At 42.2% G+C, this 71688-nt stretch overlaps 1 protein-coding gene and 1 long non-coding RNA gene across 4 annotated transcripts in view; both read left to right on the top strand.

Moving 5' to 3' along the window:
- Positions 1-18880: 18880 nt before the first annotated feature.
- Positions 18881-57772, top strand: SLC35B4 (solute carrier family 35 member B4). Of its 3 annotated transcripts, none has more exons than XM_040471918.1 (10): positions 18881-19140; positions 25776-25889; positions 44823-44925; positions 46227-46276; positions 49082-49163; positions 49382-49442; positions 50988-51097; positions 52404-52479; positions 56208-56340; positions 56980-57123. In XM_040471918.1, the coding sequence occupies exons 1-10, from the start codon at positions 19064-19066 to the stop codon at positions 57041-57043; spliced, it is 870 nt and encodes a 289-aa protein (XP_040327852.1). In that variant the 5' UTR covers positions 18881-19063; the 3' UTR covers positions 57044-57123. The 3 variants fall into 3 exon arrangements, with proteins under 3 accessions (XP_040327852.1, XP_040327853.1, XP_040327850.1); XM_040471919.1 differs by having other exon boundaries at positions 57044-57121; XM_040471916.1 differs by lacking the exon at positions 56980-57123 and adding an exon at positions 57130-57772 and having other exon boundaries at positions 18939-19140; positions 56208-56283.
- A 10367-nt stretch (positions 57773-68139) lies between these two features.
- Positions 68140-71688, top strand: part of LOC121028307 (uncharacterized) — a 7392-nt gene continuing 3843 nt past the window's right edge. The window contains exons 1-2 of the long non-coding RNA XR_005789171.1: positions 68140-68152; positions 68968-68972. This is a non-coding gene — a long non-coding RNA (uncharacterized LOC121028307). The remainder of the gene's footprint in view (positions 68153-68967; positions 68973-71688) is intronic.

The following is a 71688-nucleotide window of genomic DNA, read 5'->3' on the forward strand; positions in this document are numbered from 1 at the left end:
GAAAATGCAATATAATATAATATAATATAATATAATATATAATATAATATAATTAATATAATAGCTCAGGTATTAGTAAGTATGCTTAAAAAATAAAGAGTAAGAGGCAAGAGGGTGATGAGGGGAGAGGGTGCTGCTATTTTAGACAGGGCAGCCAGACGCAGTCTCTACACCTGAATGAATGAGGAAGTGAGCCATGCCAGAGTCGTGGGCATTTGAGAAAGGGGCATCCTAAGCAGAGACAGCCGCAAAATGCGAAAGCTCACCCATTGCTCAGTATCCCAGTCGGAAAAGAGGCAAAGATTTGCCCCCCTAAAGCGGGGACTGAGAAGGTGAGGTCCAGACAGACGCGGAGACCCCACCGAATCCTCAGGCTTTCCCGGTCTGGGCAGGAGCAGGTGAGGACGGAGGAGGTCTGGCCGCTGCCGTGTGGACCCCATCAGGTAGCTGACAACCTGAGACCGTGTAAGATGTGAGCTGTAGCAGCCTTCCACGGTTTTCCCAGACCCAAATTTCTCTGACCGTGAAGATCCTTCTACTATTTTTTTTCTTAAATGGGGGTCGAATTGTGTGCGCCCCTGAGCACGGTCACGGGAAGCTTTGTGAGTGGCCTGACTTCCACAAAGTAGTCTTGCTTCCCCCCTATGCTACTGGCTAAGCCAAGCCAGGGCCGTGCTCTTTATACACAAAGTGCCCATTACCCTCTCACTAAATATTATTTTTTCCAGGGCTTTAGCAAAATTACAAGCCACTTTACAGTCTGAATACACCCCACCGTGGTGCGTATATTATCCTAAGCCATAATACGGTTTGAGGTTTCTCGGGATGGGAATAGAATAGGTATAAAATTACAGTCCATTATTATTATATATTTCTTTTCATTACTCTCTGTTATATTTCTTAGGTTGAACCAAAATAATTCTTGCTCTGCTGACTGTTTACAACCTTCAGATGTAAGTAGATGGTCCCCAAGTTCCCCCGGAACATCATTTATGGAGCTCTACCCATTCAGCTCTTTTAATCTTTCTTCATAAATCCAGCTCCCCTCTTCCATCATTCTCATTGCTTCTCCCCCCAGTGGTCACCCCATTTGTCTGTACCTGGCTGGTAATTAGAGGCTCAGAGCTGAGCACAGCTTTCCAGGTGGGGTCTCAGCAGGGTCGTCCGGAGCTCCGAGTGTTGGTTAGCAGATCCATTTCCCTGTCCTCCTGGGTCCCACATTTCACCCCAGACAGGAGAATACAAAGGGAAGACAAAGGAGAACAACACCAGTATTACCCTGACCCGGAAAACGGGTCCTGGGAGGCAGATTACAAAGCTGGGCCCTGTTCGGTTTCGAGCCCAGAAGCAGTCACAGGAAGACGGGATAGAGAGGGCAGGGATTCATTTTCTCCTCCCTCTTCAGTAACAAGAGAGCAGGTGTCACCCCCCGGCAGAGACATGCTGTCGTAACCGTTACGAAAGCCTGCCTGGGGATGGGCTTTCTGGGCTTTCTCTCCTTCCAGAAGTCACCGGAAGGCTCCTCCCGGGTGAGACGGGACACACGGAGCAGAGCCCTGTCCCGGGAGCCTGCCGAGGGCACAACTCAGCAGCGAGTCCTCTCTTCTCCACCCCCTGTCCTTTCTGTCCATGTGCTTTCCCCTCCCCAGTCACAGAGAGGACGGCTTCCTAGCTGCTCACCCACCGTGACCTGGGACTAATGCGTTTCCTCGTTGGCACGTTTAGGGAAGGGGAGAAAACCACATCTGCAGAGAGCTTGCGTGAGTTCCCATGGGTCGGTCACACCTCTCTGGAAATTTTGTTAGCTCAGATTTCTCTGAGCTACCTCAACCCTGGATACCTCAACCCTGGATTGCCTACCTCAACCCTGGATAACGCTTATCATAGAGGAAGAACGTGACAGGGACTGGGGAGATGGCCCCAAGCAGTGGATTAGAATGTGTTTTTATTTTATTTTATTTTATTTTATTTTATTTTATTTTATTTTATTTTATTTTATTTTCAGTTTCGTTTTTAATTTATTTTGAGAGAGACAGAGACAGTGTGAGTGAGGGAGAGGCAGAAAGAGAGGAGACAGAATCCTAAGCAGGCTCTGTGCTGCCAGTGCAGAGCCTGACATGGGACTCAAACTCACGAAACTGTGAGATCATGACCTGAGCCAAAACCAAGAGTCGGATGCTTAACCGTGACTGAGCCACCCAGGCCCCCCTAGAATGTATTTTTAAACTGGACTGCATTGGGCATGTGGCCTCATCCTTCTATCAGCTGTGTGCTTTGGGGTGGGGTACATAGCCTCATGGGCCTCAGTTTCCTCATATATAAGACGGAAGCATCTCATTGGGGGTTTTGTGAAATGGAAGTAAGAGAGGCATAAGTAAAGTCCCTGATACTTACTTAGCTCATTCATTCAATATTAGCTTTTCTCCCCTGGTGGGGGGAAGTCTCCAATGGGGACCTGGCTCTGAGAGACCTCATAATATCTCATGCTTACAAATTTCTGTAATCATCTCTACTTAGGGAAAGTTAGTGTTTGGAGAGGGAAAAAATGCAAAGAATACAGCTAGTCAAATCCATTAGCAAGACAGCCTAGGAGTCCACAACCTAGCTTTGATCTGCAATTTGGAGGAAGGAATTTCCGAATACTTGAGGGATCGTTTTTTTCCCCCCTTGATGTGATGTTGGAATTTAACTCCCATTAACCATTACAGATATAATGAGTTGGCATCCAGGGGAAACATACCCTCTAGTGCTTAATGAACACAAAACATTTCCTTTTATCTTTGACATCCACCACAGTAATTTGAATGATGATATTCATATTCATGACGCATAAGACCCTTCCATCAGCTCCGTATTGTCGCTAAGCCTTCTATGGAATGCCAATAAGTATGCCAAGATCTTTTTTGATAATATGCTGGTCTGGAAGCTGCTGCTGCAGATGAGTCATGGGTCCCAGGTCAACAGAAGGTAAGAAACGTTCCATAGGAGCTGTGTATTTCTACTCAAACCAATGGATGTTGGTGGCCTTGAAATAATAATTTCCAAATGGAGCACAAATCACCTTCGATGGAGCAGGACCCCTCTATCACCTGATAGGATGAAGACAGGGCACTGGCAATAATGAAGGCCATTCTCCCAAGCATGAGATTCTGCAGTTTGCCCAGCTGGGGCTAGAAAGGGCAGACTTGGACGATTGAAAAGGACCTGGGGCTAGGGAGGAAGGCTGTTCAGGCTGTGCTCATTTCGCATATTGAACATGAGAAAAATCTCTGCAGTGAAGCCAAGCCTCTCCTTCACCGTATCTGTGCGCTCCTTGAGGCCTAAGACTGTATCTCTAATGTCTTTATCTTCCCACCTTTCCTAGCGCAGAGCTAACAGTGTTGAAGCATTCACTGGGCACCAGGCCCTGTGGTAAGCATTTTACATCATATCGCCTTATTCATTTCTCATTACAAGTCTAGGGGAGAAAAAGATAGTAGAATTCTTATTCCCCTTTTATAGATTAAGAAACTAAGGTCAGTTTAGAGAATTCTAAAAATTTGTCCAAGGTCACCCAGTAGATGCCAGAGCTGAGACTTGAATCCAGGTCTGTCTGATGCCATAGCCTGTGGTCTGAGTTACACACTCCTGTGTACGCAGCAAAATGTTTGCTGAACAGCACCGGAGACAGGAATGGGTTCATCATGTGCCAAGGCTATGTGCCTTTCGTAAGTTTATGGATACAAACCGTAATTCCAATATGGGATAAGTCTAGAAGAGGTATATAACATTCTGTGAAGGGTCATACAGTTTTATTTTAGGCTTTGTCACAACTACTCAACTTTGCTGTTGTAGTGTGGCTGGGGTCCAATAAAACTCTACTGACAAAAACAGGCAGTGGATGGATCTACATCGCCTCTCCCATTTGGAATTTGCCAACTCTTGGTCTATGATGTCTTGCCAACAAAACCAATGGCTGCTTTAAGTTGGGGGACAGTTTGGCCCCAAAGAAGATGGAACATAACTTGATGTTATCTCTTTCAAGATCCCAGAGGGAAACAGATGACACCCTCAAAGAGTTAACTAAACAGAGTTTTATGGCAGGACTTCCCGCTGAAATGTGCAGAGATAAGAGAACCAATGAAGGATGGTGAAACTTACAGGGACTGGCAACACTGGGAAGCAGTTGCCTACCCTAGGCCTAAAGGGACAAAGGGAAGAATATTATTATTGGAACATGGCATGAGCTATATTCATGGGAAAGGAACCTCTATCAGGGATTAGGGCTGTAGACAGAAAGATGAAGCCGTTGCTTGAACCATGGCCCAAGGGATGAAGGGCACGGAGAATAAAGACCCAGCTTCTCTCTCTTCCTGCCGTCTGATCGCCTGATTGGTGTCTTCTATTTGCCAAACTCAACTGGAAACCAGTGAGCAAGAGATCCTGGTTGATGTATTCCAGTTGAGCAGAATTCCCAGGCCCCAAAGCAGGACAGGGAAAAGTGGGAAAGGGACCCAGAAGGACAATGGAGAATGACCAGCACAGTTTTCTACGATAAGGTTAAGCATGGCTAGTCCACTGAAATGCTGGCTAGTTTTCATGAATCGGTCAATATTCTTTTAAACTTCCCTTTCCCCATATCTTTTTGGGCCAAGAAACTAGAAAAGAGTATTTTCTGGATATACTAGTAGTGGTCCTACAGAAAGTGGCTCTTTTCAGAGAATAACCTTACAATTCCCTCTCCAGATTTGTTGGAAAGGGCTTCTTACATCCAGTTGCCCTGTGTCCCATCTGCTGAGTGCAAATGTTCAACCAGGTAAAAACTGAACAACAAATACAGAATCAATGAATACCAAGAGAAAGATAATAACACAGTTTTAAAAAAAGAAGATGTTGGAAGGTTGTGATCTCTGGGCAATTATTTCTTTCTGGATATTTTTCTGTACGTTCCTTTTATTCTACGGCAAACAGGGAAAAAAAGAAGAAGAAAAAAGAAAAGGGAGATCTGTTCTAACAGCACACTTTATTGTTTAGGAAAATCTCAAAGTTTACCACTCCAGGCTCTCCCAAGGATGTGTTACTGCTACCTACACAGAGTCATTCATTCATTCATTCATTCATTTAGCAAGTATTTATCGAGCATCTATTATTATGAGCCAGTTACTATGCTAAGCACTAGGTTTGCAGTGCTGAAAAAGATGAGCACAGCCCTGCTTATATGGACACACCAGAAATAGATGAATAAGGCTTAGGCTCCTTGCCCTTGAAGTTTCCCCAATTCGGATACATTGAGTACCCAAGAGAGTAAGTATTATAAGACAGGGAGGCAGAGGAAGCTATAAGCACCCAAAAGGGGCACTTAACCCAGTCAGGATTAATGGAAAGCTTCCTCAAGGATAAATGCCTGAACTTATATTTGGGAGATATATGCAGAAGAATAAGGATGGAAAGGGCGGTCCAAGCAGAAGGACCAGCACAAGCAAAATGATGCAAAAAGTGGGAGTAGATGGCTCTAGAACAGTGCTGTCCAGAAGAACTTTCTATGATGACGGAAATGTGCTGTAAATTTATCCAAAATGGCAGCCACAACCACACGTTTCTGTTGAGTGGCCAATCTGACGAAAGCACAGAATATCTCCTTTTGTTTAAATTAAAAAAAAAAAATTTTTTTTAATGTTTATTTATTTTTGAGACAGAGAGAGACAGAGCATGAATGGGGGAGGGTCAGAGAGAGAGGGAAACACAGAATCTGAAGCAGGCTCCAGGCCCTGAGCTCTCAGCACAGAGCCTGACGCGGGGCTCAAACTCACAGACCGCGAGACCATGACCTGAGCCGAAGTCGGATGCTCAACCGACTGAGCCACCCAGGCACCCCAACTTTTGTTTAAATTTAAATTTAAATAGCCACACGGGGCTAGTAGCTACCAAGTTGGACGGTGCAATTCCAGAAGAGAAGGCTGGGGCAGTGGTTCACGGCAGGAGGGCCATCGCTCAGAGGCCATGCTTTGGATCATACTGTGTGGGCACTGGGAAGTCACTGAAGAGTGTCGGTCAGTCTGAAAAGGACCGGTCAGAGTTGTGTTGGCTGCACCTTGCGGCGGTCTGGTGGGTGACACCCGGGGCGCTATAGAAGCTGTGAAGACGGAGCCCCGACTCAGGATGAGGGTGGGGGAGCATCGCAGGAGAGGAGGCCACTCCTGAGCAGGCCTGAAGCCGAGAGCAGACACTTGCCAGGTGGCCCTAAAGGCACCGGAGACCTCAACAGATGCAAAGCGACGAAGGTCATCGCGCTCGTGCTCAGGGAGGCCCAGGCGGTTCTCATAACCCAGGGTCTGGTGCAGGTGGCAGCGGGCGTGAAATGAGGCTGGGAAGACACGGCGTGCAGGGCCCTGGAAGGAAGTTTGGGGTTTTCCGGTAGAGACGCAGGAGCTCAATGAAGGCTCAGGAGCAGAGAAGCAGAGAATTTAGGTGTTGACCTCAAGTTAACTAGCAGCCTCTCTGAGCTTCCGTGTGGTTTGGCCACCACGAAGCGCTGATAACCGGGCTCCCCTCGCGGATCTGCGCGTGCGCGCACACGCCTTAGCAGCCTGGCCTGCCAGGCTGTCCCCTCAGCGCTCGCCTTCTCAGGAGGTGCCTGCCGCCCCTTCCCTCTCTCAGCTGTCACCACCACCGTCTTGACGCTGAGCCATCTGGACCTTCCTTTTTGCAAATCCACTCCCTCCTCTTTAACACCCCCCCCCCGCACCGTTCCGCGGAATTATGGGTGTTGGGGACCCGGGGTGGGGGGAACCAATGCTGACTCTGGAACAAGGACAAAAAGCAGCCATGCTGCTCCAGAGTTTGTTAATAAAGAAATGCCAGGGGGCGCCTGGGTGGCTCATTCGGTCAAGCTAAGGGTCTGACTTCGGCCGTGTCATGATGTGGCGGTTCATGAGTTTGGGCCCCACGTGGGGCTCTGTGCTGACAGCTCAGTCTGGAGCCTGCTTCTGATTCTCTGTTTCCCTCTCTCTCTGCTCCTTCCCCACTCACGCTCTGTCTCTCTCTCTCTCTCTCTCTCTCTCTCAAAAAATGAATACACATTAAAAAAAATTTTTTAAAGTTGGGGGGGGGCGGGCAAAACTTCTATTGGTAACAAAAACCCAAGCCGCCGTGGGAAACACAGTTGGTATTAATTCTGAGTGGTTTTGATTTTGCGTGCAAGAACCACCTTCCCTCACCCCTTTCCCTGAGAACAAGCTAAAGTGAATGAAGTAGGCTTGTTACAGGTGGAACCTTCCAGGGGTGCATTCAGAGTATGATTATTCTCTAGCAGGAGATCGGGGACGGACTCTCCACTTTCAGAGGGCATGATGCGATGGCCAGCAATCAGAGCTGTGCCAGTAAGGCTGGTGGCAAAAATCACAACTCAAAACAAGCAAACAAACAAAAAAACCTTTTGCCACATCATTGGGAACTTCGGAAAACATTCCGCGGAGGAGTAAGGTTTCCTCGTGTCAGAGAGGTGGGCAGTGACACAAAGTCCTCTCTGCTGTGGAGTTGCTCTGAGTTATTTGTTCTGTTTTATTTTTAAACATTTGCCTTTAAATTTATTTATTTATTTTTTTTGAGAGAGAGAGAGAGAGAGAGAGAGCACATGAGTGGGGAAGAGGGGCAGAGAGCGCGCGCGCGCGAGAGAGAGAGAGAGAGAGAGAGAGAGAGTCTTAAGCAGGCTCCACACTCAGCCACCTATGGGGCTGGATCCCACAGTCCCCGGGATCATGACCTGAGACGAAATCAAGAGCTGGACACTCAACCAACTGAGCTACCCAGGTGTCCCAGTTATTTTTCCTTTCGTAAGCCATCTGTCATGGCTGAAAAAAAGTTGGGGCATCTGAAGCATCCTGGAGGAAATCTGGTCCTGGATGAACAGCTGCCCTGTGACCTGACCCTTGGGAAGTGGTACTTTAGACGTTAGGCCAGCGCTTGAAAAGCCCGTGGCCCATCCTTCTCTGTTCTGTTCGAACTTGTTGAAATACCACCGGTGTCAAATGAAAGAGGAGCCACTGTCGGCTGAAAGCTTTACGGACAATAGACTATAGTCTGCAAGAAAACTAAGCCCTAAGAAATGAATCTCAGGACATGATTCATAACGGGAAAGAGCACATCCAGATCCTAGCTCAGCCAGTGAGCCCAGGAGCCCATGGTTCAACTTCTCTGAACTTCGGTTTTCTTATCTGTGTCTGTAAAATGAGAAGATGATGATATGCTTCTCTCATCGGGGTGTGACAAAGTAACATATGAGATAGTACAATGTAAAACATCTGGCAAAACGCCTGATGCAGAGCTGCTGTTCAATATTTATAAATTATCTTAAAGATAATTGCCATATAACAAAGTAATTTGTTCGTTTGGCAAGTATCTATTGAGTGCTGCTATGTGCCAGGCACTGTTCTAGTCGCTGGGGGGTACATACGAAGCCCCTGGATTTCTGGAGTCTACTATCTAGTGAAAGACACAGAAATAAAATAGATCTATAAAAAGATAGCTAATATCATGTTGGGTAATGGTAAAATAAAGAAAATAAAGCAGGATAAGGTCAGAAAGTCTGTCAGAGAATGTTACTTCACATATGGTGGTCAGGGAATGTCTCTCTGAGGAAGTAACATCTAAGCACAGAACTTAATGAAATGAGGGCGATTGTCGCAGGAATGGCAAGTGCAAAGGCCCCGGGGCAGGTACGTGCTCAGCATACTGCAGGAACGGCACGGAACTCAGTGTGGCCGGAGAGCAGGCTGCACAGGGAAGAGGGGTGGGTGAGTGGAAGAGAAGTCCCAGGGGCTGGGTCATAAGTTCGAGTGTTTTCAGAAGTGTTTGTTGGTGGTTTCATGCGTGTTTATCCTGCGTCTCTGATGAAACTGAAACTCTCCTGGGTCAGTGGAGCAGAGCAGTGACGAGTATCGCATGCATCTGGATGTTAGCCAAGCTCCCAACTTTATATCACATGGAAAAGGTCTCTTAATCTCTCTAAGCCTAATATTCTCTTCTATAAAATGAAGACAATAATAGTGCCTATCTCACTGGAGTTTTATGAAGATTAAATGAGATAATTTTAGTAAAGTGCCCAGCATTAAGTGCTGCATATGTTAACTATTATTATTAAGGGCAGCAGGACTATTCTGTGCACTTTTCCTTTATCAATCAACAAATACATATTAAGCCCTTACCTTTGCAAGCTTTGCGATGTATAATCCCCGTACTTCCCATGTGTGTGTTGAGTACATAACTCGACTCTTAATTAATTTCTATAGACTTACAAGACAGCAATAACTTTCTAACCTAGCAATCAGCTGACTGATAACTCTATGCAGAACCCGAGAACCAGAAAGAAAAGAAAATAGGTCTTTGAATTCCCAAAACACCTGTCAGAAAGATGACGCACTAAAGCTATAAACTTGAATCACAGAGAGTTCTTCATTCCTGACACGCTTTTAAACCCAATCACATGCTCAGTCAGTCAGGTTTCTCAGGTTCCAGGGGGTTGGAAGGGACAGTGGCCGAAGGCCGATGCGCTGATTGTAAAGAGGGCAGCGGTGCACGAGAAGACAAAAGTCACACTAAAAAGCGGAGAGGAGAATTCAAAAACAGGAATACAGGAATCTATTCGCTCACTCCTTGGTTTGTTTACTCGACAATTCATTCACCGAACAAAGACTCATGAGTGACTCTTGTAAGCTAGGCACTGTTGTTGGGACCCGGGTACACAAAAATACCAAGAACGGTATCCCTGCCCTCACAGGGCTTACCGCAAGGTGACGGGGACAGGCAAGGGAACCATCTCAACAGCGGATGAGACAAATGGGCCAGAACGAGTACTAGACAGTAGGGGGCGCTGGAGGAGCACCAATCAGTCTTGGGCCACCGTAGACCATTTCACGGAGGAAATGGGGGAGGAGGGGCATGTTAGTATCAGGGCCCTCAGGCCCCGGTTCCTCCAGTGGCTCCATAAGAAGCACCACACTGCAAAACCGGATGCTCAAAACCATGACGCTGAGTGCACAAGACAAGGATAACCAATGTTCCCTGTGTTATATTCGATAAGGTGGGGAAGTACGTGCAGATGTCCTCTCAGAATGATTTCAGTACAATCTCCAGTTCCCTTTCAGCTCTTAAGTTTGCATTACCTGGAAATTTTGGCTTAGTTGAAATCTTGCCCTTGTGATACTAACATTTATTTCCTAGTGACATTAGATCTATGGGGGATTAGTGTTAGGCCATAGTTTTCAGATAATGAATGAGGTATACTATATAATATTTTGTATTATACATAAGTATGAAATTAAATATCTACTTTGGTCTTTTAACTACCTGGTCATAGGGAGACAGTTGAGGAAGAAGCATTTTTAGCTACGGCAGTTCTAATTTTGAATTCGAATCTAAAACGTGAGTTTTGAATCTAAAACGTGAGTAAGTCCGTTAACTTGACTATGATTCGTAACTAAGAAACGGCCAATAGTCCACCTGTGTGGTTTACTCAGAAGTACATGCTGTTGATATTCTACGCAACGCTGTTTGTTGGAGCAAAAGACCGAGAACAATCTAAAGATCCACCAACAGAGGACCGGTTAAATAAAAGATGGCAAATCCACATGTGGAATATTATGCAGTCATTAAAAAGAACAAGATTGGGGTGTCTGGGTGGCTCAGGAGGTTAAGCGTCCAACTCTTGATTTCAGCTCAGGTCATGATCTCATGTTCATGATCTCTCTTTCTGCACCTCCCCCTCACACACTCCTGTGCACGGTATCTCTCTGACTCCAAATAAATAAATAAAAAACAAACAAACATTTTAAAAAAGATTTCAAAAAAGAAAAAGAACAAGAACCAGGCTGTGCTAATATGGAAGCTTCTCCAAGATATATTAAGGGGGAAAATAGCATCTCAACTTTAAAAGCCCATACTTTGTAATAAATGGAAGGATGCACAAAACAGTAGTCACAATGGTAGGGGTGCTGGGTGACTGGAGTTTAGGAGAGGAAAGAAAATTATTTTACACTGGGAAATTTTTATGTGTTACCTAGTCAAAAACAAATCTGCAAACAAAATTTTAAATGAAGAAAAAATAAAAAGTATCATCATCGATCCCAAGGGGAACATGTTGCGGTAAAATGGAGGCACGAACCGGGCAGCTGTCAAGTGAGGGCTGCCTCCTCCTTGTTTTGGCAATGTCAGATGGGTATGATCAGCAGTCATAAGCCAGCAGCCTGCATGGAGAATCTGTCTCAAAGATGGGCGTGCTCCATGCTTTTAAAATGTGGATTCAAAGAACTTGAGGGCGCATTTCTCCAAAGAAGACAGACTAGTGGCCAAAAATGCTCAACATCACGAACGATTAGGGAAATGCACATCAACACCACAACGAAATTCTGCCTCACATCCACCACGATTGCCACTATCAAGCAAGCAAGCAAACCAACCAACAAAAAAACCCCGAAAATAACAAGAGTTGGGGAGATATATGGGGAAAAGGGAACTCTTGTGCACTGTTGCTGGAAATAGAAAATGGTGTGGCTGCGGTGGAAAACATGTGATGGTTCCTCAGAAAAACTAAACATAGAATGACCCTGATCGCATGGCATGATCCAGCAATTCCACTTCTGGGGATGTACCCAAAAGTATTAAACACAGAGTGTCAAGGAGATATTTGTATACCCGTGTTCATAGCAACATGGTTCCCAACAGCCAGAAGGTGAGAGGAACCCAAATGTCCATCAGTGGGTAAGTGGATAAACAAAATGTGGTCTATACATACAACGGAATATTATTCAGCCGTAAAAAGGAAGGAAATTCTGACATATACTCGCGCGTGGATGAATCTGGAGGACATTCTGCTAAGTGAAATAAGCCAGTCACCAAAAGACAAACACTGTCTGTTTCCACTTACGTGAGGTACCTAGACTAACCAAATTTATAGAGACAAAAAATGGGATGGCTGCTAAGGACGGGGAGCCAGGGGACAGGGAGAGAATACGGAGTAATTGTTTAACGAGTCCTGAGTTCCAGTTTTGCAAGATGAAAAGAGCTCTGGGGATGGATGGTTGTGATAATTGCACAATGATATAAAAGTCCTTAATGCCACTGAACTGTAAACGCATAAGTGATTAAAATGGTGAATTTTATGTTATATGTATGTCATACAACTAAAAATAATTTTTTTATTTACTTTAATTTTTTAATGTTTATTTTTGAGAGAGAGAGAGAGACAGAGGTGCAAGGAGGAGAGGAGCAGAGAGGGAAGGGGAATCTGAAGCAGGTTCCAGGCTCTGAGCTGTCGGCACAGAGCCCGACGCAGGGCTCAAACTCACCAACCGGGAGATCACGACCTGAGCCGACGTCGGACGCTTAACCGACTGAGTCACCCAGGCACCCCCAAAATAAATGTTTTAAATATGAATTTGAATGTGTTCAGAGTTAACGCTTTCCAATTCCTCAACAAGATTCCTATGTGTTGCACCCCGGTTCACACATTTACCTCAAAAATCAGTTTTGCGCGTTTGCCTTACCTGCCTGGCCCCATCTGCATTTAAATTTGCGAGCCTCAGAAAATGTATTTAACATTTTCGACCCTCAAATTTTCTCCTAGGAATAATAATCCCTATCTACCTTACATAATTGACGGAGGGGTAGATGAGTTACATATGGAAGCGTTTACAAGCCGAAATAGTTGGTGCCTGGCTGGCTCAGTCGGTTAAGTGTCTGAGGTCCGCTCAGGTCATGATCTCATGGTTGGTGGGTTCGAGCCCCACATCAGACTCTCCGCTGTCAGCACAGAGCCCGCTTCAGATCCTTCACTTCCCTCTCTCTCTGCCCCTCCCCTTCCTCCCTGTTTCTCAAAAATAAATCAACATTTTTTTCCAAAGAAAAAAAAAAAAAACATTGCAAAAGGAATTCACTATAAAAAAGAAAAAAGTCACACACTGTGAGGTATCGCGTTCACCTCCTGGAACAGATCAAAGCATGTCTCGGTACACGGGTTAGTGACGGCTTCACAGGCACTTAATGCCTGAGGTGGGCAAAAGGTGACAGAACCAGTGGAAGGAAACTGAAATTAAATGATCCCATGGGTGTGGTTTTTTCCCCCTTAAAATATGACCAGTCATTCCGGCTTGAGTGGCAGAGGGGGAAGCATGGTATGTAATTTTGAGACATGTTACACCGTGTAGAAAACTTGGTTTTCTGACATCATTTTCACCAGAAATGGGATAACAGTGTCTTTTCCTCCTTGTTAGAATTTCCACCTCAATTCCAGAAGACAGTTTAACAAATATCAATTTAAACGGAAATGAAGGAGGAAACCTTGAGGCACAGAGATGAAGTACCCAAGGTTCCTGACATTCAGGACCTCGCCCACGGCCCCAGACGCTACGGACTGGCACTTAGTGGCACTAAGGCACTTCAGGCGATGATTCTGTGGAGTTGTTTTCTGCCATGGCAGGTAGCTTTTTCAATCGCTTTCTTGTTTGTGTGTAAGAGTTCCCTGGGGAGCCTGGGTGGTTCCATCGGTTGGGCGTCCAACTTCGGCTCAGGTCATGATCTCGCGGTCTGTGAGTTTGAGCCCCGCTTGGGGTTCTGTGCTGATGGCTCAGAGCCTGGAGCCTGTTTCGGATTCTGTGTCTCCCTCTCTTTCTGCCCCTCCCCTGCTCGTGCTCTGTCTCTCTTGCTCTCAAAAATCAATAAAACATTAAAAAAAATTTTTTTTTTAAGAGTTCCATAGAAAGGAGCTGGTTTTACTTAAGATCCTTCTTGCTTCCATTTACCCTCTATTTGTCCTTCTGTCTGTCCCTCCATCCCTCCATTCCTTCTTTCCTTTCTTTTTACCTTCCTTCCTTCCTTCCTACCATCGAACTATTGCTTACTGGACATCTGCTATAAGCCAAACAAATCTAGATGTAGAAGATACAGTGTCTAATAAAACAAAGTCCTCGACCTTTGCCACTAACATTCTGGTCGGGAAGGCTGCCTTCCTAGCCAAAACTCCAAAACTCTATGTGTTTTCATGTGGTACTCTGAAAAAGAACATCTGTCCTTGAATAATGTCCTTGGAGAAGCTAGAGTGCATACATCTATCAACACACTGGGGCATTGCTTGAATCTGACCCCTGAAACAAGCAACAGAAATATTTTGACTTTATAAATAATACCTTAAGTATATTTATAGTGTGTCTTTCCAGGACGCAGCTCCAAGCATCTGAAGATTTATGTGATATACAGAGAAGAAAATCATCCTCGTGTGATACATATGGAAAATGGGTTAAAAAAAAAATCAAGTGACAAATCTCGGTAGGATTATCAACTTGAGGACACTTGTCAAGCAGCACCCCCACAGGAGTCATCTTACTTAATTTTTTTGTCAACAACTTGGTTAAGTGGATTTTATAAATGATTCAAAATATGTCTGAGTGGCTGGAACTAGAAGCAAAAATGGTCTTTAAAACAACCTTGATAGCGTTTCCTGCTGACAGACAAGGGGGCGGAGATGATGAACGTTCCCAAAGCGACAGATCCTTCTTCACGAGGGAAGACGGTTGTATGAAGGTTTAACACGTTGAGCCCAGCTGCTAAGAAATTCTATTCATTCTAGGACGCTAGAATTTTGAACTCGGGGGAAAGAGGAGAAAAAGTCTGGGAGATGAAGCCTGGCCTACACTGTATAACTTTGGTTTTACGAGGAAACAATGAAAATATTGACGTTGAAATGGCCCCTAATAAAGCCCTGGGGTGTCCCAGTTGGTGATTGATAGCCTCTCAGCTCCAAATTCTCTCTTCATGGCTTTGCACATGGTGCTGGAGCCGGATCCTGAGGACCTTTGTGCTCTGCCAGGTGGCCCGATGCACAGCTTTGTCACAGGGGGTGCTGCAGGAGAGGTGAGGGAGGAGGTGGTTTGCCTTCTTGGTTCTGGTGTTTTCCTCTCTCTCCTTGTTCCTGCAGCAGCGGGGACATCCTGTGGCACTCATCTCCGTCGATTCAGCAGTCCCCTTACAGGTGAAGGTTACTAGAGATTTCTCCCAGAGCCCCAGCTGGCTTCCTAGAAAGTACGATGCCCCCCACCTGCAGCTTCCTGAGCAGTTGGCCAGCGACCCAACTGGATGCCAGAGGGTGGAATGTAATCAGCATCTCACTGAACTTCTCTGCTAGCCTGAGGGCCATAACCGCACCCTCTTCAATAAGGCCTGCATCTCAGTTTGGCTATCATAAAGCCCTCTTCCAAGTTTGTTCCTTCCTTGGGTGGTCTGCCTCAGTCCTAGGTAAGAGCTGCTCTTTGTATCTGTTATTTGTATAATCTTGGGAGTTTCTTAACTCCTTATAGTAACGAATTCTCTGTTACTGGTTAGTAATTCTTCACATTAAACTTTCCCTGTTCATTGCTGTGTGATTTCTGTTTCTTGACTAGACCTTGATTAATATACTCCTATCAAACAGAGATGTGTGCTTCATAGTTCATCAAAAGCTATGTACAAGAAATTCTATGGTAGCACTATTCATAATGGCTAAAATGTCCAAGGGGAAGAGATAAATAATTTGCGGTATATTCATGGAAAGGCATGCTATAGAACAATGAGAGTAAATAAACTACAAACACATGCAACAACACAAACAAATAGAAATATAATGTTGAGCGAAAGAAGCAGAAACAAAAGAAAACATGCAGATGATTCCATTTAGGTGAGGTTTAAACACAGGCAAAACTAATTCTGGTGCTAGAAAGCAAGAAAAGTGGTTATTCCTGGAGGGGACTAGTGGTTGGAAGGGGGAACAAGGGGCTCTGGGATGCTGGCAATGTTCTGTTTCTTGGCCAGGGCATCGGTTATGTAGATCATTGTTTATGCAAGTTAATTGAGCAGTGCATTTTTGATGTTTCAAAATTAGTCACGCTGAAAAGTATTATCTATTTAGTAAATATGTAATAAAAACATACATATTTATTGAATTTATGAGCTATAGTTATTTGATTCAAATAATAAAGTCAGGCTCACTCATTCAACAAAAACATATGAACGTATTATATACCACTCACTGTATATGGTGCTGAGGCTCTAGAGATGAATTAGTTATTCTTGGCTCTGTCCATAAAGGGACAAGTTGAAAATGACAACTATAATACAACGTGATTCGTGGATTAATTTAGGCATAGATGGAGTGCTGCAGGTGGAAGAGGGAGCCAAGAATTGAAAAGCTACACATAGAAAAGTGGCGTCTTTGAGGCACCTGGGTGGCTCAGTCAATTAAGTGTCCAACTTCGGCTCAGGTCATGATCTCACGGTCCGTGAGTTCGAGTCCCACATCTGGCTCTGTGCTGACAGCTCAGAGCCTGGAGCTGTTTTGGGTTCTGTGTCTCCCTCTCTTTCTCTCTCTGCCCCTCCCCCATGCTCTCTCGCTCTCTCTCTCTCAAAAATAAATAAACATTAAAAAATTAAAAACTTTTTTTTAAAAGAAAAGTGGTGTCTGAGAGGGGACCTTCCCTCTGCACGGTGTGGAAGCATATACTCGCTCCACTGTCCTCTGTAAAAGGATGAGTAAGAGGTGGCCAAAGAGAAAAGGGTAAGGGTGTTCTAAGCATGGGCAGGGATGTGAATTTTGAAAGTCACCATAAATGCAGAGAATAGAGAGCGTTTGATGTGGCAGGATTCCTGGTAGCACTGGAAAGAATGGCAAAAGATGAAGCCACAGAGGTGAGCTGAGGTCTGATTGTGACACGTTTGCACACCTTCTGCAAGTGTGAGTTTTGCATGAGGAGCCAACAAGTGCTGTGTAGATAGCCTTCACAGATGCCTTTCTGCCCCCACCCCTGCCCACCACACACCCCTGATGCCTTTTTTAGTCCTCTCCCACAGTGAATCTGGGTTGGCCAATGAAACCAATAGAATCTGGTTATAAGTGACACTGCGTGACTTCTGAGGCCATTGTGGCTTCTGCCTCGATTTCTTGGAAAACTTGTTTCAAGGGGAGCCCGTCATCGTATAAGAAGTCCAGCTGTCCTGAGTCCGCGGTATTGTGAGGAAACACAGCGTAAGAGACACCATGTGAGAAGAACTATTCCTCAGCCCAGTCAAGCTTTCAGGTGACTCCAACTTTAGCTGACATCTGACCACAACTGCATCAGAAACCCCAATGGAGAATGTGTTGAACGTGGTCAACATAAGGACTGTAAGAAAGAATTTTTTCAGCTCTACGCTGTATCATGAATCACTACATTTCAGGGTGGTTTATTACACAGTACTAGACAACTAGAACAGTTTGGAATAGCAGTGTGACATAGAGAGTTTTTTTTTTTTTTTTTTTTTTTGAAACACAGTCTGGGGACAGCGTGGAGGATGGGTTGAAGAAGGCAGAGGCTGAAGGTACCAAGATGTGTTCAAAGGTTTTTACAGGAGGATAATTGGATGGAGAGTCTGGAATCTGGAGAACTGACAGGACGTAGAGATCAAATAAACGTGTGGTGGGAGGGAGAGGAAGACTGTGAAAATCTTTCACGTTTTTGCCCAAAGAGAATAGGTGTGGACAATGTCCATAATAGAAATAAGGGGCTTTATGGGACATAGATAATGAACTGTGTACATGCTTAAGCTGAAGGGTTTACAAGGATATATTGGTGAAGAAGTCAAATAAGCAGTTTTATTTAAGGCACATAGGAAATTGGGGCTGAACATGTACACATATACACACACAGGCTCACAGTTACATGTACTGATGGTTGAAATTAGAGATGCGATCACCAATAGAAAGCGTTTAGCGCTACCAGAAGAGGGACACATCATGGAATTTCGGAAGACTTGGGGCAGAGGAGGAAAAGCCTGCAAACAAAACTGAAAGACATAAGTCAGAGAAGTAGCAAGAGAAACAGGAGACCCATGTCTTATAAGCAGATGGACAAGAGAATGTCAAGAAGATGGAGTTTTCATTGTCAAAAGCCACTGCAACGTCAAGTAAACTAAGCCCGTGGTGCATGGCTTTGACAATTAGGAGGTTATTAGAGAGGTCTGAATGAGACTGCTTTCAATAATCTCGCTTTGATCGGAGTCAAAAGCAGCAACTATGAATTTAGATCACTCTTTAAAGATATCTGATGGCAAAATGAACAACAAAAATAAGTTTGTTTGAGAACAATCACAAGCTATGAGGAAGGAGGAGACTAAAGACAGGTTGGCTGGCAGAAAGTCCCCGAACCAGTGGGAGGGGTGGGATAGAGGGGTCTCCAGAGTCATCTGTTTTATGCGTGTCTGTTCTTCCAAGTGTGGTCCACAGACCAGTAGCATCAGCGTGACCTGGGAACATACTAGAAACACAGAATCTCAGGAAACACCACAGTTCTAGGGAATCGTAGTCTGCATTTAAACAAGATCCACAGGTGATGTGATTGTGGCGCCTCACAACAACCAGGTAAGATAGGCATTACCGTTCCCATCTTTAGCTAGGATGATACTCAGGCTCAAAGAAGTTGCCTGGGATAGCGGAGATGATTAGGGGCTCAGCCAAGTTTCTATTCGTAGACAAGCAAGTTCATAGGGATTTCTACTTTCACTCAATTCAGGAGAATTGTTTCAGGTGGTAACGCTTCTGACAATCAATTAATCACAGGTCTGTAGTTCTAGTGCCATCAGCTTTGAGTTTGTTGTTACAGCGACGGTTGAATCCCTTCCTGAGCCTGGGAGGCCTGGAGAGAAACCACGTTGACAGCATTGGAACTTCACTTCCCAGCAAGCCCCGCGTCCTCCTACCGCGCTAGGCATGACGGGCGTCTCCTCCCGCTCTCTTCTCTGGCGGAAGAACCTTGAGGCGGGAACGGCAGCCAGGCGTAAGGGCGCGCGGCATCCTGGGATGTGTAGTCTGGCCGGGACCGGGACACCCCCTCGGATGAATGGGGCCGGAGCCGACTGCGAACTACAGCTCCTCGGCCGGCAGCGTCGGTGGTGGCTCCGGAGGAGAGCAGCGCTGCAGGGCGGTGGGGATGTTCTGTGCCGCGGCGAACGCAGCAGCCGGGCTTCTTAGGGTGGCGGTATAAGCGGGCGCTTGCTTGTGCGCGCTCGCTCTCCTTCCCCGGCACCGGTCATGCGCCCGGCGTTCGCGGTGGGCCTGGTGTTCGCAGGCTGCTGCAGTAACGTGATCTTCCTAGAGCTCCTGGCCCGGTAAGTGACCTTCGCGGGCCGCACCCCCGCTGGCGGCGCGCGGGGGCCCGGGTAGCACGGCCAGCGGAGTCGGCTGCCCCGTGGTTCCGCGCGCTGCCCGCTGTCCCGTCCACCAGCTTCACAGCATCCCTCGGAGGGAAGCGCCCCGGGTGCCGTCCTCACGCACTGGGGACAGAAGCCTGCAGTTTTTCTCGTGACGGGTCCAAGGTCGGCAGGAAGCTCGTGGCAGAACCCAGGTTTCTTCCACCTCTTCTCGATTCCGTTAATGCCACGCGTTTGACTTGGGCAAAGCTTTTTGACTTCTAAAGCAGTCTGATTTTGTACTCCCTGCAAAGAAAGTTTCTTTAATGTGGCTCTCCAAAACGTTTGTTTTATTGGCTTTAGAGATGGCTGGGAGCACTCGACCCAGCATACCTCCCAGCGATGTAGTAGAGTGGGTTTTTATTCAGAGAGCCCGTCCCCTTGACCGGAGAGAGGAATTCCAGCTCTAAGATGTTACAGCCTTTGAATTGAGAAGCATGCATTTGGAAGCGTAACTTTTTCCGATTCTGTGTCTCCCTCTCTCTCTGCCCCTCCCCCGTTCATGCTCTGTCTTTCTCTGTCCCAAAAATAAATAAACGTTGGAAGCGTAACTTTAAGAATGATTATGACACGTTCCCAAAAGGAGACCAGGTTGGCTTTATTGAGGTGGCACTCGATACTGAGTAGTGCGTAAAGTTCAGTGGATGGAAACTGTTGTTACAGAAAAGATAACAGGTAGACTAGAAAAGAAAGGCTCAGCATTAAAAAATCTCAAGTCTTGGTTCTGGGGTCTCCCTTTTCTGCCTGTAAAATAAAATAATATCTGTGGCCATGTTTCTGAATCTGGACATCTCTACTGATCATCCGAACAATCTTGTGTACCAAATAGGTCAGAAATTATAATCTCTTTTACTGAAAGTGAGACAGGTCCCAAGAAGGTAGATGGTCTTTTACTGTAAATTTTTTTTTAATTTCTTTTTCAACGTTTATTTATTTTGGGGACAGAGAGAGACAGAGCATGAACGGGGGAGGAGCAGAGAGAGAGGGAGACACAGAATCGGAAACAGGCTCCAGGCTCTGAGCCATCAGCCCAGAGCCTGATGCGGGGCTCGAACTCACGGACCGCGAAATCGTGACCTGGCTGAAGTCGGACGCTTAACCGACTGCGCCACCCAGGCGCCCCCTTTTACTGTAAATTTAAGTGACAGAACCAGAACTAGAATCCAGGATACCTAAACTCTAGTCTAGTACCGTCTGCAGCCCCTCTGTTATTTTTGAACTTGAGCGTCCCACAGAATTTTGGTCAGTTTCTCACGTGGAGGCTACTGGAAATGTATTTTATTTTCATGATCCCATTGATACGTCATTCTGAAGCAATCAGTTTACTTACGGTGTTGGTTAATTTTTGCTGTTAAAGAGCTTGAAATTTTATGCAGAAAGTGTTGATAAAGATCTGTCACTTCTTTGGGGAGTAGGTGGAGAGAGGTTTAAAAATGGAAAGAAAAAATGTATCTGGTTGTTAGTCTTACAAACTTCAAAGTAAGATCACTTCGGAAATTGACTTAAAAATATTAAGATGATAAAATCCCGTCAGCCACGGAAATGAAAGTCAGAGAATAATAGTGTAATAGTTGTGTTGAATATGTCATTAAGTTAAATCCTACCAAAGGCTGTGTGACTTCAGAGTATGTAGCAACTGAAGGTCCTCTTGACTAAGTGTGAGCTCTTGGCTAAATTACTTCATCTCCTGAGTCTGCTCTTTGAACTTCAAAAGGCTGGTGGTCGCTCTGCCAGACCCACAGGGTTTTGAAGGATTGAATGAGATGCAAAGCGCCTGAAGCACACTGACCTTCCCCTTCTAAACTTTCAGTACAGGTAAACCTTGCTTTATGAGCTGCTCATGAAAAGCCGTGGATAAATCTAATGCTTCTGTGAATTGTAGGAGCTTCTATGTAGAACAGTCTGAATAATTTATAAACAAATCCTCCTTCTTTAACCTTTTTTATAAATCTGGCTCTTTGCAGTACAGCAGTGGGTTTTCATAAAGCTGTGAGGGGTACATTTGTTAATGTAGTGGGTGGCATACATCAGGCTGAGTAGCAGCTTTTTCCTGATTTGCTTGGGCAACTCACGACTTACCATGCCAAAGATCAATAAAATGAGAGCTGGTTGAACCAGATGGCCTTTATGGTTCTTTGTAGATTTGGCCTCCTCATCACTTTTGACTTTATCTTGGGACATCACGGTGGAAAGCTCATAAATTTTTATAGAGCAGGAACTCTGCTTCTCCTATGGCTTCCTTGGAACCATTATGTGTCCTAATAAAGAGGCAACTAGAACACTAAATACACATGGAAAGCTAGAGTGACCTGTAGGAAGAAGCACACGTCTTTATCCATCTTCCCCAAATTGGAAAATAAATTTAGGTTTTTCTTTCTGATTTTTATATCTATAATTGGGACCTATACTAAAATAAAAAGCTCCATGCAGTGTACAGAACAGATGTGAAGTAATGAATGGATGCCTTCATCTCCCTCCTGAAAGAGCTTGGAAACAGGATGCGCCCATATCAGCTAACTAGCCAGGGAAGGTATTGCGTGCCTTACGTCGGGAGAACAGTCTGAAACATTTTCTTTTTTCCATTTGGTTTTACGATCAAGTGCGTAACGTTGACTCAAGTAAGGAAGTTTCCTAAATCTAGAATAAGAAATACGAAAGGCGTAGATTTCTTTCCCTTCGGAGGTGCTCATCTTTGAAGTCAAAATTTGAATTCTTGCCAAAGAGAATTCAAAGTAAGAGAAACTGTTTGCCATTGGTGATTATAATTTCTAAGGAATAAAGTCCAAGAGAACAAGTGATTTAGGGAAAAGGATCCAAGTTTTTAATGCTGAAGTTTTAAAATGAAAAAAAATATGAATTATTCAAGTTAAAACAAATAGTTCCACTGGCAGTGGTGTGTTCCCGAAAATGCTGTTGATTTTTTTAAAAAAATTAATTATGTGAGTACATTAGGGAGATTTAAAAATCCTATGGAGATAGAGATGAAGTAGAATAGGGTTGTCAAGGGATAGGGGGAGGGTATGGGATTTCTTTTGGAAATGCCCTAAAATGGTAATGGCTGCACAGTTTTAAATATACGAGAAACCACTGAATTGTAAACAATAATATAAGGGAGTCTGCACGCATCATTTATGTGCCATGTGGCTCTGGGAGACTTACCTGAGTCCTTAGCAATGAAATGGGCGTAATAATAACTACCTCTGTAAAATAAAGATAAAACTAAAAATCATTATGCCTTTTCAAAGGTCCTGTGAGGAATACACTTGTGAATCATTTTTTGAAATAAATGGTTTCTTTTTATCTTTCATACAGTACTACTATTTTAGGTCCTATTTGCTTAAAGGGAGGCACCCTCCCCTTCAGCTCCTTGAGTGAAGGCCAGATGTTGTGCCCAGAGAGTAGGGGCGCGAAGACGAATTGGACACGGGCAGTCCTCTGACCTTCTCTGTGTGGCATCAGGTGCTTACTGTTTTCAGATTCCATGTTTGGCTTCCTCAGTACATGGTCACATCCTTAAGGGCTCAGGGATCAGGTCTTCACATTGGGAGCTCCCTAGCACCGAATTTGACACATAATAGGTTCTCCGTAATTGTCCTTTTGTTTTTTAATGTTTATTTATTTATTTTGAGAGAGAGTGGGAAAGGGGAAAGGGCAGAGGGGGAGACAGGATCAGAAGTGGGCTTTGTGCTGACGGCAGAGAGCCTGAGGCAGGGCTCAGACCCAGGAACCACAAGATGGTGACCTGAGCTGAAGTCGAGGGCTTAACCAACAGAGCCACCCAGGCACCCCTCCGTAATTGTTCTTTAATGGGAATGACCTAATCTGTTGGTAAAAAGGAAACAGGAGGAAGCGAGGAAGCTTGATGAGCCCCTTTTGGGCTAAGTCTTGTGTTTGGCACTTGATACATATTCTCTCACTGGATCCTCGCTACAAACTGAAAACTGTATCACTTGCATTTTTATAAGTGAGAAAAATTGGTCAAGATAAATGCCTTTTTAGAAGAGTTAATTATACTTTGATTGAAGGCCTTCAGTGTGCGAGATCCTAGGGCCTTTTTGCCTCTGTGGCACGCTATTAAGTACTTTTCAGGGACTGGCTTGTCTACAATAAACTAGTGAGGTGAGATAGGAACTAATACTGTTCCCATTTTAAAAATAAGGAAACAAGACTTAGGAGAATAAACTCCTACTCTCACACAGTAAGTGGTAGAGACCTGGATCCTACATGTCATTGTGTGCTTTTTTTTTTTCCTTTTTTTTTTTTTTAAATTTATCTTAGAGAGACAGAGACAGAGCCTGAGCAGGGGAGGGGCAGAGAGAGAGAGAGGGAGGCACAGAATCCAAAGCAGGCTGCAGGCTCTGAGCTGTCAGCACAGAGCCGGATGCGGGGCTTGAACTCACAAACTGTGAGATCATGACCTGAGCCGAAGTCCGAAGCTTAACCAACTGAGCCACCCAGGCGCCCCAGCCATTGTGTTCTTTTAACCACCGTGGACTACAGTGGTTCTCAACTCTGTGAGAGCATGTGAGAATTACCCACACATCTTACATGGGTGGGTACACACACACACACCTCCCCCCACATCTTCCGCCCTCTCCCTAGACCTACACTAGTGGTTCTCAGCTCTGGCTGCCCACTAGAATCACGTGGAAAGCTTTGAAAAGTCCGGGTTCCAGGGCCCTACCCCACAGCAGTCTGAGTGGACCTGGCGGGGGGTGGGGGGAGGGAAGCGGTGAGGCTTCTCAGGCACATGGGGTTTTAAAGAGCAGCCTAGCCTGAGTTGAACAAGAACCGTGCCAGGAACTATCTAGAACTGAAGTACCTTCTCCCGTCACCCCTATGTCGGCTAATGGTTCTAATTAGCTCTTCAAGGGAGGTAGATGTCTTACGTGATTATTTATGGTTTTGTGCCTCGTTTATCCCTGTCCCTTGAACGTAAATGCTAAAAGAGATGGTTGAACATAAAGCAGTCGTTTTCGGGGACACCTCCACAGGCGGTAGAGACCGAAGAGGAACAGTGGTTCTGTTCCAGATGGTAAACAGAGCTCTGCACGGGAGAGGCTCATGTTGAGTTGTCCCTTTTACGCCTGATGGGCATTATTTAAGAGCTTGTCTCCTTGGCACTGCAGTTTAATCTTAACACCACCAAGAGAGAATTGGGGTTGTTTTTAATAAATAGCATTATTTATTTTTATTTTTATTTTTTTAACATTTACTTATTTTTGAGACAGAGAGAGACAGAGCATGAACGGGGGAGGGTCAGAGAGAGAGGGAGACACAGAATCTGAAACAGGCCCCGGGCTCTGAGCTGTCAGCACAGAGCCCGACGCGCGGCTCGAACTCACAGACTGTAAGATCATGACCCGAGCTGAAGTCGGACGCTCAACCGACTGAGCCACCCAGGCGCCCCTAAATAGCATTATTTTCAATGTGATAGTACATTTGCAATACAAGAATCCCTCTACTCACTAGCCTCTGGTAAATAAATGTCCTTGGTCAAGATGAGAACACAGAATATGAAGCCTGAAAAATACTGGTCATATGAGAAATCTGGAAGCTTCACAGAAACAAAGACAACGGTTCGCTTTGTACTTCTTCCAGTGACTGAGCAGAACCTAATAGAAGACAGACTCAAAACCACAGGCCTTTTAAGTGACCAGTTTTCGCAGAGTGTTTCAAGAGGGAGGTCAGAAGGATTTTTTTTTTTTTTCTGTCTTATAAATATGTTCCTAACAGTCACTGTGGAAGATTGCTCAACCCTTGCATGGATCCCTGAAGAGGTTCGATTCAGTTTCACCATCTGTCGAGTACCTGATAGATCTGTGTTAAGAGTTGTGGGGAACGGTAGATGATGGGAGTGTTCTTCAGTCTTTTCTTCGTTTTGCTCCTTATCTCTCCTTACTCTGGCCAGAGATCCTTTGTCTGTAGACATTTTCTTCCTGATCACCCCTCCGCAGATGCATCAGATACCGGTTCATGTGCTGTATGCATATCTGTGCTTGAGACTTCGAAAAAGAGTATGAATCTCTCCGCCCCAAGAACTAGTTGTCCCTTGGGGACCTTATCTAAGGTGGTGGCCCTGTCACCAAAGCGGGTGCATGTCTTCCATTAATAGTAGTCTCCGTGGTTCCTGGTCAGGAGGCTATGTGAACGTTCCCGGAGACCTCGGTGTATTTCTGTGCTGGACTTTGCTGCTCAAGCTGACTGGGATCCTGCCTAAAGTCCTTGTGCTTCACTGAGGATCCCACATACGAGCACTTCCTCCAGCTTACCAGGAAAGTTGTATCGTGGTCCTAAGAATGAATGCATCAGAGTGCTTCTTACTCATGGCCTGCTACAACCAGGGAAGAGTGAAATAAGAAACCTTGACACTCTTCTCTGTGAGCTCGGTTGATGGTTGTGTGTGATCCACAGGCTGTGAAACCGGAGATAAAGCACAGTGGGTAATGGAAATCAGGCCTCCCTGTTATTCTGAACTATCAGTATTACAAGTGTTGGTGCCCTTTATCTCAGCTTTTCGTACCTTATTTACCTTTTTGTCATTTACTACACAGGAAGCATCCAGGATGTGGGAACATTGTGACATTTGCACAGTTTTTATTTATTGCCGTGGAAGGCTTCCTCTTTGAAGCTGATTTGGGAAGGAAGCGGCCAGCCATCCCAATCAGGTATGGCACATTGAAGTCTCTTTTCGCCTTTGTTTTAAAGAAGTTCAGAACTTTTCTGGTACCTAGATAAAGGAGAATGAGGCATCTGTGCATAAGATCTGTGTCAAAGGTATTAGAAGAATAATAAGGGTAATTCATTTTCTGCATTTAATATGTTGTGAAACTACAGGGAGACTATTTTTAGAATAAAACTCCTGTAGTTTCACAACATATTAAATGCAGAAAATGAATTATGAATTATGATGGAGACAACACTGTGTGTGTGTGTGTGTGTGTGTGTGTGTGTGTGTGTGTAGTAAATGGTTGGTTAAAGGCTTAGTGTGACCACAGATTTTTTTTTTAATAGTTATGTATGCTATCCTCATGTTGGTAAAGTTATCAGATACACTAAGAGCGGTATTATTGTTCCTTTTTAAAAATGACGGGGTTTGGGGAATAAACAGAAATGGTGGTTACGCAGCCTTGTGAATACTGAACGCTACCGAATTATTCACTTCAGAATGGTTGATTTTGTGTTTCGTGAACTTCCCCTCAATTAAAAGAAAATGAAAGGTAAGCTAAGGCAAAATTGTTAATTCCAGACCTCCACCCCTTTGTCCACATTTGCATAACTGTACTCATGGGGTCAAATAGGAAACAGGACAGCTCTTCTAATGAACAGCGTGTTGGAAATTCAGCATTCTCGCTGAGACGGACTTGAGGTAAAAATGTAATGCATCCAGTTGTCAGTCTGTAGTAGAATCCTGTTACTAAATTCCTTTGACAGGGGTTTTCTGGTGTGAATGTATCAGAGGACTAGTTAAGGCTCATCCTTGTTGGTATTCTCTTGCAGCATTCCTGAGTAGTCTGCTGTAGAGAATCTGGCTGAATTTTGTTACTAATATTGTACTTCTGAGTTTCCCAGTGCAATGCTAAGTATTCTTGAACACATTGTTTTCCATTGGCTTTAATATCGACATAAAACTTTCTGCTCCTGAGACCAACATTTCTATCCCAGCAGGAGCCCCAGCATTTTTGATTCCTCTGACCCTTTCCCCCTTCCTCCCACTATTTCTTTCCATTCTGGCTGCCACTAGCACAGTTCAGGAACACGTTCACCCTCATCATTAGCTTTTATAAATGGTGCCCTAGCTGGCCGGCCTCTTGTCTCCCACCCCTGCATCCCTGTGTTATGATTTCCTACCATTGTATTGTGACACCGCCCCCCACCTCCCCCAAGCACTCAGGGGTCACCAGTAGGCTCAGAGGAGAGCCTAGCTGCCTAACCTGCCTTTTGAGGCCCCCCCAGGGTCTTGCCCTAACAGTCATACTTCCACGTGTGTCCATCGTGCTGGCTGTTTTATTTTCTATGTGAGAAGAAGCTACCATCAAAATCTTGACATCATGGGCATGTCCTTCATTGCCAGGAGCAATTTCTAGGCTGTGCTATGTAGACAGCAATGTGGAATAGTTGGAAATTCACTATCCTAAAAGACCTTGATGAACTCTCTTTATCTCCAAATGGCATCCTTTCAAGATAGGACTAAGAAAATTTGGCAAGAAACCTTGTGAAGTCACCAATAGTATATTATTTAGAAACTGTGAAAATAGTTGTTCCCAGTGTTAAAAAAAATTCACCTAAGTAAATTTGAAGATCTGATTGGTTTTATTAAATGATTCATGAATCAGGCCTTATCACATCTAGCAAGTAGAGGGGAACTCCACTGAGCTGAAGAAGAGAAAGGCTTTTAAAGGCAGAGGACATTAAAGAAGAAGAAAGGAATTTATTAGCAAGATATGAATCGTTTAGGCAAGGTTGTCTCTTAAGGGGAGAACGGGTCTATCAGAAAATTCCCTAGTATTGGCCAGGAAATTCTATGTTGACCGATAAAAGATTGTATTCCGGGGGGTGGGGAGGGGTGGAGGGTTGAAATTGCAGTTGGGTTAGGAATTAGGTCTCCGTTTACTGACTTGGGTTCATAACCTAAGTGGCACCATTTTGGGCCTGCCGTTTTCTTTTAACAAATTACCGCCTTTTGATCAGACTGTCAGCTTAGCTGAGATATGTGATAAAAATTTAAGGCGTTAGCATCACTCTCAGTTACCGCTCTAAAGTTCTTGAAGTTTTGGTTCCTTTTTGTGGTATCCATAGGTCTTAACCTCTATGATATTCACAGGTTACAGCTTCATGCTCCTTAAATCCGTTATTTTCTTTGTTCCTTAGATGTTCCAGTCTTAGGGAGATCATTTGCTTGGTGGTTAGTGCCTATATGCATTTAAAGCTTTTGAAAGAATACAGTGCAGCAGGGAGATGATTATCATTACTATAAGCAGGATAAATCCCAGTATGTGGAGTGCACTTTAGAGCTGTGGTCCCCAAGACCCAAACCGATCAAAATCAAATAAGTCAAAGAAAGACCCTTTGGAAAGAGTCACCTTCTTAAGCCAAGCGATCTTACATAATTGAGTTTCAGTGTCCCCAGAAGTGTCAGTCTAGGCATAGCTGGTGGTGTTTGCCACAGCATGGACACCTCTTTGGTCAGCCAACAGATAATTAAGAATTATTCCATTATCAGGGAGAGCTTTGGCTAGAGAGTTTAAGGATATTTGTTGAGCTGCTATTGTTTTAACAGGTTTTTGCAGTAATTTTAAGAATTAAGGAGCAGTTCTTTATCATAGCCTCATGCATCTATCCCTAATCAGGGAAACAGGGACCTGTCAAAAGGAGTGAATTATAAATCATGAATATCTTCTGGTAGGAGCTCTTTAACTCAGCAGTGTCAATTTAGGGGAGTTGACAATGAGATTCTAATTTTGTTTGTGAAAAGTTAGGTGCGCAGGGAGATTGTTTATCCTGAAATAAAGGTTATTTAAATATCAGAGGTTGCCAAGTTACAAGGACATTAGGATGGCAAAAGTCTGGCAGTGAGGGGAATAGACTTTATTCACATGTGCCACAGTCTTACAAATATGACATAAAGGCTTAGTGTTACTTTTTTGACAATGCTTTCCATGTAATATACATATCAAATAAACCTAATTCATTTAGCAAGTGCTTTGAAATATTCTAAGTGAAAAGGACTTCATTTAGGAAGTTAGACAAAAATATTTTTTAAAAAGGTTTTAAAGCACTTCCCTAAATAAGATCACAGATGATTATGAAACCCAATACTTAAAATAAGTTTTTAGTCTTACCTAAATCAGATCAAAAGCCCAAGAAAACTTTGTCCTTTTAACAGAAAGAAAACCAAATTCTTATTTAGTGCCAGCTTATAATTCCTTTTTTTAATGTTTATTTATTTATTTTGAGAGAGAGCAGGGGAGGGGCAGAGAGAGAGGGGGAGAGACAATCTCAAGCAGGATTCATGCTCCACACTGGCCTTGATCTCACAAACCTTGAGATCATGACCTAAGTGGAAATCAAGAGTCGAACACATACCCCAGTTGAGCCAAGAGGCACCCCCAAAACTCATTTTTTAAAATACATTTATTTTCATCTTAACCAGCTTGACCACACATGAACATTCCCGTTTAAAGATTCTTTTTTCTGCAAACCTACAACTTTTTTCCCCCTACGTTCCAATTTTGTCCTATGTTTTTTCTTTTCTCTTTAAACAACCAGCCTCGTTTTAGGACAAAGCGACTTCCTTTCCCCTTAACAAAAACTGTATTGAAAGAGAACTTCTGCTGACTCCATTTTGACCTCAAATTCTAGCTGGGTTCTTCTCTCTAGCTTGTCTCTTGGCTCAAGCTGAAGATCCAGCAGGCAAGGTGTCCCATGAAGGGAACTGAAACTGCCCCCTCAAGCAGTAAGGACCAGCAAGACCCCACCCATGATTGACTCCAAGATAGTGGCCAGTTTGACTCCCTCTGCCCACCTGCACGAACTCACCCACTTTGCCCACATTTTCTTTATATAAACCTGAGAGTATTTTCAGCACTTCGGAGATAGTCTCTCAGATGCTAGTCCCCTGTCTTCCCGCCCTTGGCATCACTGAAATAAATTCCTCGTGCCACCACCCCTCGTCTCTCTGCCTTTGGATTCCCTCAGTGGCCAGTGGCTGAACCTGGTCTGTTTGGGACCCCCAGAGCCACGCATGCGCTTGTGCACGCCTGTGCCCCAGCTACATGATCTCCGTTTCTCATACCTTTTTCTCCTGAAAACACATCCTACTTTCCTGCCACACAGAAATGTTTTCCTTATTATTTTTATTTATTTTTTATTTTGATTATTTTTAGTAGCTTTAATTACATACATTGATTAGAATTGAATACATTTCAAAATTTAAAAAGCGTATGCCTTTTAAAATTTTCCAATGCAGTATTAACATCCACATATCTTTTAGTTTCTCTTCAATAAGAGGCCAAAATTAGAGAAACTTATGTTTAGCAATTAATGTTTTAGTATTTTGTCTTATTTGGAAATGATCTAGATCTTGTAAAAGTTTTTAATTCCAGTTAGTTAACATACAGCGTTACAGTAATTTTTCACGTACAGTATGGTGATTCAGCAGTTCTGTGGATCACCAGGTACTCCTCATGACCAGTGCACTCCTTAGCCCCCATCACCTACTTCACCCATCCTTCACCCCCCCACCCCTCTGATAACCACCAGTTTGTTCTCTGCAGTTAAGAGTCGGCTTCTTGGTTTTTCTCTCTCCCTCCCAAAGGGAGTGAAATCATATGGTATTGGTCTTTCTCTGACTGACTTTGCTTAACATTATATCCTCTAGCTCCACCCATGTTGTTGCAAATGGCAAGATTTCATTCTTTTTTATGGCTGAAAAGATTTTCATTCTTTTTTATTCTTTATTCATCAACTGATGGACACTTGGGCTGCTTCCATATCTTCGCTATTATAAATAATTCCGTAAACATCAGGGTGCATGTATCCCTCTGAGTTAGTGTTTTTGTATTCCTTGGGTAAATAGTTTAATTACTGGATCGTAGAATAATTCTGTGTTTAACTTTTTGAGGAACCTCCCTATTGTCTTCCACAGTGGCTGCACCAGTTTGCATTCCCACCAACTGTGCAAGAGCGTTCCTTTCTCTCCACATCTTTGCCAACACCTTTGTTTCTTGCATTGTTGACTAGCCTTTCTAACAGGTGTGAGGTGATATCTCATTGTAGTTTTGATTTCCATTTCCCTGATGATCAGTGACACTGAGCATCTTTTCATTGTCCATTGGCCATCTGTATGTCTTCTTTGGAAAAAAATGTCTGTTCATGTCTTTTGCCTATTTTTTAATTTTTTAATTGGATTATTTGTTTTTTGCTGTTGAGTTTTATAAGTTCTTTATGTATTTTGTATACTAACCCTTTTTCAGATATGTCATTCACAAATATCTTCTCTCATTCCATAGACTGCCTTTTAGTTTTGTTGATTGATTCCTTTGCTGTGCAGAAGCTTTTTATTTTGATGTAGTGCCAATAGTTTATTTTTGCTTTTGTTTCCCTTGCCTTGGGGAACCTGTCTAGAAAAAAGCTGCTACAGCGAGCATCTGAGAAGTTACTGCCTGTGCTCTCGTCTAGGATTTTTATGGTTTCTGATCTCACATTTAGGTCCTTAATCCATTTTGAATTTATTTTTGTGTCTGGTGTAAGAAAGTGGCCTAGTTTCATTCTTTTGCATGTTGCTGTCCAGTTCTCCCAACACCATTTGTTGAAGAGACTCTTTTTTCCATTGGATGGTCTTTCCAGCTTTGTCAAAGATTAGTCGACCATATAATTGTGGGTCCATTTCTGGATTTTCTGTTCTGTTCCACTGATCTCTGTGTCTGTTTTTGTACCAGTATCCTACTGTTTTCATTACTATAACTTTGTAACATAATTTGAAGTCTGGAGTTGTGGTGATGCCTCCAGCTTTACTTTTCTTTTTCAAGATTGTTTTGGCTATTAGGGGTCTTTTGTGGTTCCATACAAATTTCAGGATTGTTAGTTCTAGTTTTGTGAAAAATGTTCTTCGTATTTTGATAGGGATTGCATTGAATGTGTAGATTGAGTGTGTAGATTACTTTGGGTAGTATTGATATTATAACAATATTTTTTCTTCCAGTCCATGAGCACAGAATGTCTTTTCATTTCTTTATGTCATTTCCAAATTTCTTTATAGTTTTTAGAATACAGGTCTTTCACTTCTTTAGTTAAGTTTATTCCTAGGTATCATATTACTTTTGCTGCAATTATATATGGGATTGTTTTCTTAATTTTTCTTTCTGCTGCTTCATTGTTGTTGTATAGAAATGCAGTAGATTTCTATAGATTGATTTTGTATCCTCAGACTTTACAGAATTCGTGTATTAGTTCCAGCAATGTTTTGATGGAGTCTTTTAGGGTTTTGTGTATAGAGTAACATGTCATCTACGAATAGTGAACATTTTACTTCCTCCTTATCGCTTTGGATGCTTTTTTTCTTTTTGTTGTCTAATTGCTGTGGCTAGGACTTCCAGTACTAAGTTGAATAAAAGGAGTGGGATGGATATCCTTATCTTGTTCCTGATCTTAGCGGAAAAGTTCTCAGTTTTTCCTAATTAATGATGGTTGTAGCTGTGGGCTTTTCATATATGACCTTTATTATGTTGAGGTGTGTTCCCTCTACACCTACTTTGTTGAGAGTTTTTATCATGAATAGATGTTGTACTTTGTCAAATGCTTTTTCTGCATCTATTGAAATGATTGTATGGTTCTCATCCTTTCTCTTATTGATGTGATGTATCATGTTGATTGATTTGTGAATATTGAACTACCCTTGCAAACCAAGAATGAATCTTACTTGATCCTGGTGAATGATTTTTTTTAATGTATTGTTGGATTCAGTTTGTTAGTATTTTTGTTGAGGATTTTTGCATCTGTGTTCATTAGAGATGTTGGCCTATAGTTCATTGTCTCTCTCTCTCTCTCTCTCTCTCTCTCTCTCTCTGTCTTTTTTTCTTTTGTGTGTGTGTGGTGTCTTTATCTGGTTTTGGTATCAGGGTAATGCTGGCCTCATAGAATGAATTTGGAATTTTCCTTCCCTTCTTTTTTTTTGGAACAGTTTGAGAAGAATATGTATTAACTCTTCTTTAAATGTTTGGTAGAATTCACCTGTAAAGCCGTCTGGTCCTGGACTTTTGTTTATTGGGAGATTTTTTTATTACTGATTCAGTTTCTTGTATTAGTCTGTTCCGGTTTTCTATTTCTTCCTGTTTCAGTTTTGGTAACTTACAAGTTTCTAGGTATTCATTTTTTCCTAGGTTGTCCAGTTTGTTGGCATATAGTTTTTAATAATATTCTCTTACAATTGTTTATATTTCTGTCATGTTGGTTGTTATTTTTTCTCTCTCATTTGTGATTTGATTTATTTGGTTCCTTTTTTTGATAAGTCTAGCTAGAGGTTTATCAGTTTTATTAATTGTTTCAAAGAACCAGCTCCTAGTTTCATTGATTTATTTTATACATATACATATATATGTATATGTATGCATGTACACACAGTATATATACATATATGTATATAAATATGGTTTCTATATCATTTATTTCTGCTGTAATATTTATTTATTTATTTATTTATTTATTTATTTTTAATTTTTTTTTTTCAACGTTTATTTATTTTTGGGACAGAGAGAGACAGAGCATGAACGGGGGAGGGGCAGAGAGAGAGGGAGACAGAGAATCGGAAACAGGCTCCAGGCTCTGAGCCATCAGCCCAAAGCCTGACGCGGGGCTTGAACTCACGGATTGCGAGATCGTGACCTGGCTGAAGTCGGACACTTAACCGACTGCGCCACCCAGGCACCCCTCTGCTGTAATATTTATTATTTTCATTCTTCCTGCTGGCTTTAGGCTTCATTTGTTCTTTTTCTAGCTCCTTTAGATGTAAGGGTAGGTTGTTTACTTGAGATTTTTCTTGCTTCTTGAGGTAGGCCTATACTGCAATAAACTTTCTTCTTAGGGTACCTGGGTGGCTCAGTTGGTTAAGCGTCTGACTCTTGATTTCAGCTCAGGTTGTGATCTCATGGTTTGTGACATTGAGCCCTGCATGGGGGCTCTGTGCTGTCAGCACAGAGCCTGCTTGGAATTCTCTTTCTTGCTCTCTCTCTGCCCCTCCCCTGAGCTTGCTCACTCACTCTCTGTCTTAAAAATAAACTTAAAAAAACAAACAAACAAAAAAACCCTTCCTTCTTAAAACTGCTTTGCTGCATCCCAAAGGTTTTATTTATTTTTTTACGTTTTCTTTTAAGGTTTATTTTTGAGAGAGCTTGCACACGTGCACGTTTGGGGGAGGGGCAGAGAGAGAGAAGGAGACACAGATTCTGAGGCAAGCTCCAGGCTCTGAGCGGCCAATGTAGAGCCTGATGTGGGGCTCAAACTTACGAACTGCCAGATCATGACCTGAGCCGAAGTCGGCCACTTACCTAAATGAGCCACTTCAGAAGCCCTATCCCAAAGGTTTTAAACCATTGTGTTTTCATTTTAACTTGTTTTTGTGTACTTTTAAAGTTTCCTCTTTTTTGGGGCTCCTGGGTGGCGCAGTCGGTTAAGCGTCCGACTTCAGCCAGGTCACGATATCGCGGTCCGTGAGTTCGAGCCCCGCGTCGGGCTCTGGGCTGATGGCTCAGAGCCTGGAGCCTGTTTCCGATTCTGTGTCTCCCTCTCTCTCTGCCCCTCCCCCGTTCATGCTCTGTCTCTCTCTGTCCCAAAAAAATAAATAAACGTTAAAAAAAAAATTAAAAAAAAAAATTTCCTCTTTTATTTCCTGATTGACCCATTCACTGTTTAGTACCATGTTATTTAACCCCCACGAATTTGTGATCTTTCCAGATTTTTTCTTGTGGTTAACTTCTAGTATCATAGCCTTGTGGTCAGAAAAGATGTATGGTATGACTTCAGCCTTTTTGAATTTGTTGAGGCTTATTTTGTGGCTTAATATGTGATCTGTTCTGGAGAATGTTCCATGTGTACTTGAAAAGAATGTATTTTGCTGTTTTAGGATGGAATGTTCTGGATATGTCTGCTAAATCCATCTGTTCCAGTGTGTCATTGAAAGCCATTGTTTCCTTGTTTGGTTTTCTGTTTAGATGATTTATTCATATAAGTGGGTATTAAAATCACCTAGTATTATTGTATTATTATCAATTAGTTCTTTTATGTTTGTTATTAACTGTTTTATATATTTGGGTGCCTCCATGTTGGGTGCATAAATATTTACAGTTGTTAGATCTTGTTGGATTGTCATTATTATTATTACTTAGTGTTCTTCTTTGTCTCTTGTTATAGTCTTTACTTTTTACAGTCTTTGTTTTTAAAGTTTACTTTGTTCAACATAAGTGTTACTGCTCCAGCTTTCTTTTGACATCTATTTTCATAACAAACGTTCCTCTATCCCCTCACTTTTGATGTGTGGATGTCTTTAGGCCTAAAATGAGTCTTTTGTAGGTAGCATATAGAGGGGTCTTTTTTTTTTTTTATTCATTCTGTCACCCTGTGTCTTTTGATTGAAGCATTTAGTCCATTCACATTCAAAGTAATTATGATAGATATGTATTTATTGCCATTTTATTACCTGTTTTCTTGTTTTGTTTGGGAAACTCTTTCTCTATCTATTCTGAGTGATAGCCTTACTGGATAGAGTATCCTTGGTTGCATATTTTTCCCATTCAGACGTTTAAATATATCATGCCACTCATTTGTGGCTTGGAAAGTTTCTGCTGAAAAATCCCAATAGCCTTATGGAGTTTCCCTTATATGTAACTCTCTTGTTTTGCTGATTTTATTTTATTTTATTTGCTGCTTTAAATTTTTTTCTTTATTAGTGTTTTGCCATTTTAATATAATATGTGTTGGTCTGGATCTCCCTTTGTTGATTTTGTTAGGGGTTTTCTGTGCCTCCTGGATCTGGATATGTTTCCTTCCTCAGATTAGAGAACTTTTCAGATATTATCTCTGAAAATAAATTTTCTACCCCTTTTTTCTTTCTTCTTCTTCTTGTGGGAATCCTATAATGCAAATGCATTTATGTTTAATGGAGTCACTGAGTTCCCTAAGTCTGTTCTCGTTTTGCATAATTTTTGTTGTTGTTCAGCATGGTTACTTTCCATTACTCTGTCTTAAAGTCTAGAGAGTATTTTTATGATCATTGCTTTAAACTCTTTGTCAGGCATATTACTTACATATGTTTCACTTAGATCTCTGTCCATGGCCTTGTCCTGTCATTTGGGACAGATGCCTCTGTCTTTTCATTTTGTCTAAGTCTCTGTGCCTATTTCTCTCCGCTATGTCTCTTGATCTTGAGGGCATTGGCCTTCTGAAGAAGAGGTCGTGCAGTGCCCTACAGCGTAGTGTCCCCTGTTACCCAGGGCCTGCTGCTTCAGGGAGTTTCTCCAATGCGTGCTGCTCGTGCTTCGCTGTTGTGTTCTGACTGCTTTATCCTTCAGACCTCTGCAGAGCCTTTCTTTGCCTGTTGTGGGCAGTGTTTAGTCTCTGGCCTGAATGTGGTGTGCTTTAACTAGTGCTGCGGTCTGCTTGTGAAATGAGCCACTGCTGCTGGAACCAAGGCCCTGCCAAACTTCCAGGTCAGAAGATAGGTGCTGTGGGCCCGGGTTTGGGCTGGTCTTCTGGGGGCCCGCCTTGCTGGGTCTGAGGCAAGCATGACCGGGAGGGGCAGTTCCAGCCTTGTCAGCAGGTTAGGTGGCCAGTGTCTGCTGGGCTGGTTCTTGGACAATGGTTCTGTGTTTATGCTGAGGGGCAGGGGAGGGAAAGCCTCCTGCCAGTTCCTTTGTACCCCCAGAGGGGTCTCTCTGTTAGCTGCCTCTCTGGGACGAGTCTCAGAGGAGCAACTAACCTCAGCACTGTGTGCCCCAGGCACTCTTCAAATCACTGTATGTCCTCAGGCTGTTTACCCTGCCTTGGGTCTAAGAGCAGGCCCAGTGCCTTGGGGCTCTGTCGGAGCCAAGCCTGCTGACCTTTAGAACTCCAGGCTTTAAGCCTGGTTGCAAGAACTCATGAATGAAATTCAGCCCCTCTCACTGTCCAGGCCAGTTGCTGTGGGGATTTGTTTTCCCCACGCTCTCCCCATGTAATTGTAAAGACAGGTCTGTTTTAATTAAGCCATCAACCTTAAACTAGCTTTTATCTCGAATATTTTTTTTCAGACCATGTGAGCTTGTAATATGTTTGGGTTAGTCTGTTCCCACATGTTACTCTATCTCTTGTCCTTCTCCGTGACCACAGCTCCTTCCCCACCGTAGTGGCCTGGATTCATGTCTCTCCCAAACCTTATATCCGCACTTCCTACCTTCTTTGATGTGGCTCTTCTCTACCTTTAGTTGTGGACTTCGTCTGCTAGTCTTCAGGTCAATTTCTGGGTATTTAGGGTGATTTGATAGTTTTCTAGTATGAGGAGAGCCTAGGATCTTCCTGGTGGGGTTTTGGAGTGATGGTGGGGTTCAGAGCTGATGGCCAAGAAAGAATTCTTGAAGACGGCTTCTGTGCAAAAAGGTGATTTTATTAAATAAAGCGTGGGACAGGACCCCTGGGCAGAAAGAGTTGCACTGGGGTTATGTACTGTGGAGTTAGGAGAGATTAAGTCAAGAGGAGGTTTTTTAAAGGGATTTTCCATATGCTAAAGATAATTACTGGAGGCCTAGCTATTATCAAGCTAAGGTGGTTTTTCCCTCTAGCAAAGCATTATCATTAAGATGGGAGGGAGTTCATGGAGGTTAGGCTATTGATAAGATTGCCTTTTTCTTGTAATTTACTAAGATATTTGTAAACTGATGGAGACTGTCAGTTTAACCATTTGTTTTCTGTCCTTTGCTTTGTTCTTGGGCAGCAAGGAGTGCCTGAGGAATATAAAACATATCCCACCTAGGGATGGGGGTGGGGGGAGATAGTTTGTAGGGTGTCCGCTTGCCTTATGCTCCTTCATCACTTCTACTTCCAGAAATGACCTAGAGTTTTAATGATTTTAGCTTAACTCATCATTTAACCTAACTCAGCAAAACTTTAAGGTTTTAGCTTACCAAAAAAAAAAAAAAGGGAAAACTCTATAAGTAGACATAAATATCATAGAAAAGCTCATCTATAAACTTTTATGTTGTTTAATTTACTTGTCTTTAATAACTATGATTATTTTTAAGTAAGCTCTATGCCCAGTGTGGGGTTTGAACTTGACCCTGAGATCAGTCGCATGTTCTACCAACTGAGTGAGTCAGGTGCCCTGGTAACTATTTTTAGATTACCTGTAAAAGCTGTATTAAACATTAGACAAAGTCAGCCATTATCCTAAGCTATTAATTTTTGTTGATAGATCTTATAAGAGACAATATGAACTTACTTGGCTAGTAAACTCAAGGAGAATACATTTTATATGTAGTGTTTTAACTGTAAAGACATATCTGTTTTAATTAAGCCATCAACCTTAAACTAGCTTTTATATCGAATATTTCTTTTCAGACCATGTGAACTTGTAATATGTTTGGCTTAGTGTCTGTTTGAGAATTTTAGAATGCCCAATCCTTACAAGTGCTTGCCCTCAAACCAACTGAATAGAGCTCTTACAAATTAATTTTAGCAATACCATCTAGAAGTAGAAAATAGCACAGAATTACAGCATGTAAATACAGGTACACGTGAACATATAGACAGAGAGCCCTTATAGCTTCAGGTTTTAAAGTATTGCTGTGAAATAGGTACGGAATTTACTAATTCTAAAAGTTAGATCCAAGTTGTTTTTCTGGTAGGTGGGATAAGGTTATCAGTCTAGATAGCTAAAGATTTTTCTAGTATTTATGAAGACACCTAAGATTTGTATTTCTCTTTGGCAAGTCGAGTTCCAAATAACCTCTCCTCCTTTTGTTTTTTCCTTTTTTCTTTTTAAAAAAATTTTTTAAGAATGTTTTTTTTAATTTTTGAGAGAGAGAGACAGACAATGCGAGTTGGGGAGGGGCAGAGAGAGAGGGAGACACAGAATCTGAGCCTGCTCCAGGCTCTGAGCTTTCAGCACAGAGCCTGTCACTGAGCTCCAACTCACTAATCACCAGATCATGACCTGAGCTGAAGTCGGAAGCTTAACTGTATGAGCCATCCAGGCGCCCCACCTGAAATTTGCATTAAAAAAATTTTTTTTAAATGTTTGTTTATTTTTGAGAGAGGCACACACACAGAGTGTAAGTGGGGGAGGGTCAGAGAGAGAGGGAGACAGAGAATCCAGAGCAGGCCGCAGGCTCAGAGCGCGATGCAGGGCTTGAACTCACAAACCGTGAGATCATGACCTAAGCGGAAAGTTGGACGCTTAACTGCTTAACTGCTTAACCGGCTGAGCCACCCAGGCGCTTCTGAAATTTGCATTTTAAAGGGATGGACCAGATAGAATTTCCTAGAGAAGACCTTGGAGAACATTGGACATTTACATCTTAAAGGCACTGAGAAAGAATAAAAGCTTCTCTTACTAGGATTTTTGTTCCCTTAAAGTCGGAATTTTTACACTTACAAGACTTTTGAGATAGGGTAGGTTTGGGGATTGGCAAAAGGGATTGGTAGTCTTTGAATAGTTTTGAACCACCGCTCCGGTCTTGTAAAGACTAGATTTCTAAAACAAGAACAGCTATTAATTCCTCAAAGAATTGGATTGCCCCCTAAATGATATCAAAGTACTGACACACCCATCTAGCTATAAGAGTATCTTCTTTGGACGGCTGGGTGGCTTGGTTGGTTAAGGTTGGTTAAGCGTCTGACTCTTGGTTTTGGCTCAGGTCATGGTCTCACGGTTTGTTAGTTCAAGCCCCATCTGGGGCTCTGTACTGACAGCATGGAGCCTGCTTGGGATTCTCTCTCTCCCTCTCTCTCTATCCCTCCCCTGTTCGCTCTCTCCGTCTCTCTCAAAATAAATAAATAAACTTAAAAAAAAAAAGAATGTCTTCTTTCAGGGTGCCTGGCTTGCTCAGTTGATAGAGCTTGTGACTCTTGATCACAGGGTTGTGAGTTCCAGCTCCTGAATATAGAGATTACTTTTAAAAAGCCTTTTAAAAAAAATGAGAATGTCTTCTTTGTCTCCAGGTTCATAATAGCTTGGGGGAGAAGGCCTTGACATAAAAATTGCTGTCAGGCTCTGAATATCAGCAACCAATTCTTGATTATAAAGTTATTAAATCCTTTCAAATATTTTGTCAGGGCAAACAGTAAATAATTCTGGGAGGATTCAACAATGAACCCAAGAGGGGTCCTCAGAAAGGGTGTAAAAGATACTGTCTTGGGAGAATCTAGATCACTCTCAACAATAGCCGAGGAAAGAATCAACTGCCTGCATGCCCCAGGCAGGCAGAAAGCCAGTCAAGTTCTTAGGATATAAAAGGAGACAAGCAGGGAAATAGCTGTTTCCGTGAGAGAAAGGATCAGTAACCACTGGAACTGGATTTGGAAAGGAAGAGACAATGCAGATTTTTATTTTCCTCTCTCAGCTGGGCTCAGGTAATATATTTACAAAAACTCTTGAGGATCCTCCCTAGGTTTAAGAAATTATTCAACTAAAGGGGGTCCTGGGTGGCTCAGTTGGTTAAGCGTCCGACTTTGGCTCAGGTTATGATCCTGCACCTCACTAGTTCAAGCGCTGCGTCAGGCTCTGTACTGACAGCTCAGAGCCTGGAACATGCTTCAGATTCTCTCTCTCTCTCTTCTCCCTCTGTCTCTCTCTGTCTCTGTCTCTCGTTGTGCCCCTCCTCTGCTTGCATTCTCTCTCTCTCTCTCTCAAAGATAAATAAACATTAAAAAAATTATTCAAGTATGGACTTTAGTTTGACCTTTGACCACGGAGTGAAAGATATCTGAAGAGTATCACCGATAGCCTCAATTAGTCTTATTCTGCAAGTGACTGCTTAATAGTCTCTTTAGAGTAAAAGGCAGTTCACCCAGGTTGACCAGGATGAGTACTCAAAGGCTGGAGGGGAACAGTAGGGTGACACTGGCCTTACAGTCTCGTTTGAAGTACCTTTTCTCATTTTCACGAGCTTTTTACACTGAATCTTTTTATGTTAAATTTTTTTTTTTCAACGTTTATTTATTTTTGGGACAGAGAGAGACAGAGCATGAACGGGGGAGGGGCAGAGAGAGAGGGAGACACAGAATCGGAAACAGGCTCCAGGCTCTGAGCCATCAGCCCAGAGTCTGATGCGGGGCTCGAACTCACGGACCGCGAGATCGTGACCTGGCTGAAGTCGGACGCCTAACCGACTGCGCCACCCAGGCGCCCCTACACTGAGTCTTTTTAATAAAACTTTGGGAATTTTGAAACGTTTTGGAGGCTTGTGCTTGCCATGTAAAATAGGTATCCCGTTGTGTCTAATTTGGGAATCCTTTCTTTCAAATGCACTTCTTAAATGGCCTCACCTAACTGGAACGTTCTCCATCCTGGCCATTGTAATTCTAGGTTCTTTTTAGTATCGCTATTTCTGTTGCTGTTCACAGCTTCTGGCACCATAGTTTTTAGACCTAAAATAGGCGGCCTTGCCAGAAGGTGGTGGGCTTGACTCCGTTGAATTTAAGGATCTCCAGGCTAAGCCTTTGTTTACACAAAACGACCAACAAAGACGCGTCCCTTAACACACCAGGAGTCAGCAAAAGATGTTACTCTGCACTGGCCAAGAAAAGACCAGGGACAAAACTGGCAATTGCCCACGTAGACCAAACCAGCAGACTCCCTTCAGGGAGACTGCGCACTGGAAAGGGGTAAAGGACTAAAACTCCAAACTCTGGTAAATGGGGGGCGTGGACTGGAACTGGGGAAGGGATTACAATGTGGTACTGCAGACCGAACCCAGAGCTAAGGACCAGTGCTGTTAGATCCTCCTGTCCCTCTAGACCTGTTAACTCTGTTCTGGGAAGCTAATTAGATTGGTAGCTCAAATGCAGAAAGAGCAGAGCTGAAACCAGGAGGGACTTACCACTGGCTCTTGGAAATAGCCAGAAAGAGATAACTCAGAAGAGTTCTCAGGGCGCCATGCCTGTGTTTCTGCCTGTCCCTGAACACCATCAGAGGTTCCCTCTGGATCCTGACGTTGCTACCAAATGTGTTTAGAAAAAAAATTTAACCAAGTGAACTTGAAGATTTAATAGGCTTTCTTAAACTCTTCATGAATGGACAGCATTCTATCTAGCAAGTAGAGGGGAGCTCCACCAAGTAAACAAGAAAATGGTTTTTAAGAGCAGAGAGAAGGCATTTATGTAAAAAAATTTTTTTCAATGTTTATTTATTTTTGAGACAGCATGAACGGGGGAGGGTCAGAGAGAGGGAGACACAGAATCTGAAACAGGCTCCACGTTCTGAGCTGTCAGCACAGAACCCGACGCGGGGCTCGAACTCACGGACCGCGAGATCACGACCTGAGCCAAAGTCGGACGCTTAACCGACTGAGCCACCCAGGCTCCCCAGAAGGCATTTATTTTTTTTTTAAAAATGTTTATTTGTTTATTTTGGGAGAGAGAGAGAGTGGAGGAGGCCTTAGCTGTCAGTACAGAGCCCTATAGGGAACTCAGTCTCCTGAACCATGAATCATGACCTGAGCCCAGATCAAGAGTCAGATGCTTAACCAACTGAGCCACCCAGGTGCCCTCAGAGAGAAGGCATTTTATTTTATTTTATTTTATTTTATTTTATTTTATTTTATTTTAATTTTTTTTTTTAACGTTTATTTATTTTTGAGACAGAGAGAGACAGCATGAACGGGGGAGGGTCAGAGAGAGGGAGACACAGAATCTGAAACAGGCTCTAAGCTCTGAGCAGTCAGCACAGAGCCTGACGCGGGGCTTGAACTCAGGGACCACGAGATCATGACCTGAGCCGAAGTCGGCCGCTTAACCGACTGAGCCACCCAGGCGCCCCGAGAAGGCATTTTAAAAAAAGAAAGGAGGGACGCTTGGGTGGCTCAGTCAGTTAAGCATCCGACTCTTGGTTTCGGCTTAGGTCATGATCTCCTGGCTCGTGAATTCAAGCCCAGTGTAGGGCTCTGTGCTGACAGTGTGGAGCCTGCTTGGGATACTCTCTTTCTACCTCTCTCTGCCCCCTGCCCCCCACTTATGCACTCTTTCTCTCTCAAAATAAACTTAAAAAAATTAAAATTAAAAAAGAAGCAAGATGTATGCTGTTTAGGCAAGGTTGCCTTCTAAGGGGAATAGAAGGGGTCTATCAGTAAACTCCCTAGTATTGACCAGGAAACTCTACATTGACTGGTTCAGGGTTACATTCTTGGGGGATTGAAACTGCAGTTGGGTTAGGAATTAAGTCTTGGTTTACTGACTTGGGTCCTTAACCTATGTGGCACCGTTTGGGGCCTGTGGTTTTCTTTCGATAACCAGTAACTTTGAGTGTGTGTAATGCTGTGTCCTGCGTTCATCGTGAAACTTGTCAAACTCTCCAGACTGTGTTAGCTTAGCCCTGGCATGGCTGCTTGTTAGGGCATTCAGCTCCACGTCTAACCAGCATCATCAAGTAGATTCTTGTCGAGGAAGATCCCTGGAGTCTCGGTGCTGTGGTTCTTCACCCGTGAAAAGACAAGAAAGGTGGGGGCGGGGGCCGGGGGGTGGGGGGGGTCTGTGCTCAAGGACTTTGAACATGTCCTGAAGGATTTGGAACCACTTACTTTCCTTTGCCATGCATTCTTTAGTCATTTATTTTAAATATAATTTTTTTCTCCTATGTATGAGGTCGAATCATATGAAATTGCTGCTTTTCAGCCCTTTTGACCTACCAAAAAAATGGCAGTTTCATATGGCTTAACCTGATAGGGATGAAAGGCATTTGAATTATTTTCTAGATAAAAATGGGACATACAAGCGCAAAGTTACTTATTTCATTCAATTCATTTATTTGTTCATAATTGTTCGTTTGTATTTGTCCCTTTATCTTTCTAAGTGATTAGGGTTACTGATTTTTTTTAAATTTTTTTTTAGCTTTTGCTTTTATTATTATTTAAAGACCTATAAACTGTCAAAAACAGGGACCGTTATTTTAAATACAGATCTATGCCAAATAATATCCTCATTAATTCGGAGGCCACTGGTTTGGAATGTGAGATAATCTTAACAGTCATCCTTAATTTAGCAAATCTTTACTTTAGAAAAGAGTAGTGAAAATTAATAGGAGAAACAAGTGTGTAGAAGAAATAGTTGAGAGAATTGACCATTCCATACAAAGAACTGATGATGATAATTGTGCATTCACTTAAAAAAATCTGTTGAGGGGCGCCGCCTGGGTGGCTCCGTCGGTTGAGCGTCCGACTTCGGCTCAGGTCATGATCTCACGGTCTGTGAGTTCTAGCCCCGCGTCGGGCTCTGTGCTGACCGCTCAGAGCCTGGAGCCTGTTTCAGATTCTGTGTCTCCCTCTCTCTCTGCCCCTCCCCTGTTCATGCTCTCTCTCTGTCTCAAAAATAAAAAAAAAAAAAATCTGTTGATGTCTATCAGACAACATTTTTTAAAATGTTTATTTATTTTGAGAGAAAGAGTGCGTGCACTCAAGCAGAGGAAGGGCAGAGAGAGAGGGAGAGATAATCCTAAGCAGGCTCGTGCTGTCAGCCCAGAGCCTGACACGGGGCTCGAACCTATGAACTGTGAGATCATGATGTGAGCCAAAATCGATAGTTGGACGCCTAGCCAACTAAGTGACCCAGGCGCCCCATCAGATAACATTTTTTGAATACTAGTTTTAAATTGCTTGAAAAATACTTAGAGAGTGTCCTTGAAAAATTAAAATAGTAGTCCTCGAAACATACTCTATAATTCAGACTTTTTCCATCTTAGTCTAGCTTTGTGATGTATTTTTATATGTACTTAGTATTGACTTCACATTATAATAGTGATACAGTCTCTTAATATAGAGGAACTAAAACAAAATAACCTTTCTAACCACAAAGATTGATTTCCTTCTACCCTTGATTTTCTTGAAGTAGATTTTGTGTGATGTTTTGTGATGTCTGCATTTCAGGTACTATGCTGTGATGGTCACCATGTTCTTCACTGTCAGCGTGGTGAACAACTATGCCCTGAATCTCAACATCGCCATGCCCCTGCATATGATATTTAGATCTGTAAGTGCTGCCGGCTCCCATGTGTATGTTCTTTCGGAAGATGAAGCCAAGAGGGTAGATTGAACACTTGGCAAAAGTAGAAAAGTCTTGTAGTAAGTAAAGTCTAGGGTATAAGAATAGATGTCCTGGATGAATGAGCATAGGCTGGCTTTCATCTGCAAAGTAAGATAAAAGGTAGACAGTTGACTTTTATCCCTCTGAAGTCTTAAGAATGATCAGTAAAAGGAGCTAAAATGTTGCCGGGACACAGATTTTATGTTAAATTTCTTTCATCTGGCTGATTTTATATTCAGACTTGGTATGAATGTTATTTAACTTATTACTCATCAATTTTGGTTTCTTTCATAAAATTACATTTACTCTTAGTACATAAAATAGATACATCCCTTTTCTGATTATACACACACACACATATATATACACGTATATATATACACACATGTGTATATACACGTGTGTATATATACATACGTGTATATATACACGTATGTATATATGTGTATATATATGTATATATATAATCAATTTTTTTTTTTTTTTTAAGCAAGAGACTTGAGACAATTAAAGGGAAATTTTTGATGAAGGTAGGGTTTCTCCCAAAGCAGCAGACCTTTTCTTCTTCCACTAGTGTTTGGTGGGAGATCTGCATGTAGTTTGGTATATAAATAAGAACAGTGTGCTCCCTGAAGAACAGGGAAGACTTCAAGGGGAGTGTAGTTAGAATTGCAGAAAAATGCAAGATGGGTTGTCATTGGAATTACAGCACTTCTGTGTAGTCTTGAGATTTTTGTGAGATCGAAGGTGCTACCCCCAAAGGGACTTTTCAGCCCTAATTATAATTACGTAGATAACCTTCAAAACATTGGACGTGTAGTAGACTTTCAGTAAAGACTTGCTGATTGATCGCCACCTTTCCAAAGAAGAGAAAGACATCCCTGCATGACTTCTTTCATTATTTAAAACCGAGGGTGAGGAGAAGTTTATTAAAACTCTCATAATTTAGATGGAAAACTTCACAATAAGTCTACAATATAATTTATTTCGGCTAGCCTTAGTTTCTGCTCTGACCGGTATTTAGAGAATTGGCCATTTTTCTTGTTGTTATCTTTTAAAGATTTTATTATTTTACATAAGAGATTTATGTGGTTTGTACTTTTTGCCATTATAAGAACAAGTGAACCTTATTATTCATCCTGACCTCCTCCTCCTCGGCTCTTTGCCCACTTGTCCATGTTCATATTTATCTGGAATTATTTGCTTTCCTGGGGCACTAAAACTGTTACTGTTGTCTCCTTTTATAGGGTTCTCTAATTGCCAACATGATCCTAGGAATTATCATTTTGAAGAAAAGGTAAACAATACACTTTTTTTTTTTAATGTTTATTTTATTTTTGAGACAGAGAGACAGAGCATGAACGGGGGAGGGGCAGAGAGAGAGGGAGACACAGAATTGGAAACAGGCTCCAGGCTCCGAGCCATCAGCCCAGAGCCCGATGCAAGGCTCGAACTCAAGGACCGTGAGATCGTGACCTGAGCTGAAGTCGGACGCTTAACCGACTGAGCCACCCAGGCGCCCCTAAACAATAAACTTTTGTATTTTATGTCTAGGAAGGCTATCCTGAGCCCCATCCATCAGCTGGATTCCTTTTCTTGTAGTGATGATAAGTTTGCTCTTGATAATTCCTTGTTTCGCAGCTCTCTCTGTAACAGTGACATGCATCTTGAGGCCGTGGACCAGGTAAGGGGCCCCATCTGTCGCTTTGGAGCAGCATTTTCTCTGGGTAGAACTCTTGTCATCATTGAGTCTTTAGTACCACAGTAACCTACATAACCAATTGATTTAGAACTTCACTCCTGTGTAGTCTCTACTAGCTACATGAGACCGTTTACATTTAAATTTAATTAAATAAATACTTGTATCTTGGTCCCAGTAGTCACATTTTACCTGCTTATAGCCCATGTGGCCAGTGGTGACCCTGTTGGAGAACCCAGATATGGATCATTTTCAGCTTCATGGAAGTGCTGGGACAGTGGTGTCATAGAAGGTGTTTATGAGTATAGCATGATCATCCATGTTAGAAAGAAAATTCCTAACAAAGGGCCCAAATGGCCAAGAAGATAGAATGAAAAGTTTCAGGACTGTTCTATGTGGTTGTCTCCAGTGGCTTTCTCTGGGATATGGTTGGGAATACCAGAAGGCCCTGAGATGCTTTCTCAAAGTGTTTGCCTTCCACTTGTGTCCTGAGCCTTACCCCATGCCCCCAAGGAGGTGAGGCACTGGGGAGAGTCAGCACATTCAGTCTGGAACATTTCTCAGGGAAAGTTCACCCTCGCTGTTAAGATCACAACTGTACAAGCTTACGCCAACTTTTCTGTCCTAGACTCCAGTATCAGGACTCTCTGTGGGAATCTAGAGTTTTTAAGAAATAAGAGCTGTGTCACGAGAAAGATAGTTGTCCTGTCTTGATAGGCTCCTTATCACAAACCCTTTATCTTCTGAGGCTTCTGTATTCCCCCAGATAGGTATGATTGTAACGGATTTCTAGGTTCTCTCCAGGTAAGCATTCATATATACTGGTCAGGTTCATTACATCGAAGTGACTGCCACGCTTCTTGATAATGTGTAGAATTCACGTTGGGACAGACCTACAGTCCTTCCAGCCTTTGATTTTGCTCATAACAGGGATACCAAAGGACATGTTTTAAAAGGAATGTATTCTCCTGACAGTGCTCCGAAATGTCCTGGGCCTTTCTCAAACACCTCCGTTTCCCTTAAGAACTTATTTTGGGTCTGTTTTCTTGAATCTATCCAAGTAAGCCTTTTTGACGCTCCTTGGTGTGTGCTCCCCAAAAAGCAGGTATTTCCCTAAGGTAACTATCTACTACCGTGACTTAGTAAGTTAGTATCTCCTCTTGTTTAACCTGAGTAGAGCCTCTTAGGTTCACAGTGTTTTCCTCTTTCTAGGCTTTGAAGACCAAGTCCATACTCGTTAATTTTCATGAATTTTCAGGCCACAATTCCAAACCTCTCCCGATCTTGATCTTTCCAGACCGAAGAGTTCCCTTACTTTTGTATCTGCCTCCTCCAGCGCCTGTTTCTTCACCCTGCCCCTCTCCTCTGGTGTGGTGCTGTTGGCCCCTTGAGCTGCTGCTCAGCCAGTCCTTTTGGCCTTTTATGAGGTGATATGACCAGAAGTGTACAAAGTATTTGACTGGAAAACCTCTGATGGTTCCTCCTGTAAGTTTAATTTCCTTTCATTCTTGCCTGAGTCCTTTTGCTTTATCACTAAGAGCCCAAGAGGGATGTTAACGATGTTGTTCCAGTTAATAGGAAATGCCACCGTTCTTACTGTCAGTAGTCCTATTAGTGTCATAGTCCTCCCTTTATCCAACTGTGCCAGCATTTAAAAACATTAGAGGAGCACCTGGGTGGCTTAGTCAGTTGGGTGTCCGACTCTTGATTTTGGCTCAGATCATGAGGCCAGGCTTGTGGGATCAAGCCCTGAGTCTGGCTCCACACTCAGCTGCTTAAGATCCTCTCCCTCCCCCTCCCCCCTCCGACTTTCCCCCACTTGGACACATGCTCTCTCTCTAAAATAAAAAAAAAATAATAATAAAATAAAAGCAACAGTTGAGTCATTCAGACATGATTTACAAAATCCTTTCCTGAAAATGGACAAGTTGAATGATTTCTTTTTTTTTTTTTTTTTGAACACTGAATCCTGCTACTTGGCCGTGATATTCTGTTCTTCCTCTTGTGTGTTGTGTCCGTTGACACTCAGGTCTGGGCCCCCTGAAGACAGGGGAAACAGGTGGCAGTTAAGATCTCAGCGGGCTTTCATTTGGACTCTTGAGCAGAATGGAATGTCATGTCTGGTCTGTGTCGTTTTTGGTTCTTGTTTTCTGATGAAACGATCTATCGGTCCACCAACCAATGGAAACTCTTTTAAGCAGCGCTAAGATTGGGTGTTGTTTAGACACCAGCCAGCATCCTGATTCTTTCTCACATGGCCTTACGTGGGAAGTCTGCTAGAAAGTGATCCCCTCAGCCATGTTTTGGTGATTTTTACTCTTAGGCTCCATCTGACTGTGAACATAGTGTCGAAATTCAGATGTGTGCTTTTTTCCTAAGGTGTTCTGGTTCTTGTTTTTGCAGATACAACATATTCAAATATACCTCCATTGCCCTGGTGTCTGTGGGGATATTTATCTGCACTTTCATGTCAGCAAAGCAGGTGGTAAGAATCACTTCACAAATTATTTATATTCACTCCTTGCCGTGGGGGCACAGGTACCTATTATTGACGCAATAAACTTAAATGCTTATGCAATAGAAGGATTCGGGTCTCTGCAAGAAAAGAGTGGAGGTGACTGGGTAACACAGATATTTCCTTTGTACCCAAGCACCTTGCATGTAGTTCTAGACTCTATACCGAGTATTTTTCTTATTTCCTAGACCTCCCAGTCCAGCTCCAGCGAGAATGACGGATTCCAGGCATTTCTAAGGTGGTTACTAGGCAAGTACAGTAATTACAATGAAGCTAATTGCCTCTGCAGTTCTGTTGGCTGAACTTTCTCCTAAGGGACAGGTTTGTTGGCAAGAAGCTTTGGCTACACAGATGATGCCACAGAGGAGAGAGGCACCCGGGGTCGTCATCTGTCTCTGAACTTTGGTGTTCGGAACATGAAAGAAAGACAATGTCCGTGTTCAGGGTAGCGTGTTCTACAACATGGATCCATATTTCCACGGCTGCCACTGGAATAGTTTCTGGTTGCCTGTCACGCTCACTGGGAGCACTGCTTCGAGTGTCCATTACTTCATGAGCTGTCTGCTGAGCAGGAGCTTCTGCATACGAAGGGCACGTTAGAGCAGTTGGCTCTTGAAATTTCCAAGGGGCTCATTTCTGAATCTTAGATTCATTTTCTTCATAAGTTAGCTTTTCCCTAATGAGTGTTCCCAAACCTGACTGATCAGCAGAGTCTCCTAGGGAATCTTTAAAAATACAAATATCTCTTTGTGGAAGTCACGAGACAACCCCTGCAGAGCTCTGGCCTCACACTGGATGACACGGAGGTGAAACTCTTTCCTGCTTAGCCAGGTAGCAGCAGTACCAGATTGAGACCAAGTGGAAGAGAAGTAGCAATGAAAGGACTCTGTTCTCCCTGCTTCTTGGCTTTGAGACTTCATCCTTTTAGGTTGTTGTTCTTAACATAGAAAGATCTTTATGAGCTGTTGGAAAAACACTTTATCCAACAAGAAAAAGTTGCAAAGGATACGAACACACAATTCATGGGGAAAACATTAGTGTCTGATCATTGTATGTTCGGCCTCAGTAGTCTTGGCATCAAAGAAATGCAAATTGAAACCAAAATGCAGTCCCTTTTTATTTTCGCTCTATCAAATTGGATAATCATTTATTATTATTATCCTCATTGCTGCTGAGGGTGAAGTAAGACAACCATTTTTGTATAACCTGTTTATGGTAGAAATTGACATAGCCTTTCTGGAAAAAATGGATGTATTGAGTTTTTAAAATAGCTACAACTTTTGAGTCAGTAATTCCATTTTGGAAAGTCTGTCCTAAGGAAATAATCAACATTTTGTTTAAAGATTTAGGTAGAAAGATGGACAGTGATTTTAATGGTAAAATAACTGGAAGTAACCTAATGAGGCTCATGTTATAATAATACATTTAACTATGGTTTCTATGTGCTACAATAATATGGAGCCATTAATTCATGCCTTTGAAAAAATTTTAATAAACGACTTGAAGGAAAATCCAAGAAAAAGATCATGAAGAAAGCAAGATATAAAATTGTATATTCATTATGATCCTGTTTTTTTTGCATAAAATAAATAAATAAATGTATGTAGGGAGATAGAGCAAGCTATTAAGGAGTGGGTAGTAATATTGTAGTTAATTTTTATTTCTTTTAAAAATTTTGTGCATGTTCTACAACTAGTTTATAATATATGTAGAACCTTAAGCAATCAATGTTCTTTAGGAAAATGTCTGGAAATGAGCAAATCTAATTCTTATAACCCAATTTTTGTTTTTTAGGTATAGGGGCACTGACTTTTGCTCTTCTGATGTCAGCAAGGATGGGTATTTTCCAGGAGACCCTATACAAACAATTTGGGAAGCACTCGAAGGAGGCTTTGTTTTATAATGTAAGCAATTTTTTGAACCTGGGGAAGACAAAAAGTACTGAGTCGTCATATGTCATTTCAAATGAAATACACGTTTTTCTGATGTCGTTGAAGGACCGAGTACTTTTAATAGGCTACTAATGGTGTATTCTGAGCCACAGTTCTCTGTAGGAGACTATTGTGCTCAGTCGGTGTGAACCTCGTGTGTCTGCTAGCCAGGAACGACCCCCGGGGATGAAGAACCTTCACCCCCCAGGTCCCTGTAGGTGAAGTCAAATTAAAAGCAATATGGAAACTTGGAACAGGAAAATGAGTCCCAAAACAACATGCCAGGGAGGATGTCTGCAGCCAGGCAGGCATTTGGCGGTGGGGGGGTGGGAGGTGCGGAGTCCCTCCCAGTGGCTGTCTTCCCTTGATGGAGAGTTTCATTAGCAAGTTCTGTGTGCTTCCACTTTTTTGTTGTAAAACTGCTGAGCGAGAGCCACCTCCTCTAACTGTCCTCTTCCTCCAGCGTCTCTCCTGTGGAGATAACATCCAAAGCACAGCCCCTCACCGTCCTGGCTGGTAGGGACGCCTTCGGGGTCTGTATTCAGAGATTCCTTCACCGCCAGCTTTCTGTACTAAAGTTGCAGACCATCAATTTGAGATATTTAATGGGAGCTGGAGTATGTGTCTGGGAATTTAAAAAATAAGGAATAATCGGTCCGGTTCACACCTTTGTTTTAGAACGGTACTCGGCACAGAGTAACTGCCTGTAACGTTAGCTCTGATTCCTTATTGTGGTGGGTTATTGTCAGGCTCGTTCATTCATCTGTGCCGACCTGTTGTGTCTTCTTCAACCCCTTTTTATTCTTGTCTTCATTTTATTTTCCCTGACCTCATATTGTCCTCAAATCTCTTCTTCCCTCGAGTTTCCTAAACTTCCTGAAATTTGCCTTTGCTTTATAACTTTTAAATCCTTGTATTTGCTCAGCCATTTTCAAAAGTAGCAAAATACAGCAAATCCTGTGGGCAAGGTGACTGGGAGTTAATTTCCCTTTTGTTGAGGGAAGGATGCCGGCTCCATTTTTTTGTTTAGTGATGTTTAGTGATGATCATCTGATTCTGTTACATAAGGGCAAGAGCTGTAGTTTGGGGTTGACAGCACGCCTTTCAGGGTCACGTGGGCGGAAGCACTGGATACAAATATTTAATTTAGCGAGTCTAAATTCCTTTTCTTGACACTGCTTGTCAAACACCTTGTAAAACTTAAAGTCACTGTAAAGCCGCTGTAAATGTTCTGTGATGTGTTTGCATTTCAATTTACATGACGTCTTCCTTCCCACAGCACGCCCTTCCCCTCCCGGGTTTCATCTTCCTGGCTTCTGACATTTATGACCATGCGGTTCTGTTCAATAAGTCTGGTGAGTGTGGGCATCTCTGGGAGAATTACCTGACAGTTTCTGGGATCAGCTCTCAGTTTTTCTATTGACTTGACCACCGCTTCTTTTCACGATCTTATCCAAATCCCTGTTAGAAACCCTCCCTGTTCCGCCTTCCGGGAATATAGTGCTGTTAATGAGCAGTTGCAGCAGCAAAAGCTTTTACGGGTGCTTCTCAGTTACTTGCCAACGAAGTTAGAGAACTGCCTTCAGATTTTCTAAGTGTCTTCATCCTCACCACAGAACGCTTTGGAACGTGTGTGTTTGCATTTGCATGTGGCACGTTTGGTGTTTTGAGGATGCAAAGACATAGCAATAACACACTGCAGGGGTGGGACCGCGAGAAGCCGGGCAGCAGTCCGGCTCTGTGTTCCCGCACATCTTTTTTTTGGCTGGTGAAGGCGGACCTGCTCACAGACCCAGTCCTAGCCTAGCCACCTGGGAGCAAGGGGAAGCAAAAACCACGAGGGGACTTTTTTCCAAGGTACAGGGTAGGTAGGCAGCAGGAATAAGCAAAATTAGTTCAAATGTCTGCAGGGTAAGTTAGCTATTCCTTGTTAAAGTGGCAAGTTAATAAGCTAGCTATAAATTGCCAACTAACTTGAAAGAAATTACTTATCTCACGTGAATATCTACTAAAAGACATGGCGTTATACAGACAAATGAACACACAGGAACAGATACACGTTTGTAGAATTAAGGCTTTACGTGGCTCGTACCTAAAATGGTGAGGACATTTTGTAGAATGGCAGTGTGTGCTCTGTAAAACTTGTTTGCCCTCTGAAGTCTGAACATGCATATTGTGAGGTTGTGACTGTGACTGCTTTCTGTTTGAGTTTGCTGTGTTTGCCTGTCCCATTTGCCCACAAAAAAAAAATGTGTAATGAAGGTAGTGTGTTAAAGTTTCTAAGGCTCTGAATTACTCCATTTCTGATTTTGGGGTTTTTTTTTGGAGATCTCATTGATATATAGCCATTTTTGTCACAATGATTTTTAAGGTCCCTCGAGAGTCCCCACACAGCAAAGGGCTATTAAAATAAACATCAGATTCCTTGGGATTGATTTGATTTCGTTCCTAGAGCGCTCTTCTAAAAGTCACAGGGATGGGTGTTTATATAAAATCTCTTTTAGAATCTGCCTTCAGCTCATACTTGCGTTGAATATATGCTTCTTTCTCTTGCTTGCTTTGAGGTTGTCTCAGATGAACCTGTTATCCTTGAATTTGCTAAGAGAACTAAAAATCCACCTAAATATTTTAAGTCCTACTGATTGATTCTTTTCCCAGCAAATCGATACAGTGGATCTCTGAAGTTATTAAACAGTAATAATACTTGTTAACTTTCTTTTCATTTCAGTACATGCTAAGTGTTTCAAAGACAGTAGAATGCCAGATTATGGGGATTTCCCACTAGTCCAGACATACAGTTATAGCGAATTATCTTTACATACATGGCTTTTTATTTTTTTGCAAAAGAAAAGTGACGTTCATTTACTAACCAGGTTTCAATATCACTGTCCGAATTTCCCAAGTTATTCTGTATAATTCAGACCCCACAAATAATTGAGCAATTTCAAAAAAGTGATGAAGGGGCACCTGGGTGGCTCACTTGGTTAAACCTCTGATTCCTGATTGCAGCTCAGGTCATGATCTCACGGGTCGTGAGTTCAAGTCCCACATTGGGCTCCATGCTGACAGTGCGGAGCCTGCTTGGGATTTTCTCTCTGCCTTTCTCTCTCTGCCCCGCCTCCCTTGCTGTGTCTCTCAAAATGAATAAATAAAAACTGAAATATCTTAAGCTACAAAATTGGAAACTTAAAAATCTCTTTGATCTTGATTATTTTGTTTCCTCCCAAATATTTACTGTGCAAGCCTTGATTATATAAAACTAATATGAGAACATATTTAAGAGAAGAAGAGTTACCATTCCGTTGCCTGACACGTCAGCTAATTTCATTTTCCAAGTTTCCTTCCAGATATTGTTTATGTATATTCTTGCCTAGTTGTCATCCTAGCATGGATATAGTTTTATACTTGCTTTTTCACTTTCCTTCTTTATATGACTGTATATAATCTTCATGATTTTTTAAATTTTATTTTATACTTGCTTTTTCACTTTCCTTTATATGACTGTATATAATCTTCATGATTTTTTAAATTTTATTTTATACTTTTTCACTTTCCTTCTTTATATGACTGCATATAATCTTCATGATTTTTTTAATTTTAATTTTTTAATGCCTTATTTAAAGTTCCTTTGCCATACATAGCCATTGCTCTAAGATTGGCCATTTAGATTGATTCAGTGTTTTATCATAAATAGTACTGTCATCAATGGAGAACTATTTTTCATCTTTTGAATTAGTGAGGATCAATTCCCAAGAATGCATATAAATACTTTATTGCCCCTTAAGAATTATGAAATTGATTTTTTTTTTACAAAAATGTACCAATTGCTACTGCCAGCCGAGGCTGCTGGTTCCACTGCCACCATTCCAGATTAGGATTTCATCATTTTTTTTTTTTTTTGACGTTTATTTATTATTGAGAGACAGACACAGAGCGTGAGCAGGGGAGGGCCAGAGAGAGGGGGAGACACAGAATCCAAAGCAGGCTCCAGGCTCCGAGCTGTCAGCACCAGAGCCCGATGTGGGGCTCGAACTCACAAACCATGAGATCGTGACTTGAGCCGAAGTCGGTCGTCCAACCGACTGAGCCACCCAGGCGCCCCTCATCATTTTTTTTTTTAATGGTTATTTATTTTGAGAGAGAAAGCAAGCACGTGCATGCAAGCGAGCACAGGCAGAGAGGGAGAGAGAGAATCGCAAGCAGGCTCCACACTCAGCACAGAGCCTGACGCAGGTCTCCATCCCACGACCCTGAGATCGTGACCTGAGCTGAAATCAAGAGTCGGACACTTTAACCCACTGAGACACCCAGGCGCCCAGGATTTTACAAATTTTTAATCGCTGTTTTAATAAATATAAAATGGTAGAGCCTTTTTTAATTTAGAATTCTCTCATCACTAGTAGGATTGAATATATTTTCAGATGGCATTTAGTCACTAGTTGTCTTTTTTTTTTTTTTTTTTTTTTTTTTCATTTTTAAGAATATTTATTTATTTTTGAGAGACAGAGACAGAATGCGAATGGGTTGGGGGCAGGGAGAGAGGGAGACACAGAATCCGAAGCAGGCTCCAGGCTACGAGCTGTCAGCACAGAGCCCGACGCGGGGCTTGAACTCACAAAGCTGGGAGATCATGCCCTGAGCCGAAGTCAGCCGCTCAACCGACTGAGCCACCCAGGAGCCCCTAGTTGTCTTTATTCTTGTGTTAATTGTCAGCTGAGACCATGTCATTTTTCACTGCCCTGTACTTGAGTCTTTCTTTGTAAAGTGGGGTCCTATTCAGGTGAATGGTAGAGAGCTTATTTTACAATTAAAATTAATGATAACCTAATGCTTAAGATTCTCTCTCCCCCTTCCCCTCTTGTTCACTCGCATGCTCGCTTGCTCTCAAAATAAAAAATAAATTAGAATTTAAGACTGGTGTGGCCTGGAATCAGGGCAAGTGAAATGGTGTACGATCCAAATCTCTTTGCTAGGGGAGTAACGTTGCTGTCTCTGTTATGTTCAGTCTGTATCACTTTGTCCAAAAAGATGAAGACTTACGCTGTCCTAAATGTATGACTGTATCCCCTTTTAATCTTTGCAGAATTATACCAAGTTCCCTTCATTGGTGTGACAGTGCCCATCATGTGGTTCTACCTCCTCATGAATGTCATCACTCAGTATCCTTTGCAGCCCTCTGCCATACCCTCCTCTTATGTCAAAGTAACACAGAGAAGGTTTGTATTCCTAATGGTGCGGTGACCTGAGTTTCGCGTCTGCCTTGATCTGAACTGCAGGAGACAGAGATTCCCATCCAGCCTGGGCTTTTGGGAACAGCCAGAGTTGGTAGCGCTGCAGGAGGTCAGCAGGTCATTGGGCACATAAAGGAGTTGCTGTGGGTGGCGTGGAGAAATCCGTGGATAATTCAGTATTGGTATGTGACAAGAATGCTCTGTGATTTCTCCTGGAGTTTTTCAACAGCCTCGGTCATTTCACCAGCTGCCACAAAATTCTGCCCAAAATTTCAAACTAATTAAAGCCTAATTTTGTAAATGGCTCTCTTGAACGACCTTAAGTGCACTATAAAAACCGTTAAGTCTTTGAAACAATGAAACAGATGGAGCTCGATCTCATTCCTCTGAAGTCACCTCAGAGATTTGCCCGCGGAGTTCCTTTTGGGACGAGAGGGTCGAAGGGCTGAGGACCAGGTCCTATGAAGTAGGTTTGCTGACCTTTCCTGAAAGTGTTACCTCCTGTCACTGTGGGGGAGGGGACCCTCGCTGTAAGCAGTGGGAAGAATTCAGAACAAGAATTCATGCCTTCGGGCAGTTTCAAGCTAGGGTCCACCAACGAATGGCAGGACATTCATTCTGCAGGATATTCTACCAGGGAGGAGACTCAGAGCAGCCATCACCCATCCCCGCCTTTTCTGGTTCTTAGAATATGAACATTTAAACCATGCCAGAAGGTTCTCCCTGGGGTTCTCTTGGCAGTCTACAGAAAACCACCTTAACCCACCACTCCAGGTACGTGTGCATCCGGGGTGTCTTTATCCTCACCACAGAATGCGCCTCCCTTACCGTCACCCTTGTCGTGACTCTGCGCAAGTTTGTCAGCCTCATCTTTTCCATCTTGTACTTCCAGAACCCTTTCACTCTGTGGCACTGGCTGGGTACCTTGTTTGTCTTCGTTGGGACCCTAATGTACACAGAGGTGTGGAACAACCTAGGGACCACAAAAAGCCAGCTTCAGAAGGAGGACAAGAAGAACTGAGGTCAGCCTGGAACAGAGAGACCAGTGTCAAAATGGGCCAGGGTCTGGTGAAGGTCTGGCCACCGTTTCGCTTTTGTTAATGCTGAAGTATTGAACCAGCCATGTCCCAGAGAATCCTCAGAACGAGGGACGCCTCAGATTTCTTACCGCTGTAGACACCAACGTTTGTGGACTCTGAGTGGAAACCCCGCAACCCTGAAATAGAAATAAGAACAGTTGTCCACTATTGAACAGCCAGTTGGGTTGTTACTTGTTTACCAGAATATTTAGTTCTGTTACTTGTTTATTGAATTCTGAGTCCTCAGAGCTTCTAGTTTTTTATCCGTGGTCTCGGGCAAGATTATCTCTTGTTGCTATTCTGATGGTTCTCTGCCATACAGTCATTATCATCCTGTGGCCTCGTCCCTTTTTTTTTTTTTTTTTGGTCCCCTTTGCCCTCCCCCCTCCCCCCCAACCCCAGCAGCACTTTCAGCCAGTCAGACGCTCCAGGGATCATCATCAGGAACAACTGAGTGGCCAGGTGAACGGAGACACCAAGGACGTTGACCCGGGAAGGAAACAGTCGTCTTGTGAGCTGAGCCCTGGTAACGCTGGAGCAGGACTGATGGGAATCCTTTCTCACAGCTTTTTTTTTTTTTCCCCCCTATGCAAAAGTTCTATTTTCTGTGCTTGAAACAAACCTGCAGCATATCTCTGTGGCACAAAGTTAATAAGAAAGAAAGGTCGTGTATGAATTGGGAGAGACGTTCTCCGTGTCTTCTACATGAACCCCGTTAGCTCAGAGATGCGATGGTGACGCCAGGATGGCGGGGAGAAGCTGGCCCTCGTCAGCACCGAGAGAGCCACAGCTAAATGTTCGAAAGGCTTCTTCACCAGAGAGATTCAGCCCTGCCGGCCAGTCTGATAAAAGTCCTGGTCCGTCAGGCTAAGGAGTAGACTGGTACATGGTGGGTGTGGGTTGTGGTGTATAAGTCAGGTCAAATCACAACTAAAATGAAAAGTTTTTTGGTTTTTTTTTTTCCTATGAGGTATCTTAATGTTCTTGATGGGTAATCTGCGGGGGCTTGGGAGGTCGTGTGTTTTACTCCGTGTAGAAACCTGCCCCCCTTTGGCTGATCACGTCGGAGGTGTAGTTTCCCTCCCTGGGAAACTTTGGAGAAAGAGGAACAATGTGAACGTAGAGTGTAGGGGTGTGTGCGCACTCGTGTAGCTTGTGTGATAATATTGGAGGAGAGAAGAGCGTGAAAATCTGTTCTTTTATTTTCTTGTTCTTCACTCAGCCCCAGACCTTCATTAACCTCCCACAAGCACATGCTTTTCTTTTTTGCACACAAAGGCCTTTCATGTTTTTCTGGATGCAGATTGTGGTCTTAAATTGCGACGTGGCTCTCCGGGTCCCCGTGGCTCACTCTGTGGTGTGTCGTGTTTCCTTCTCTTTCTGCAGCTTTTGTCTGAGGGGGTCTGACATAAGTGTTCTAGAACCTTTGGGTCGCTCTGGGGAAGTAACTTAAGTTGCCTCGCTCGTTCCATAACATGGATATTGTTTCTCCATCTAAGTCACGGGGTTTTCAGACTGATTTGTCGTTCTGGACATGGACAACTTTCTAGTGCTGGTAGTGATTTATTCTAAAAGATGGTGAATTTGGTATGAACCCAGTTATAGAACCAAAAGGCATTTTCTTTGAAATACGTAGAGCTCCTCAGACTGATGGTGCTATGAATAGCATCTGTTAAATATCCTCTTAAAAACAAAAATAAAAGCTACTTTCGTAAAAAAAAAAAAATCACTTAATAGAAGAACCTGCCCCTGGGGGCTATCGGATTGCAAGTGTCTGGAGTCTTAACAGGCTAGAACCTTACCTAACTTAGTGTCCTTTTTATGTCGATGAAAATTTGTAGTAATCGAAATGTATTGGTGTCCCCAGAGAGCATTTAACTGAGTCTATTCGGTTTTAGATTCTGGTTTTAGGGAGTATATGTTCCTCTCAGATGAATACCTCTGCTGGTTTTATTAACCAGAGGTTATATGTGGACAGATTAGTGCACTCACACAATAAAATAGAACACATAACAGAATGTCTCAAATGCCCTGTGAGTTGATTTTTCTGTCTAGTGGCCGGAATGTAAGAAATAGATGTCTAATGGACACTAGTTAATACTTTCATTAGAAACTTTTTTTTGGGGGGGGGACCATTTATTTCCATTAGATAACTGGCTTTTCATTCCAGGTTGAAATTAATTTCAACTTGTATTAAAGGGGCAAATAAACCATTTTGTAGAAAACCGGACCCATGTAACCAGAAGAGAATTGTCTATTAAATGCTTCTCTTCTTTCTCTGGGTCAAGACTATGTAACTTTGTACCCCATAGATAGTTTGTTTACAAAAGAGGTTTGGTGTTTAAGAGCAAAGATCAAATAGGATGACACTAGCGAGAAAGTATTGTGTGCGTGTGTGTACCCGTTTTAACACCTTGACTGGTATCGTAAAGTAACGGGAGAAAATGGTAGATATTTGAATTATATTAACATGGTGTCTCCGTAGCCTTTACCACAGTTCTGTTGTCACATTATAAATGCTGTCTTTTTCACTTTTCATTAATTTATTTTTGATCCTCTATTTTCCTTGTCATCCAACAAAAGCAATCATTAATGCTTGATAGAAACTTGCAAGTTTTAAAGACATACTCTCGTCTTTCCCCCTTCTTCCTGCGCAGTTACCCTAAATGAAATGCTACGGTACTGTATTCTTCTGGGAAGATTAATGGGCATTTTTAAAAGGTTCTAATATCTTGGGGTCATTTCTTGAGCACCTTTGCCCTGTTTTTTTTCCTCTCCTCAGCACCACCTCCAGTTTCTTCACTGCAGCTTGTGTTCACGTGTGTAGTTTTCTACTGAGCAACACCTATAATCTTGTATGTTTAGGCCTCTATTCTTTGGGGCCTCTCAGATGTTTTTGTGGGTTTTTACAAGGTATTTATATCTGTGTAGCACGTATTTGTTAGACATGGTTAGCAGCATTGATACTTGGAGTGTGAGAATATCTGGCCCATATGTGAGTATATGTATAGCTAAGTATGAACATAAGGGTTAATGTAAAAATGTTTATATATTTTGTTACCTCAAACTGGGGCTGAGAATCTTAACTACCATTCCCTTCTATGTTTGGAAAATAATTTTGCTTGCTCTTTTCACCCACCTTGAGCTGACTTTGTTCAACAGTGCCAAACGCCTATGAGGGTGTGGGCGGGGGGTGGAAAACCTCAGGAAGTATTCAAAGCCCATGAGTTAGCTGTGGGCCTGCTCATGGGTGGACCAGTTGGCATGTTAGAGTGAAGGGGAGGAAGAAATTTTCCTCTGTCCAAGGTTCTTCCTGCTGGACTCGAAATTAAATTTACATTTACATGAGACCGATTAAGAGGAGAAAAAAAAATCAGTTTTATTTTGTGCACACAGTACCCATAATGAAACTGACACCCAAACGAAAGACTATAGCAGGCACTTAAAAAATACATACATTTTAGACAGTAAATCTGTCAGGAATTGATAGGAAAAGAAAATGAATGTTTGGGAGCATTAGTAAGGTCTCGGGCTGTGGTTGTAGATTAGTAAAAATGTAAGCAAGTTTATTTCTGCAGATTTGTTTTATTAACGTTTATTTTTGAGAGAGAGTGACAGAGTGTGAGCAGGGAGGGAGCAGAGAGAGAGGGAGACACAGAATCCGAGGCAGGCTCCAGGCTCTGAGCCGTCAGCACAGAGCTCGATACGAGGCTTAAACCCATAAACCACAAGATCATGACCTGAGCCAAAGCCAGATGCTCAACCAGCAGCCACCCAGGCACCCCTCTTGGTTTGTCGTTTGGGGCACCTGTGTGGCTCAGTTGGTTAAGCATTCGACTCTTGATTTCAGCTCAGGTCATGGCCTCACAGTTCATGAGTTTGAGCCCTGCATCGGGCTCTGTGCTGACAGTGTGGAGTCTCCTTGGGATTCTCTTACCCCTCTCTCTTTCAAAGTAAATAAACTTTAAAATAAAGATGCAATTTTAGTTCCTAGAGCAGGGAGGCTACCTTTCATGTGAGATTTATTTTCTTTCAAAAGGGCAGAGGAGGGTCTGAGTGTCCTTGCACTGGCTATTTACCACATAGCTTCAATTCAAAATGATCAGTATGCCATTGTGGGACATTAAGGGGGCCTGTCCTTGGCCCCTACATTTCCCTCCTCTGAAACTTCCCAGGAAGTTTCACACATTAAAAGTTGAGTTGGGGGCACCTGGGTGGCTCATTTGGTTAAGCATCCAACTCTTGACTTCAGCTCAGGTCATGATCTCATGGTCGTGAGCTCAAACTCTGCCCTGGGCATAGAGCCTGCTCTAGATTCTCTCCCTCAGCCCCTCCCCTGCTCGCACTCTCTCTCAAAAAAATAAAAGTTGACCTGGTAGGTTGTTCTGTCTCCATGAACCAGTTTCTGAATTCTTGAGAATAGGTCAGTTTAAACTCATTTCAGGAGGTGGTGATGTGTTCTCAAAGTCCGATGGTTCAAATCAGGTAATGAAAATCCATTTCTGTGGAAACAAAAGCAATGATTAATGATTGGATCACATTATAAACCAGTTTCTGAGGGTAGCCAGTCAAGTGAATTTCTAGATGGAAGGCAGTGACAATCTGGCATATATTCTTGGTTTGTAGTTTGAGTGTCTGATGATTTTTTTTTTGAGAAGCCCATAGAGCAACAGACATGGAAAATGTCTACATATGAGCTGTTGTGATTTCTGTGAAGTTTACATTAAGTTGTTTATATTCAGTTTGCAGGGCTTCAGGAAAAAGGGCAGTTTTATCATTTTATTCCAAGTACAAAAGATGGGCAAAAACCCAACATGTTGGTTTGGAGAGTTGTAGCCAGGCATTGGAGAAAACCAGAAGACATCAGGATCTCACCCAGTTTATAATGAAATGTATTAGAATATAATATTCACAAAGGTATGTTATTAAAACAATTTTTACAATCACACTCCTTTTTACCAAAGACCGCTAATTAAAATTTGTTTGCCAAGGAAGTCTAGTTTTTTAAAACTTGGTCTGATTATTTACATAAGTGCATCAAGAATAGCGATTGATTGTATAGGCTGTTTTCAGACTGAACTTTAACAGCCTCTCAAGGTCTAAAGCCAGGCCAGATACGTGCCACAGACTTCGCCTGTAACACATGCAGATTGGGCTAATTTCTTCTCAAGGTGCAGGTTCTTGCACCTGCCCAGAAGTGACCTTCTCTGTTCACCTGGTAAGTCTGATGGGAACCCTGTAAGCAAGGTGTCAAGCTATCTTTCCAAGGGGCTCTATTGGTTCCATAAGGCCAATCATAGTTGCTTAAGCTGTCTGGTTAGATCTGAGTTTATGCATGTTTCCTTCAAATATGACATTCCAGTCAAAGCCTTGGTAATATAACCAGTGTTTCTAATTGTGTCCTGGTACTCTTACTATTGAACTTGTGCAGATGAATGCACAGTAAAACCTTGGGTTGCGAGCATAATTCATTCCGGAAACATGCTTGAAATCCAAAGCACTCCTATATCAAAGCAAATTTCAAGAAGCATTGGCTCAGTTGTGATCATGTGACATTAGGTGTCACATACCACTCCTCATCACTCATTTATCAAGTTAAAATTTGTAAGAAATGTTTGCTTGTCTTGCAGAACACTCAGAACCAGTCACTCGCAATCCGGGGTTTTACTATATTATGAAAATGTAAGAACACAGAGTTTTTTTTGACTTCTGAAAGGATCAGGGAAAAAAAGATAAAATATGCCTTTGTGAAACAAAACATTTATCAAATTGATGTAAGTTATAGTTATCTTAGAAAAAATTTCTTTTAATCTGGAAAAACAAATCATTAAAAAAAAAAGTTTCAACAAATGAAAATCCTAAAAATTATAATCCTCAGTTCATTCAGTCCCATGTTACTCTTGTTTTGCTTACATCTAGTTCTTTTATTAGTTCTGGAAATCCTTACCCAGTTCAGTTGTGTGATCTTAATGTTATCAGAAACCTGTACTCAGATTTCTTTCCATGAGTATCGGTGCAGATGAAACACATTTGCAGGAAGCTTTGTAAACACATCTAAGTTATAGGTGTTGTAAATGACAAAAGACTTAAAAACGCCCATAGCTAAAGATCTGATTAGTGTTCATTACGATGCAGTTGACAGGGAAATTTGGTTACTTCTTTGACACACATTTCAAGATAATAGGACATAACCTGATTTCTAGGAGTTTCATACAGTTTTTATTGTCTGGCTATGTAAATATAATCTGAGAGGGTTTAGTATCACTCATTTGACAGTGTTTCCCATGTAACTCAACAAGATTAATTAGTGTAATCTCTTTTTTTATATAAGGAAACCAAATGTTTTGAAATATGCCATGGGCCCTCTGGAATATTTTGGTTAGATTGTGATAAAAAGACTTTTTAGAATTTAATTGGGGGAAGTTTGTACATTTTATTAAATAGGATCACAGATCATTATGAACTATCTAACCAAAGTGACAATAAAAGATTTTAAAGGCAAATATAGAAGGTTACATAATTGTGAGCAAAGCTTGTCTCTTTTAATATTGATGACTCAGTTTTCCTGAATGCTTGTTTTTAACGTGTATTTTTGAGAGAGGGAGACACTGAATCTGAAGCAGACTCCAGGCTCTGAGCTGTTAGCATAGGACTCAACACGGGGCTCAAACTCACAAACCATGAGATCATGATCTGAGCCAAGGTCACATGCTCAACTAAGGCACCCCTATAAACAAAACTTTTTAATGTTAAAACTTAAATTTATTCTAGGCTTAGCCATTACTGGCCATATATAAAATTCTTTTCTATAAACCTATAAACTGTCTTTTTTACATTAAGATTTTGTCCTAAGTTTTCTTTCAACAAAAATGTACTTCCACCACATACCATTTTCTTATTGAAAACAATTTCCTTGTACACAGAATTGTTTCCCTTATTTTGCGTAGCTTTAACTCACTAATTTGGATTCTTAACACTTAGAAACTTTAATTTCTAGCGGAAACGAAATAGTGAAGTTTGTGAAGTAGGAAAACCTTGGTCTCACCTTCTGCATGGACACGGTGAATCTATCTCTCCATATATAGCAGTTCCTCCTGGAGAACCGAGGGCTGACTAGACACCTTCTGCACAACAGAGGTTGGAGGGAACACCTAGAGAACAGCAAAAGAGGTAGGGATTGGGGTTTCCAGTTATTATCGTGTCTAACAGTGTAAACTGCAGTGGGGAGGGATAAAATTGAGGGCCTGTGAGCAGATTTATCTGTTTTGGGATACAGATAAGAAGCCATGGTTTAAAAGGGCAACTATAATATAAGGGCACTAGCTCTCCGCCAAGCAGTAGGGGGCCTGCCACTGTTTACGCTCCACCATTTTGAGGGTGTAGATAGGATCCAGGCTCCCTGGCTGGCCTGCTGTTTCAATGAGCCCCCACCTCCAGCACATGCTGGGTAGACCTGGACAGCACTGACTACAGCTCCAGCTCTATCAACAAGGGCAGAACACCCTGGGCATGCTCCAGATGACTGCCCGGGCACCCCTTGTAGGTACTGCTGTGGGGCTTTCTACCTGGGCTTGCCAGAGTGCCCTCTGCAGAGCCCTGGCACCCCTAGTCCACACCTGCTACAGTGCCAGCCAAAATGGCCAGGCACATAGTCGATACTGGACATCCTTACACAAGGCAATTTCTTCAAGTTGAGAAAAGCAGCAGCTCTTCTACCGAATTCATAGAAATAAACACAAACAAAATGAGGAATGTGCTCTAAATGAAAGCCCAAAACTTCAGAAAAAGAACTAAATGAAATTGGAGATAAAGAAATGATTAGAAAATTGCTCAGTGGACTAGACAGAAAAGAACCAATCAGAGGGGAAGACTACAGTAACAAATGAAAAAGCAGCAAGTTAGAGAACGTAGAAGAATGGATCAGTGATCTAGAAGACAGGCTAATGGAAGGCACCCAACTTGAACAGCAAAAAACAAAACACTGAGTAAGGTTAGGTTAAGGGATATGTGGAACAACATCAAGTATACTAACATTCACCTTATAGGGCCCTCAGAAAGAAGAGAAAGGGTCAGAAAATTTACCTAACCTGGGGAAGGAAACAGCCAGATCCAAGAGGCACAGAGAGCCCCAAACAAGATGAACTCAAGGAGGTACACAACAAGACACGTGATCAAAGAGGCTCTTAAAAGGAGCCAGAGAGAAGCAACTAGTTATGTACAAGAGAATGCCCATGAGGCTGATTTTTTTTCAGCAGAAAATCTGCAGGCCAGAAGGGAGTGTGGCTTGATAACATTCAAAGTGCTGGGGAAAAAAAAGCCCTACAACCAAGAGTATTCTAGCTGGCAAGACTCTGATTCAGAATTGAAGGAGAGATTGAGAAAAAAATTCGCAGACAAAAGGTAAAGGAGTTTATCACCACTAAATTGGCCTTACAAGAAATGTTAGAGGGACTTCTTTAAGTGTAAAAGACCATAATTAGAAGAAAATTATGAAAGAGAAAGCATTTCACAAGTAAAAGCAAATCTACAGTGATAGTAGTATATCAATCACTTATAAAGCTAGTAGGCTTAAAAGACAAAAGTAGTAAAACCAATTATATCTAAGTTAAATTATATCTAGGGACTCACAAAAAGATGTAAAATACGATGACATATACATAAAACATGGAGGGGGTGTAAAACAAGTTCCTTTAGAATGTGTTTGAACCTCAGCAACAATCAACTCAATACAGACTTAGGTACTGAGGACATTATGTATGAGCCTCATGGTAACCACAAACTGAAACCTATAACAGATACACACAAAAAAGGAAGCCAAGCATAACACTAATCATCAATCACAAGGAAAGAGAAGAACTACATCCAGAAAACAATGAACAAAATGGCAGTAAGTTCATACCTGTTAATAATTACCTTAAATATAAATGCTCCAACCAAAAGACACAGGATGGCAGAATGGATAAGACAACAAGACCCATCTAGATGCTGCCTACAAGAGACTGAATTCAGACCACTTACAGACTGAAAGTGAAGGGATGGAAGAAGATACTCCATACAAATGAAGGGGGGGGGGGATGGGTTAGCAATATTTAGAGAAAACAGACTTTAAAACAAAGACTAACAAGAGACAAAGGCATTATATAATGATAAAGGGATCAATCCAATAAGAGGATATGACATTTATAAATATCTATTCACCCACCACAGGAGCACCTAAATAAAGCAAATATTAACAGACCTGAGGGAGGAAATTGACAATAAGAGTAGGGGACTTCAATATCCCAATTACAGCAATAGAGCATCCAGACAGAAAAATCAATCAGGAAAAGTGGCTTTGAATGACCCATTAGACCAGATGGACTTTACACATATGTACAGAACATTCCATCCAAAAACACCAGAATACACATTGTTTTTAAGTACACATAGAACATTCTCCAGACTAGATCATGCTAGACCACCAAACAAGTCTCAATAAATTTAAGGTGACTGAAATCATATCAAGAATCTTTTCTGACTGAAACAGTATGAAACTAGAAATTATAAGAATGGCAAAAAACCTAAGAACATGGAGCCTAAACATGTTACTAACTAACTGATGGGTCAATGAAGAAATCAAAATTGAAATTAAAAAATGTAGACAAATGAAAATGAAAACACAACAGTCCAAAATCTTTAGGACACAGTGAAAACACTTCTATAAGGGAAATTTATAGCATTAGAGGCTTACCTCAAGAAACAAAAATTTCAAATAATCTAACAACACCTGAAGGAACTAGAAAAAGAACATTAACAAAGCCCAAAGTTACAATGAAGGAAACAGTAAAGGTCATAATGGGAATAAGTGAAATTGAGACTAAAAAAGGTAAAAAAGATCAAGGAAACCAAGAGATGGCTCTTTGAAAACATAAATATAACGGATAAACCTTTAGCCACATTCATCATAAAATCAGAAATGAAGTAACAAATGACATCACAAAATTACAAAAGATTGTAAGAGGCTACAAAAAATCTATGCCACAAATTGGACAATCTAGAAGAAATGGATAAATTCCTAGAAGTATACAGTCTTCCAAAAGTGAATTAGGAAGACCTAGAAAATCTGAACAGACCAATTACTAGTCATGAAATTGAGTGGGTGATCAAAAAATTCTCAAAAGTCCAGGAACTGATGGCTTCACCGATGAATTCTGCCAAACATTTAAAGAAGAGTTAAGGCTAGTTCTCAAACTACTCCAAAAAATATCAGAGGAAAGAAAGCTTCCGAATTTATTTACTTATTTATTTATTAATTAATTAACATTTATTTATTTTTGAGACAGAGACAGAGCATGAACGGGGGAGGGTCAGAGAGAGGGAGACACAGAATCTGAAACAGGCTCCAGGCTCTGAGCTGTCTGTCAGCACAGAGCCCGAAGTGGGGCTCGAACTCACAGACTGCGAAATCATGACCTGAGCCGAAGTCGGCCACTTAACCGACTGAGCCACCCAGGTGCCCCATCTTCCGAATTTATTTTACAAGGCCAGCATTACCCTGATACCATCAGACAAAGATGCTACAAGAAAACTGCAGGCAAATATCCCTGATAAACATAGATTCAAAAATCCTCAACAAAGGGGGCACCTGATGGCTCAGTCCGTTGAAATGTCCCAACTCTTGATTTCAGCTCACATCAGGATCTTGGGGTTGTGGGACTGGGCACCGCGTCAGGCTCTATGTGAGCATGGAGCCCGCTTAACATTCTCTCTGCCCCTCTCCCCAGCTTGCACGCTCTCGCTCTCTAAAAAAACAAATCAACCTCAAGAAAATATTAAACTAAATTCAGTTCATTAAGAGAATCATTCATGATCAACTGGAATTTATTCCAGGATGCAAGTATGGTTCAATATCTGCAAATCAGGCAGTATGTGATACACCATATTGACAAAATGAAGGATTAAAAACCATAAGACCATCTCAAGAGATAAAAAAGCATTTGACAAGATTTAACAAAGTGGGTTTAGAGGAAACCTATCTCAACATAACAAAAGCCATTATGACAAACATAACTAACATTATACCCAGTATTGGGGCACCTGGCTGGCTCAGTGGGTTAATCATCTGACTTCGGCTCAGGTCATGATCTCTCAGTTCATGAGTTCAAGCCCCCCCGTTGGGCTGTCTGCTGTCAGCAGAGAGCCCACTTCGGATCCTCTGACCCACCCCCTACCCCTCAAAAATAAACTAAAAAAATAACGAGGAAAAGCTTTCAGCTAACAGCTTTTCCTCTAAGGTCAGAAACAAGGCAAGAGTAGCTATCTACTCTAACCACTTTTACTCAACATGGTACTGAAAGTCCTAGCCATAGCAGTCAGACAAAAAGAAATAAAAGGCATCCAAGTTTGTAAGGAAGAAGTAAAACTTTATTTGTAGATGACACAATACTATATATAGAAAACCCTGGGGCACCTGGGTGACTCAGTCAGTTTAAGCGTCTGACTGTTGATATTAGTTCAGGTCATGTTCTCTCTGTGAGATCGAGCCCCGCATCAGGCTCTGTGCTGACAGTGTGGAGCTTGCTTGGGATTACCTCTCTCTCTTTGCGCCTCCCCTGCTCATGCTAGTGCTCTCTCTCTCTCTCTCTCTCTCTCAAAATAAATTAACTTAAAAAAAAAAAGACTCCATCAAAAATTCAGTAATGTCTCAGTATATAAAATATACAGAAATCTTTCATTTCTGTACACTAAGAGTGAAATAGAGAAACTAAAACAATCCCATTTACAATTGTACCAGAAGGAGTAAAATACCTAGGAATAAGCTTAACCAAGGAGGCGAGAGATTGGTACTCTGAAAACTATAAAATATTGATGAAAATATTAAAGATGCTACAAACAAGTGGAAAGATATTCCATGCTCATGGAATGGAAGAACCAGATTGGTTAACATGTCCATACTACCCAAAGCAATATACTGACTTAATGCAATCTTTATGAAAATACCAATAGCGTTTTTCACAAAACTAGAATAATAAAATTTGTATGGATCCACATAAGACCCTGAATAGCCAAAGCAATCTTGAGAAAGAACAAAGTTAGTGGTATCACAATCTCAGATTTTACGACATACTACAAAGCTGTAGTAATCAAAACAGTATGATACTGACACAAAAAGAAACACCTAGATCACTGGAACACAACAGAGAGCCCAGGAATAAACCCATGCTAATATGGTAAGTTAACTTACAACAGGAGGCAAGGATATACCATGGGGAAATGACAGTCTCTTCAATAAATGGTGTTGGGAAAACCGGATAGGTACATGCAAAAGAATGAAACTGAACCACTTTGTTACACTATGCACAAAAACAAACTCAAAATGGTGTGAAAACCTAAATATGAGACCAGAAATAGTAAAACTCCTTAAAACATGGGCAGTAATCTCTCGGATGTTGGCCTTAGCAACCTTTTTCTAGGTATCTCTCTTCAGGCAAGGGAAACAAAAACAAAATTAAATTATTGGACTATACCAAAATGAAAAGCTTGTGTACAGCCAAGGAAACCATCAACATAAAAAAGCCAACCCATTGAATGGGAAGAGATATTTGCAACTGATATACCCGATTAAGGATTAATACACAAAATAAATAAAGAGCGTATTATACAACTTTACACCCCCTCCCCCCAATAATCTGATTAAGAAATGGGAAGAGAACTTGAATAAACATTTTTTCCAAAGAAGACATTCAGATGGCCAACAGACACATGAAAGGATGCTTAACATCATTCATCATCAGGAAAATACAAATCAGAACTGCAAGGAGAGATCATCTCACACCTGCCAGAATGAGTAGAATCAAAGAGATAAGAAATAACAAGTGTTGGTGAGGATGTGGAGAAAACGGAGCCCTTGTACACTGTTGGGAATGTAAATTGGTGCAGCCGCTGTGGAAAACAGAATAGAGCTTCCTCGAGGTTGGTAATTCCTTTTTATGATGACACAAAAGACACAAAGGAAAATAGTGACAGTCTCTTAGAGGAAATGGATCAGTAAAACCTAAAGTGTCCCACCAACAGTAGCTAAGCCCAAGGAACCAGTTCCACAATATTTTCTCCCGCTAATCTCAATTCAGAAAGAGAAAAAGATCCTCACCATTCTCACTCCATTGAACTGTAGACAGCTTCTGGGAGGCTGATATGGTAAGAAGTCTTACCTTCTGCCAGATTTATGTCAGATGTCCTAAGACCTCAAAGCTGCAGAATCTACAGCAAGTATCCAGTGAAAGTGTATCATGCCAACTGAAGAGGAGGAAGACATTTTCTTCTGTCCAAGGTTCTTCTGCTGGACTAAGAATTAAATTCATATGAGACAGATTAAAAGAAGAAAACCACCAGCATTTTATTTTGTGCACACAGACCCACTAATGAAACTGAGACTTAAAGATATGAGCAAGGCAGGCAGTTTTTATACATTTCAGACAAAGAATAAATCTGTGAGAAATTGACACGTTAAAAAAAAACATATTTGGGAGTTTTAGTATGGAATTCTAGGTGGAATTTGGGCTGAAGATTGGTCTAAAAGTAAAAAGGTTTGTTTCTACAGTTTTCTTTGCTACAAAGTGCCTATCTCTGATGATAAGGCTATCTATCTCTAAAAAGACATTCTTAGTGCAGGGAGGGTACCTCTCATATGGGAGATTTAGTTTCTGCTTTCAGGGGGACTGAGGAGGGTCTGAGTGCCTTTGCACTGACTGTTTTCCAAGGACCTTCAATTCAAGATGATTAGTATACCATTGTGGTCGGTATATTATGGGTGGCCGGCCCTTGGACACTGCAGGGCAACGCGGCAAAGACCTGAGCAGACGCACACACACTGAGAAGATCCTGATCATAGAGGTCGGAAATCAAGATCCTACATTTATTGTAGTTGGTTTCTTTTTGGCTTGCAGTCAATACAATTATGACTAATTCTGCCCTTAGAGAAACAAAGCATTTTGGTCTCAATAGCTTTATTCTGGAAAATGTGAGATCTTATCGGTGACAGTACATTCTTAGATCGAAACAACTGTAAATGTAGATAAAATCTATTAGTTTATTATTACTGATTGAAGGGACATTTCAAAATGAGTATAAAGAAGGGGCGCCTGGCTGGCTCAGTTAGAGAAGCATGCAACTCTTGATCTCGGGGAACGTGAGTTTGAGCCTGATGTTGGGTGTAGAGAGTACTTCAAAATTTTTAAAAATCTGGGCTGCTGGGTGGCTCAGTCAGTTAAGCGCC

This window comes from Herpailurus yagouaroundi, unplaced genomic scaffold, assembly GCF_014898765.1.
Source record: "Herpailurus yagouaroundi ecotype Mexico unplaced genomic scaffold, PumYag 100, whole genome shotgun sequence".
NCBI classification, from domain to species: domain Eukaryota; kingdom Metazoa; phylum Chordata; class Mammalia; order Carnivora; family Felidae; genus Herpailurus; species Herpailurus yagouaroundi.

Bases quoted from the DNA above. Each gene is read 5' to 3' on its own strand.
- SLC35B4 (XM_040471916.1), top strand. From the start codon at position 19,064: ATGCGCCCGGCGTTCGCGGTGGGCCTGGTGTTCGCAGGCTGCTGCAGT. The intron at 44,926-46,226 runs GTAAGTGCTGCC...CTCCTTTTATAG, and splicing joins TGCATATGATATTTAGATCT to GGTTCTCTAATTGCCAACAT. The intron at 56,284-57,129 runs GTATCCTTTGCA...CCACCACTCCAG, and splicing joins CTCATGAATGTCATCACTCA to GTACGTGTGCATCCGGGGTG.